We start from the raw sequence: 72089 nt of genomic DNA, 5'->3' as shown, positions 1-72089 counted from the left end.
GTAGCATATGATCAGGAACCAATGGTACTCAGGAAGAAGTCCGAGCTGTTCTGAAGGCATTGGGGAAAAACAAGGCACCAGGAATTGACAGGATATAAACTGAGATGTTTCAACAAACCGATGCAGCTCTGGAGGTGCTCACTCATCTATGTCAAGAAATTTGGAAGACAGCTTCCTGGCCAACCGACTGGAAGAGATCCATATTTATGCTTATTCCCAAGAAAGGTGATCCAACCAAATGTGGAAATTATCGAACACTACTGTTAATATCACACACAAGCATAATTTTGCTGAAGATCATTCAAAAGCGGCTGCAGCAGTGTATTGACAGGGAACTGCCAGAAATTCAGGCTGGTTTCAGAAGAGGGTGTGGAGCCAGGGATATCATTGCTGATGTCAGATGGATCCTTGGTGAAAACAGAAAATACTAGAAGGATGTTTACGCGTGTTTTATTGACTATGCAAAGGCATTCGACTGTGTGGATCATAACAAATTATAAATAACATTGCGAAGAATGGGAATTTCAGAACTCTTAATTGTGCTCAGGAGGAACCTATGCATAGATCAAGAGGCAGTTGTTCGGACAGAACAAGGGGACCATACTTATTCAATCTGTGTGCTGAGCAAATAATCTGAGAAGCTGGACTATATGAAGAAGAATGGGGCATCAGGATTGGAGAAAGACTTATAAACAACATGCGTTATGCAGATGACAGAACCTTGCTTGCTGAAAGTGAAGAGGACTTGAAGCACTCACTGATGAGGATCGAAGACCACAGCCTTCAGTACGGATTACACTTCAACATAAAGAAAACAAAAATCCTCACAACTGGACCAATGAGCAACATCATGATAAATGGAGAAAAGATCGAGGTTGTGAAGGATTTCATTTTACTTGGATCCACAATCAACACCCATGGAAGCAGCAGTCAAGCAATCAAAAGACGTATTGCACTGGGCAAATCTGCTGTAAAGGACCTCTTGAAAGTGTTGAAAAGCAAAGATGTCACCTTGAAGACTAAAGTGTACTTGACCCAAGCCATGGTATTTTCAATCGCATCATATGCATGCAAAAGCTGGACAATGAAGAAGATGACCAAAGAAGAATTGATGCCTGTGAATTGTGGTGTTGGAGAAGAATATTGAACATACCATGTACTGCCAAAAGAACTAACAAATCTGCCTTGGAAGAAGTACAACCACGATGCTCCTTAGAAGCAAGGTTGGCGAGACTGTGTCTTACATACTTTGGAGATGTTGACAGGAAGGATCAGTCCCTGGAGAAGGACATCATGCTTGGTAAAGCACAGGGTCAGCGGAAAAGAGGAAGACCCTCAATGAGATGGATTGACACAGTGGCTGCAACAAAGGGCTCAAACGTAACAATGATTCTAAGGAATGCACAGGACCAGGCAGTGTTTCATTCTGTGGTACATAGGGTAGCTAAGGGTTGGAATCGAATTGATGGCACCTAACAGCACAACAAATTTTCAAAGTAGTTCTCCAGGCCTTTCTTCCTATTCTGTTTTAGTCTGGAAGCTCTGCTAAAATCTGTTCACTGTGGGTGTCCCTGCTTGTATTTGAAACAACAGTGGCATAGCTTCTAGTATCACAGCAACATACAAGCCACGACAGAATGACAAACCGACAGATGGGTGGCGGAATGATTACCCTAGCCCTGTTCAATCATCACACTTCCTAGATGAAAATTATTAGGAAAACCAATCGCCAAATTTCCGCCACATCTTGATAGCATCAAATCCATTTCCTTTTTTTATAATTTTTATTGTGCTTTAAGTGAAAGTTTACAAATCAAGTCAGTCTCTCATATAAAAACTTACACAAACCAAATTACCCTCTTTCTCCCTCCACTCTCTTTTTGTGTCCATTTCGCCAGCTTCTAACCCCCTACACCCTCTCATCTCCCCTCCAGGCAGGAGATGCTGACATAGTCTCAAGTGTCCACCTGATCCAAGAAGCTCACACCTCACCAGCATCCCCCTCCAACCCACTGTCCAGTCCAATCCATGTCTGAAGAGTTGGCTTCGGGAATGGTTCCTGTCCTGGGCCAACAGAAGATCTGGGGGCCATGACCACTGGGGTCCCTCCAGTCTCAGACAGACCATTAAGTCTGGTATATGAGAATTTGGGGTCTGCATCCCACTGCTCTCCTGCTCCCTCAGGGGTTCTCTGTTGTGTTCCCTGTCAGGGCAGTTATCAGTTATATCCTGGCACCATCTAGTTCTTCTGGTCTCAGGATGATGTAGTCTCTGGTTCACGTGGCCCTTTCTGCCTCTTGGGTTCGTAATCACCTTGTGTCCTTGGTGTTCTTCATTCTTTTTTGATCCAGGTGGGTTGAGGCCAATTGATGCATCTTAGGTGGCCACTTGCTAACGATTAAGACCCCAGATGCCACTCTCCAAAGTGGGACGCAGAATGCTTTCTTAACAGATTTTATTATGCCAGTAGACTTAGATGTCCCCTGAAATCATGGTCCCCAAACCCCTGCCCCTGCTACACTGGCCTTCAAAGCATTCAGTTTATTCAGGAAACTTCTTTGCTTTTGGTTTAGTCCAGTTGTGCTGACCTCCACTGTCTTGTGTGTTGTTTTTCCCTTCACCTAAAGCAGTTCTTATCTACCAACTAATTAGTGAATACTCCTCTCCCACCCTCCCACCGTCCCTTCTCTCATAACCACAAAAGAATATTTTCTTCTCAGTTTAAACTATTTCTCAAGTTCTTATAATAGTGGTCTTATACAGTATTTGTCCTTTTGCAACTGACTAATTTTACTCAACATAATGCCTTCCAGGTTCCTCAATGTTATGAAACGTTTCACAGATTCCTCACTGTTTTTTATCCGTGCGTAGTATTCCATTGTGTGAATATACCATAATTTATCTATCCATTCATCCGTTGATGGACACCTTGGTTGTTTCCATCTTCTTGCTATTGTAAACAGTGCTGCAATAAACATGGGTGTGCATATATCTGTTCGTGTAAAGGCTCTTATTTCTCTAGGATATATTCCGAGGAGTGGGATTGCTGGATCGTATGGTAGTTCTATTTCTAGCTTTTTAAGGAAGTGACAAATCGATTTCCAAAGTGGTTGTACCATTTTACATTCCCACCAGCAGTGTATAAGTGTTTCCATTTCCTTTAAAAGATTTTTTTTTATTGTAGTGAAATATATATATAACAAAACACTGGCCATTTCAACCATTTTTATGCATACAATTCAGTGACATTAATTACATTTACCATGTTGTGCAATAATCACTACACTATGATTCCAAATTTTTTCATCACCCTTAACAGAAAACTCTACCCCTTAAACAGTATCCCCCCATTTCACCCTCTGACTCGCCCCTGGTAACACTAATGAACTTTGGCCTCTATACATTTGCCTCTTCTAAATATTTCATATAATTGGGACCATACAGTATTTGTCCTTTTGAAACTGACTTATTTCACTCAGCAGAGTGTTTTCAAGGTCTATCCATTATTATGGCATCCATCAGGGCTTCCTTTCTCTTTGTAGCTGTGTAATATTCCATTGTATGTGTATGCCACATTTTGCTTACCCATTCATCTTTCGATGAACACTTTGGTTGTTTCTATATTTTGGGTACTGCAGAAAATGCTACAGTGAACACTGGTGTTCATGTTTCTGTTTGCATTCCTACTTTCACTTCTTTTGGGTATATTCCTAGGATTGGGATTGCTGGGTCATATGGCAGATCCATGTTTAACTTTTTGAGAAACTGCCAAACTGTTACCCAGAGTGGCTGTACCATTTTACATTCCCATCAGCAATGAATGAAGTTCCTTGTTTCTCCACAACCATGCCAACATCTATTGTTTTCTGTTTTTTTGATCATTGCCATTATAATGGGGGTAAGGTGCTATCTCATTGTGGTTTTGATTTGCATCTGTCTAGGCTGGCAGTGATTAATGAAGTTGAGCATCTTTTCATGTGCTTGTTGGCCATTTGCATATCCTATTTCGTGATATGTCAGTTCAAGTTCCTTGCTCATTTTTTGATTGGGTTCTTTGTCTTTTTGCTGTTACATTGTAGAAGTTTTTAAAAATATGTATATTTTGAATATTAGACCCTTATCAGATACATAGTTCTGAAAATTATCTCCCGGTCTGTAGGTTGTCTTTTCACTTCGTTGATAAACAAAAGTATTCAGTTTTTATGAGATACCATTTATCTATTTTGACTTTCGCTGCTCGGGCTTTTGTTGTCATAGATGATAATCCATCATTAAAAACAGTTCCTGCAGCCTCACCCCTACAACATATGATGCAGGACAGTTTTTATTCCCGGTGAGTTTTTCATTACAAAATTCCTTACTATAATAGAATTATTGATACTCTTTCAGCTCTGGAGTATTATTCAAGATATAAAATTAATAAGATCATGAATTAGTATTGAATAGAGGAAAAATAATATCTTAATATTGTAAAAATAATTTCAAATTTAAGAATCAGCACAAAGCCACTTCCTATGAGGCAGAGGTCAAATACATCCCAGATTTCCACGTTCTACAAGCTGCTGAGCTGCTCTGCCTTTCCTCAGCACTGTTCCCTCTGCTGTTTGGGTTCGGCAATTTGCTGCAAAGTCTCACAGAACTCACAAACTGTTCTTATAGCTAAGTGGTTTATTAAGGAAATAACAGGGTACAACTCAGGATCAGGACCAATAGGCTGTAACTGAGGATCAAGAGCAGGACAGCTTTTTCAGCTCTGCAGGTTACCTCTCGGCCCCCTGAGGACAGTCTCCTCTGAGCCTCCTCAGGACAGGCTCCTCTTGGCCCTGCCATTTGTAACCCCAACTCTGCCACAGGGTCCAGAGGGTTTGTTACTTTTGTCCAGGTAGGTTGACATTTCATGAGTAAGCTGTACACAACTTGTGGTTTGATGATTTTGTCAGGTCCTGGGCTTTCCCGCGCTAAAGCACTAGAAAATTCTTTAAATTTAATTATTTTATTGTGCTTTAAGTGAAAGTTTACAATTAAAGTCAGTTTCTGGTATAAAAACTTATCCACACATTATTATGTGACCCTAGTTGCTCTCCCTACAAAGTGACAAACACACTCCTTCTCTCCACCCTGTATTTCCCGTGCCCATTCAACTAGCTCCTGTTCTCCTCTGCCTTCCCATCTTGCCACCAGACAGAAACTAGTCTTATGTGTCTACTTGAGTTAAGAGGCACACTCCTCACTAATATCATTTTATGTTTTATAGTCCAGTATAATCTTTGTCTGAAGTTGGCTTTGGGGAATGGTTTTAGTTTTGGGCTAACAGAGAGTCCAGGGACCATGGGCTTTGGGGTCTCTCCAGTCTCAGTCAGATCATTAAGTCTGGTCTTTTTTACTAGAGTTTGAGGTCTGTATCCCACTGCTCTCCTGCTCCACCAGGAATTCTCTGTTGTGTTCCCTGTCAGGGCGGTCTTCAGTGGTAGTCGGCCACCATCTATTTCTTCTTGTCTCAGGCTGATGGACTTTCTGGCTTATGTGGCCCTTTCTGTCTCTTGGGCTCATATTTTCCTTGTGTCTTTGGTGTTCTTCATTTTCCTTTATTCCAGGTGGGTTGAGACCAATTGATGCATTTTAGATGGCTGCTTGCTAGCTTTTAAGACCCCAGACACCTCTCACCGAAGTGGGATCCAGAACGTTTTCTTAATACACTTCATTAGCCAATTGACCTAGATGTCCCCTGAGACCATGGTCCCCGGACCCCCACCCCTGCTACTCTGTCTCTCGAAGTGTTTGGTCATATTCAGGAAACTTCTTAGCTTTTGGTTTAGTCCAGTTGTGCTGACTTCCCATGTATTGTGTGTTGTCCTTCCCTTCACCTAAAATAATTCTTGTTTTTTTACTATCTAATGAGAGAATACCCCTCTCTCTCCCTCCCCATTCTTGTAACCATCAAAGAATGTTTTCTCCTGTGTTTAAACCTTTTCTTGAGTTTTTATAATAGTGGTCTCATACAATATTTGTCCTTTTGCGACTGACTAATTTCACTCAGCATAATGCCTTCTAGATTACTCCACGTTATGAGTTGTTTCATGGATTCATCACTGTCCTTTATCATTGCATAGTATTTCATTGTGTGACTATACCATAATTTGTTTACCCATTCATCTGTTGATGGGCACCTTGGTTGTTTCCATCTTTTTTCTATTGTAAACAGTACTGCAGTGAACATGGGTGTGGATATATTTAATTGTGTGAGGGCTCTTATTTCTCTATGATATATTCCAAGGAGTGGGATTGCTGGATCATATGGTAGTTCTATTTTTAGGTTTTTTAAGGAAGTGACAAATCGATTTCCAAAGTGGTTGTACCATTTTACATTCCCACCAGCAGTGTTTAAGTGTTCCAGTCTCTCCACAACCTCTCCAACATTTATTATTCTGGATTAAAGCCAGCCTTGTTGGGATGAGATGGTATCTCATTGTAGTTTTGATTTTCATTTCTCTAATGGCTAACGATCATGAGCATTTCCTCATGTATCTATTAGCCGTCTGAATGTCTTCTTTGGTAAAGTTCCTGTTCTTATCTTTTGCCCGTTTTTTAATTGGGTTGTCTTTTTGTTGCTGAGGTTTTGCAGTGTCTTGTAGATTTTAGAGATTAGGCACTGATCAGATTTGTCATAGTCAACTTTTTTTCCCAGTCCATAGGTTCTCTTTTTACTCTTTTGGTGAAGTCTTTGGATGAGCATTAGTGTTTGATTTTTAGAAGTTCCTAGTTATCTAGTTTCTATTCTGGTGTTTGTGCATTGTTAGTAATGTTTTGTATACTGTTTATACCATGTATTAGGGCTCCTATCATTGTCCCTATTTTTTCTTCCATGATCTTTATAGTTTTAGATTTTATATTTAGGTCTTTGACCCATTTTGAGTTAGTTTTTGTGCATGGTGTGAGGCATGGGTCTTGTTTCATTTTTTTAAAAGATGGATATCCAGATATGCCAGCATCATTTGTTAAAGAGACTGTCTTTCATCCATTTAAGGGACTTTGGGCCTTTTTCAAATATCAGCTGCTCACAGGTGAATGAATTTATGTCTGAATTCTCAATTCTGTTCCATTGGTCTACGTATCTGTTGTTGTACCAGTACCAGACTGTTTTGACTACTGTGGTGGTATCATAGGTTCTAAAATCAGGTAGTGTGAGGCCTTCCACTTTGTTTTTCTTTTTCAATAACGCTTTACTTATCTGGGGCCTGTTCCCTTTTCATATGAGGTTGGTGATTTTTTTCTCCATTTCATTAAAAAATGTCTTTGGAATTTGGATCGGGATTGCATTGTATCTATCGATTGCTTTGGGTAGAATAGACATTTTCACAATGTTGAGTCTTGCAGCGGTGTCTTGTAGTTTTCTTTGTGTAGGTCTTTTACATTTCTGGTAAGATTTATTCCTAAGTATTTTATTTTCTTGGGGGCTGTTGCAAATGGTATTGATTTGGTGATTTCCTCTTCGACGTTCTCTTTGTTGGTGTAGAGGAATCCAACTGATTTTTGTATGTTTACCTTGTATTCTGATACTTTGCTGGAATCTTCTATTAGTTCCAGTAGTTTTCTTATGTATTCTTTAGAGTTTCCTGTGTATAAGATCATATCATCTGCAAATAGATATACCTTTACTTCTTCCTTATCAATTTGGATGTCCTTTATTTCTTTTTCTAACCGAATTGCTGTGGCTAGGACCTCCAGCACAATGTTAAATAAGAGTGGTGATAAAGGGCATCCTTGTCTGGTTCCCATTCTCAAGGGGAGTGCTTTCAGACTCTCTCCATTTAGGACGATGTTGGCTGTTGGCTTTGTATAAATGCCCTTTATTATGTTGAGAAATTTCCCTTCTATTCCTATTTTGCTAAGAGTCTTTATCATGAATGCGTGTTGGACTTTGTCAAATGCTTTTCTGCATCAATTGGTAAGATCACGTGGCTCTTGTCTTTTGTTTTATTTATGTGATGGATGATGTTGATTGTTTTTCTAATGTTAAGCTATCCGTGCATATTTGGTATGAATCCCACTTGGTCATGGTGATTTATTTTTTTGATATGTTGTTGAATTTTATTGGCTAGAATTTTGTTGAGGATTTTTGCATCTAAGTTCATGAGGGATATTGGCCTGCAATTTTCTTTTTTTGTAATGTCTTTACCTGGTTTTAATATCAGGGTTATGCTGGCTTCATAGAATGAGTTTGGTAGTATGCCATCCTTTTCTATGCTATAAAATACGTTTAGTAGTAGTGGTGTTAGCTCTTCTCCGAAAGTGTGGAAGAATTCCCTATCAGGGCCAGGGCTTTTTTTTTTTTTTTTAATAATTTTTATTATGCTTTAAGTGAAAGTTTACAAATCAAATCAGTCTTTCACACAAAAACTTATAAACACCTTGCTACATAATCCCAATAAAAAAAAAAACCAGTGCCGTCGAGTCGATTCCGACTCATAGCGACCCTATACTCCCAATACTCTCCCCTTAATGAGACAGCCCGCTCCCTCCCTCCTCTCTCTCTTTTTGTGTCCATTTTGCCAGCTTCTAACCCCCTCTAACCATGGCCTTTTTTGGTTGGGAGTTTTTAAATTACCTTTACAATCTCTTCTTTTGTTATAGTTTTATTTAGTTGTTCTATCTCTGTTTGTGTTAGTTTAGGTAGGTAGTGTGTTCTAGAAATTTGCCCATTTCCTCTAGGGCTTCAAATTTGTTATAGAGTACAATTTTTCATAGTATTCTGTTACGATTCTTTTAATTTCAGTTGAATCTGTTGTAATATTGCCCATCTCGTTTCTTATTCAGGTTATTTGCTTCCTTTCCTGTTTTTCTTTTGTTACTTTGGCCAGTGGTTTGTCAATTTTGTTGATATTTTCAGAGAACCAGCTTTTGGAATTGTTAACTCTTTCAGTTGTTTTTCTGTTCTCTATTTCATTTAATTCTGCTTTAATTTTTATTATTTGCTTTCTTCTGGTGCCCAAGGGCTTCTTTTGCTGCTCTCTTTCTGTTCGTTTGAGTTGTAGGGATAATTCTTGAATTTTTGGCCCTTTCTTCTTTTTGGACATGTGCATTTATTGCTATAAATAGACCTCTGAGCACTGCTTTTGCTGTATCCTAAAGGTTCTGATAAGAAGTTTTTTCATTCTCAGTTGATTCTATGAATTTCTTTATTCCATCCTTAATTTCTTCAATAACCCAGTAGTTATCGAAGAAGGTATTGTTCGGTTTCCATGTGTTTGTTTTCTTTTTTTCCTTGCTTTTTTTTTGTTATTGATTTCTACTTTTATGGCTTTATGGTCAGAAAAGATGCTTTATAATATTTTGATCTTTTGGATTCTAGTAAGGCTTGCTTTATTACCTAATATGTGGTCTATTCTGGAGAATGTTCCATGTGCATTGGTAAAGAAAGTATACTTGACTGCTGTTGGGTGGAGTGCTGTGTATATGTCTATGAAGTCAAGTTGGCTGATTGTGGCATTTAGCTCTTGTGTGTCTTTATTTAGTTTCTTTCTGGATGTTCTGTCCTTCACCAAAAGTGGTGTGTTGAAGTCTCCTACTTTTATTGTGGAGTTGTCTATCTCTCTTTTCAATGATGTTAGAATTTGCTTTATGTATTTTGGAGGCCTGTTGGGTGTGTAAATATTTATTGTTTATATCCTCCTGGTATATTGACCCTTTAATCATTATATTGTGTCCTACCATATCCTTTGTGGAGGGTTTGATTTTAAAGTCTATTTTGTCAGAAATTAATATTGCCACTCCTGTTCTTTTTTGATTGTTGTTTGCTTGATATATATTTTTTCCATCCTTTGAGTTTTAGTTTGTGTCTTTAAGTCTAAGGTGTGTCTCTTGTAGGCAGCATATGGATGTATTGTGTTTTTTAATCCATTCTGCCACTCTCCGTCTCTTTATTGGTGCACTTAGTCCATTTACATTCAGCGTAATTATTGATAGGTATGAGCTTAGTGCTATCATTTTGATGTCTTTTTTTTGTGTATTGTTGACAGTTTGTTTTCTCTGCTTAGTTTTCTGTGCTGAGTCTTTTTTTAAATATATATATTGTCTTTTCCTCTTTTTCATTGTTGTTGCTTTTGTATTTGCTGAATCTTAATGTTTTTCTTGTTTTTAATTTTAATGTGTAGGATTGTTAGCTTCCTTTGTTGTTACCTTAACATGTACCCCAATTTTTCTAAGTTTAAACTGAACTTTTATTGCTTTATATCGCCTTGACTTCCTCTCCATATGCGAGATCTAGGACTACATTTTTTAGTCCCTCTTTTTTGGTTTAATGTTGTCAGCTTTTACATAATGACGTCTCTGTTTCCCTGTTTTGAGCATTTTAGCTTTGATTTATTTTTGTGTTTTCCCTATCTGGGTTGACATCTGGTTGCTCTGTCCTATGTTCTAGTCTTGGGTTGTTATCTGATGTTATTGATTTTCTAACCAGAGGGTCTCCCTTTAGTATTTTTCGTAATTTTGGTTTGGTTTTTGCAAATTCCCTAAATTTCTGTTTATCTGGAATGTCCTAATTTGGCCTTCATATTTGAAAGACAGTTTTGCTGGATATATAATTCTTGGTTGGCAGTTTTTCTCCTTCAAGGCTTTATGTATGTTATCCTGTTGCCTTCTTGGCTGCATGGTTTCTGCTGAGTAGTCTGAGCTTAGTCTTATTGACTGTCCTTTGTAGGTGAGTTTTTGTTTATCCTTAGCCACTCTTAAAAAAAATCCTCTCTTTATCTTTGGTTTTGTCAAGTTTGATTATGTCTTGGTGACTTTCTTCTGGGATTTTGCTTGTATGGGGTTCGATGAGCATCTTGGGTAGGTATCTTCTCATCTTTTCCAATATCAGAGAAGTTTTCTGCCAACAAATCTTCAACAATCCTCTCTGTATTTTCTGTTATCTCCCCCCCCTTTCTGGTACTGCCATCACTTGTTGGTTATTTCTCTTGATAGAGTCCCACGTAATTCTTAGAGTTTCTTTGTTTTCTTTAATTCTTTTATCTGATTTTTCCTCAGATATGTTGTTGTCAAAGCACTAGAAACTTTTAAACTGATCAATAAATCCTCACTGAATGCTAACTCCAAGACCTACACCCTGCTTGTCATACATAAGCCCTCTCCTACTGTTCCAAGTTGTTCCCTTGTCCATGGGTGCAATCTCCTTTGGCCATGTGTTGAGGCATGCTGTAATTTTCCCTCCGGCACCTGTGGGTGCTGAATTCTATTTGTTTTCTGACCTTTCTGTGTGAGTCTCACTTTCTCCTGCTGCACATGACAGACTATCTCATGACATGCACAGACCTCCCTCCTTTGGGTCAAAATTAAGACACGAATTGCATCACCCACACAGTATTTTTAAAAAAATTTATCTTGAAGAACTTAGTTAGGTCATCCTCTTTTAAGCTTTTCACAGGTGCCACCAATTCATGCCATATCACTTTATGTCCAGGCATGGATCAATAATTTGAAATTTGCCTTCAAAACTGGAGAGTGCTGAGAGACCGAAGAAAGAAGTGGGCAACTCCAGAGTAGAGGTGAGGGAGGTTGTTAGGGAGATTGATATTCGAGGCGGTCCCCGGTGGCAAAACTGTCTTTCAAATATGAAGGCCAAATTAGGACATTCCAGATAAACAGAAATTTAGGGAATTTGCAAAACAGAACCAAAGCAGAACTTCGCATCCTGGAGTGGGAGGGCAGAGGTTGTATAGTGGTAGTGGACAATAGTGGTTACATGACAGGGACTTACAAAAGGATGACTTAGCAAACTATCTTGAACTAGTGGACCACACGAGGACACTCATGTTTGGCCTTGCAAAGCCTTTTTCCCCTTCAGCCCACCCCTTGAGACTGGCTCTTATAATCTGGCATATCCCACCTCTTGTGCCCTTCCACTGTGGAGTGCAAAGACCTCGTTCCTTCCCTGCTAGGAATAGATATAGAAGTAGGGTTGGCCAGGTGCTGTATGGTGCCTGCACATATGCAAGAGACAGAGGAAGTTACTGTGTGCCCAGAAGAGGGGGAAGGCTTATATGATAAGGAGAAGGAACTGGGAAAGAAAAGGTGACCCAATTCCCAGCCTCCTTATCAGAGAATGCTCTCGGCCTGAGGCCTTTACTTAGGCAGCGTGGATAAGAGATGCAGAAGCAGATCATTCCCTCAACAGCCCCTTTCCTGTCTCCCGTAGGCCTTTGAATCTTTGGTTGGTCTCCTCCACTAAAGCACCAACTTCCATAAAGATGGTCCCTGTCTTCCACATCACTGTATGCCCTCTATCCTAATATGCCTGGGACATACTAAAGTGCTCCTGAAATCCTTGTCGAATGAAGGGTGGCAATGAGTGAACTGCCTTTGACCATTATTAATAGTCTTTTTCTTACTTTGACTTTATTTTTCTATTCCTTTAACATTGTTGTTGCTTTACTCTGAAACTTTTTTTAAAGGATTTTATTTTATTTTTATTGTTATTGTACTTTAAAGGCTTACAGAACAAACCACCTCCTCATTAAATAATTAGTACACGTATTGTTTTGTGTCATTGGTTATCAACCCCATGAAATTATTTTGACTTTATTTTTAATATCAGATATTGTGTGGATTATTTGCTCAGCATACAGATTGAATATGTACGGTGAAATGATATAACCTGATGCACAGCTTTCCTGATTTTAAACCATGCAGTGTCCCGTTGTTCTGTTTGAATGACTACCTCTTGATCTATGTACAGGTTCCGCATGAGCACAACTAAGTGTTCTGGAATTCTCATTCCGATTGAATGCCTTTGGACAGTCTGTAAAACACAGGTAAATATCTTTCTGGGATTCTCTGTTTCCAGCCAAGATTCACCTGACCTCTGAAAACTGCATAAGACACATTACTTCTAACTACTCATTAAATATTTATTAGGATACAGCATATGCTGGATTATGTTGTAGAGAAACAACTTTCACCAAAACCTTCGGCAACAAGGAAATTTTTATTGTGCCATATCAGGAAACAAAGATGGGAAATTGGCTGCAAGCCAAGAAGTACAGTCTATAAGTGCTTTTTATACAATTTTGACAGGTGCTGATTCATTATGAGTAAATTGCTTACAGACTATGATTGCTTAAATTAAAGAGAAAGAGCTAAGATCTTGATTGGGTGACCTTTTCTTGTTTTTCTTTTCTAACAATTTGGTCTTTTGGCTCAGGGGTTCTGGGTCTTTCATATGATGGTTTTTTACTTGTTATGTAGGCTACAGCTAATGTTGGGTAGATCTTTAACTCACTTCCTGGGATAAATTGTTATTTAGTTTTTGGTACTTATGTCCACAGTCCACTGACCTGGTTAGAACACTTTGTCCCACATTGATGTAGCTTTTCCTATTGTTTAAGTTTTTCAGATTCTCACAAACAAGTTCCTTTTGTGGTTATGGCCTGTATTATAAATGATAATCCTTTATCAGTTATAGTACAAACTTCAACCACAGAATAAAATGAATGAATGAATAATTGTGATATATTCATCCATTTGAACAAAACAGCAACAAAAAAATAACAAATTACTGCTATGTGCAACAACATAGGTAGAATCTGACAGACATTACGTTGACTAGGTGAAGTCAGACACAATATACTTCATACAGTATTATTCCGATTATATGAATCCAAGAATGGGCAAATCTTATCTCTGCAATAATAGAACACTGGTAACTCCTAGGATGAGTATCAACTGGGAAAGGGGCAGGAAGGAATCTTCTTGTTTGCTGGAAAATTTCTCTAACTTGATCTGAGAGGTTATATGAGTGTATATCCAGATGTAAAAATTCATCGGGTTGTACACTTAAAATTAGTACACATTATGAACCACTTTATTATACGTGTATATATGAAAGGAAACCCTGGTGGCGAAGTGGTTAAGAGCTAAGGCTGCTAACTAAAAGGTCGGCAACGGGTTTGTTTTGTTTTCATATGTAAAACCTACTTGCCATTGAGTCAATTCCGACTCATAGCGACCCTATAGGACAGAGTAGAACTGCCCCATAGACTTTCCAAAGAGCGCCTGGTGGATTCGAACTGCCAACCTTCGTAGCACTTAACCACTACGCCGCCAGGGTTTCCATGTATACATGAGAAAAGAGTAAAAACTGTTTATAATTGCCATTATTACCTACTGGCCCTCAGAACGACTGATATCTTCCTGCCTCTCACCCTGGAAAAGTCCTCTCTCCAGGGTCCTCAGCACTTGGGGAGGTTAGGCTGGGTTTGCACGGTCCGTACTACACCCCTAGAGAAAGACACCTGATATGCAAGAGACGACAAACCATGAAACAGAAGCCAAACTAAAGACTTCAACAATTCTAAAGATGAGAAAATACTTATAAAGAGCAAAGGAATTATTTCTTTAAAAAAACATGGTAAATTTTTTTCAAATGGCCAAATATGCGAATACCAACTTTCTCTGCTCCCCAAGGGTATCTTTGACTACTGAAATCCGCATTTGAGTTCATGGACGCATTTAAGAAAACCTGGGCTTTTCTCTATTATGTAGGAAATAAGAACAGCCGTCGCCAGAACCCAAATACAAAAGAGAGCCACTGAATCCCTCGGTCACGAGTTGGAGCCGCGTGTGCTCGCGCACGGAACCCCGCCCCTGAGGTACAGCGCTCCCAGAAACCGGAAGCGGAAGTGTGCGTCCTTGGGTGGGCAGTCTAATCCGGTTGCACGGGTGCTGCCGGGTGAGAGAGGCTTTGCCTAAATCGCCAGTCGGTCGGAGGCACTACCAGGTGACCCTGCAGACTCCTGTCACGGGGTCTGTGGGCGCTGCTCCCGCTTTCCCTACACTCCTGGTCTCTCCGCCCTCCCAGAGCCTCGGGACTTGCTGTAGCCGGGAAAGCCGCCGCCGCCACCCCTCGCCGCCTCGCTTTTCCGCTTCCTCCGAGATACCGGCCCACCTGGCCGCAGCTGCTTTCTGGACGGCCGGGTAGGTGGGTTAGACATTTGTGTCTTAGTGCATTAACAGTGTTGTAGAGAAAAACTTGAACGCTGTATCAGGCTAGAACAGAGAGGTTTATTAAGGGTGTAAAACAACTGCAACTGGGGAACTAATAGCGCATTGAACGTGGAACCAGGTAGTTGGGGTGGTTCCATTATATAAATGTTCTTACGGGGTAAAAAGAGGAACCAAACCATAGGAAGGCAGTTTTAGAAGAAATCAACGGATATTGTAATAATCACACTGATTGGTTACTGATCATTAATAGCTGTAGTTAGTGATGACAGAAAGTTTCACAGAATGCTCACATCACGGTCGCAAGATGTTTACATGTATTTTCTTAGTTTGTCTTGCAAAAAGGTCTTGTTGGCAACAGCACCTAGACAGCACTGTTCCTGAGTATGTGTATTTTGGTCATTTCTTCAAAACACCTCAGGACATATGGTTTCACATCGTGGTTTTGACCACTGAGGAAAAACATATTTTTTCTCCAAAACATAGCTGTTAGTCTAGAAATCCAGATTAAAATTAGATAGCTTGGTCGGCATATTATGCCTCTGTCTCACTGACGCTTGTCTTTTCCTGAGAAAAAAACGAAAAAACCCACTGCCCTTGAGTTGATTCTGATTCATAGTGAGTCTATAGGACAGAGTAGAACTGCCCCGTAGAGTTTCCAAGGAGTGGCTGATGGATTCAAACTGCAGGCCTTTTGGTTAGCAGCCAGATGCTTAACCACTGTGCCACCAGGGCGTCTTTTCCAGAGAAAACAGGTAAAAATTGTGTGAATCCTCACTAAGCAAAAGTGTGGTTCTCAGACCAACAGTGTGAGCTTCACCTGGGAGTTTGTGGGAAATGCAGAGGCACAGGCCTCATGGATCCCCAGAGAATCTAGCCAGAGCCTAAATGCCCTGCTCCCACCCGCTCCAGTGCCACTCACCATGCTTCCCTTTCTTTTCTTTCTTGCTTTTTTTTAAACAGTGTAGCCTCAGCCAGACCCTTTGGCCTCATGTGCCACTGCGCGTGCGCGCGCGCACACACACACATGCACACACTACAGTCACGTTGAGCTCCTCATCAGGCCTCAGTCACCACTCAGCCTGTATGTGTGTTTACCATTTATTGAGCTCTTTCAGAAGGGCGAGGCACTCGGCCAAGTACTTTCTATACTGCAGCTCATTCACCAAACAGCACCGTGAGGTAGGGTTGCGGCATTTTACAAAAGTAATAGTCTTGGTGAAATTAACTAGCTTGCCCATGGGCACTTACTAGTAGCAGTGTCTGGACTCAATTCCAGGTCTTTTCTTACTTCAAGGGGCATATTCTTTTTTTTCTTGTACTTTAGGTGAAAGTATACAATTCAAGTTAATTTCTCATACAAAAATTTATACACGTATTGTTTTGTGACATTAGTTGCGATCCCCACAATGTGACAGCATACTCCTCCTTTCCACCCCAGGTTCTCTGTGTCCATTCAATTAGTTCCTATCCCTTCCTGCCTTCTCATCCTGCCTCTGGGCAAGAGCTGCCCATTTGGGCTCATGTATCTGATTGAACAAAGAAGCACACTCCTCATGTGTATTATTTTTTTTTTCTAGTCCTGTTTAATCTTTGTCTGAAGAGTGGGCTTTGGGAATGGTTTCAGTTCTGGGTTAACAGAGCGTCAGGGGGCCATAGCTTCGGGGGTTCTTCCAGTCTCTGTCAGATCATTCAGTCTGGTCTTTTTACATGAATTTGAGTTCTGCTCCGCACTTTTCTCCTGCTTGGTCTGGGACTTGCTGTTGTGTTCCCGGTCAGGTTGGTCATTGGTGGTAGCTGGGCACCATCTAGTACTTTGGTCTCAGGTTGGTGGAGTCTCTGTTTATGTAGTTCTTCAGTCTCATGGGCTAATATTTTCTTTGTGTCTTTGGTTTTCTTCTTTCTCCATTGCTTCAAGGGGAATGGGACCAATTGATGCATCCTAAATGGGCGCTCAAGCTTTTAAGATTCTAGACGCCACTCGCCAGAGTGGGATGCGAACATTTTCTTAGTAAACTTTGTTATGCCAATTGATCTAGTTGTCCTCGGAAGGGACATATTGTTTTTTTTTAGTTGTACTTTAGATGAAGGTTTACAGAACAAACTAATTTCTCATTAAACAGTTAGTACACATATTGTTTTATGACCTTGGTTAACAACCCCATGATGTGTCAGCACTCTCCCTTCTCAGCCTTGGGTTCCCTATTACCAGCTTTCCTGTCCCCTCCTGCCTTCTAGTCCTTGTCCCAGGGTTGGTGTGCCTCTTTAGTCTTGTTTTATCTTATGAGCCTGTCCATTCTTTGGCTGAAGGGTAAACCTCAGGAGTGACTTCATTACTGAGCTGAAAGGGTGTCCGGGGGCCATACTCAGGGTTTCTCCAGTCTTGTCAGGCCAGCAAGTCTGGTCTTTCTTTTTTGAGTTAGAATTTTGTTCTACATTTTTCTCCAGCTCTGTCCAGGACCCCCTACTGTGACCGCTGTCAGAGCAGTCAGTGGTGGTAGCCAGACACCATCTAGTCGTACTGGACTCAGTCTGGTGGAGGCTGCGGTAGATGTGGTCCATTAGTCCTTTGGACTAATCTTTCCCTTGTTATCTTTAGTTTTCTTCTGTCTTCCTTGCTCCTGAAGGGGTGAGACCAGTGGAGTATCCTAAATAGCCACTCACAGGCTTTTAAGACCCCAGACGCTACTCACCAAAGTAGAATGTAGAACATTTTCTTTATAAACTATGTTATGCCAATTGAGCTAGACGTTCCTGGAGACCATCAAAGGGACATATTCTTGATCACAATTTCCCTGCATAAAATAGCTCCTTTTTGTTTTCTGTGCTTCATCAGGGAGGGCTTTTGTTGAGTATTGCTCGTCATACAAACAGTAAGATTGTGGTGAAGAATATATCCCCCCTTGTTTAATGGTTATGGGTATTTAAGACCGAAGAAGAATTAAGAAACATGAGTTGGAACTAGGACCATATTTCTTTGGCTGTAAGGCAGAAATTTTCATCATGATTGTGTGAGAGATAATACTGCCAATCCTAGTTGGTTTGATATAAAATGTGATGTTGCTGAACAAGCTTAATACAGGCCATGAGGGATTTGTACACACTAGGTGTGTGATCTGTGCTGGAGTGGATGCTGGGGATTGAACCCCAATTTTTGCTACCAAAGAACCACTCTTCTTTAAAAGTTGAAGGCTTCTTGGAGCAAAAACCATGCATGTTCCCAGTGTCAGATCAGCGAATATTAGGAGTGAGGGCATGTGTAATGAAAATAATCAAAGTACTTCAGCAGATCCTAGAGGGTCAGCCACACTCCCGTGTGGCAAAAAGTATTTTACCTTTTGTAGTAATTATTTTAGAAAGTAAAGGAGTCAAATAGGGAGCCCCATGGTTTACTAGCTGGAAGGTTCGTGGTTTGAACCCATCCAGATGTGCCTTGGAAGACAGGCCTGGCAATCTGCTACCGAAAAGGTCACAGCATTGAAAACCCAGTGGAGCAAATTTAAAGTTTCTAAATTTAAGTGTCCTGTTTGGAAATCACTGGAAATTCCGATGCCATTAGCTTCATTTCTTTTTCCGTCTCTTACTCTCTCTGTCTTTTTTTTTTTTTTTAACTACTTAGAATTATAATTGATGTTAATCTTTTTTTTTTTTGGTTTCATTTTATTCTGATATGGAAGAAGTTTTGTTTTTTTTTTCCCCTTCGTGTTAATAACAAGGTGATCCAGATCCAATTACCTTAAAAAGTCTTTTCTTTATACGTTGCAGTTTCTGAAATGCGTCTTTATTTCTCTAGGTTTTATAGCCTAAGGTTGGCATTAAATCTACGAAGTTCGCGTTCCTCACTCAATCCCCATAGTATCTAAATATCCATCGTTTCACTCACGCACTCAGACCAAGAGACTAAGTTGCTTTCTTTCTTGTTTTAATAATGTCATTTCATGCTATCTATTCTTGTGTGTGTGTGGTGAAATACGTACAAAAACCTTTTCCTATTTCAACTGTTACTTTGGCTTAAAACAACCAAGTTTATTATCTTACAGTTCTGGAGGTCAGACAACTGAAATGGGCCTCACTGGGGTAAAATCCAATTGTTGGCAGAGCTATGTTCCTTCTAGAGACTCTGGGGAAGAATCCATTTCCTTGCCTTTCCCAGCTTCTAGAGGCTGCCCATATTCCTTGGCTTGTGATCCCATTCCTCTTCCTTCAGAGCCTTCTTCTCATGTTGCCATCTCTGTTTCTCTCTTGTGATTTCCTCTTCCATTATTTCAACCATTTTTACATGTACGATTCAGTAACATTGATTACTTTCACCGTATTGTGCAACCATCACCAGTATCAGTTGCCAAGTTTTCCATCACCCTTAGCAGAGACCTGGTGCCTCTTAAGCATTAACTTCCCTCCTGCCTCCCATCACCCCTGGTAACCATTTGGTCTCTATACATTTGCCTCTGCTAAGTATTTCAGTTAAGTGGAATTGTACAACGTTTGTCCTTTTGTGTCTGACTTATTTCACTTAGCATAATGTTTTCAAGGTTCACCCATGTCATAGCATTTATGACAACTTCTCTTTTTATGACCATGTAATATTCCATTTTCTTTATCCATGCATCTGTTGATGGACATTTGGGTTTTACCCGGTTTTTGAATATTATGAATAGTGCTGCAGTGAACACTGCTGTAAAAATATCTGTTTGCATCCCTGCTTTCAAGCCTTTAGGGTGTATACATGTTGTTGTTAGGTGCTGTCTAGGTGGTTTTAGACTCAATGATACCATGTGACAGAGGAGAACTGTGCCATGGGGTTTTCTTGGCTATAATCTTTATGGAAGCAGATTGCTAGGTCTTTCTCCTGCAGAGCTGCTGAGTGGGTTCAAACCACCAACAGTTTGGTTAGCTGCTGAGTGCTTAACCATTTGTATCACCAGGGCTCCTAGAAATGGAAATTTCTGGGTCATAGGGTAGTTGTCCGTTTAACTTTGTGAAGAACTGTCAAAATTTTCCACAGAGGCTGCACCATTTTACAGTCCATCAGCAGTATCTCCATATTTTCCCCAACTCTGGCTGTTTTCTGTTTTTCTGACAGTAGTCATCCTAGTAGGGATGAGGTGGTATCTCATGTGGTCTTTTTTTTTTTTTATTTAATTTTTATTGTGCTTTAAGTGAAAGTTTATAAATCAAGTCAGTTTCTCATACAAAAATTTATATACACCTTGCTATGTACTCCTAGTTGCTCTCCTGATAGTGAGACAGCACTCTCCTTCTCTCCACCCTCTACTTCTGTGTCTATTCAGCCAGCTTCTGTCCCCCTCTGCCTTCTTACCTCCCCTCCGGGCAGGAGCTGCAGACATAGAAGCTCATTCCTCATCAGTATCTTTTTCTATTTTATAATCCAGTCCAATCTCTGTCTGAAAAGTTGACTTTGGGAATGGCTCCACTCTTGGGCTAACAGAAGGCGTATGGGGACCGTGACCTCTGGGGTTCTTCTAGTCTTAGTCAGACCATTAAGTCTGGTCTTTTTATGAGAATTTGAGTTCTGCATCCCACTACTCTCCTGCTCCCTCAGGGGTTCTCTGTTCTGTTCCTTGTCACGGCAGCCATCAGTTGTAGCTGGGTACCAGCTATTTCTTCTGGTCTCAGGGAGATGTAGTCTCTGATTTATGTGGCCCTTTCTATCTCTTGGGCTCATGATTACCTTCTGCCTTTGGTGTTCTTCATTCTCCTTTGCTCCAGGTGGGTTGAGACCAATTGATGCATCTTAGGTGGCCACTTGCTAGTGCTTAAGACCCCAGACGCCACTGTCCAAAGTGCGATTCAGAATGTTTTCTTAATAGATTTTATTATGCCAATTGACCTAGATGTCCCCTGAAACCATGGTCCCCAAACCCCTGCCTCTGTTACGCTGGCCTTTGAAACGTTCAGTTTATTCAGGAAACTTCTTTGCTTTTGGCTTAGTCCAGTTGTGACCTCTTCTGTATCGCGTGTCATCTCTCCCTTTACCTAAAATAGTTCTTGTCTAGTGTCTAATTCGTGAATACCCCTCTCCCTCCCTCCATCCCTCCCCACTCTCGTAACCATCAAAGAATATTTTCTTCTCTGTTTAAACTGCTTCTCAAGTTCTTATAATAGTGGTCTCATACAACATTTGTCCTTTTGCAACTAATTTCTCAGCATAATGCCTTCCAGATTCCTCCGTGTTATGAAATGTTTCATGGATTCATCGTTGTTCTTTATCAATGTGTAGTATTCCATTGTGTGAATATACCATAATTTATTTATCCATTCATCCATTGATGGGCACCTTGTTGCTTCCATCTTTTTGCTATTGTAAACAGCGCTGCAGTGAACATGCCCACTAACGCCCACTGCAGTGAACATGGGTGTGCATATATCTGTTCGTGTGAAGATTCTTGGCTCTTATTTGTCTAGGATATATTCCAGTGAGTGGGATTGCTGGATCATATGGTAGTTCTATTTTTAGCTTTTTAAGGATGTGCCAGATCGATTTCCAAAGTGGTTGTGTCATTTTACATTCCTACCAGCAGTGTTTAAGTGTTCCAGTCTCTCCACAACATCTACAACATTTATTATTTAGTGTTTTTTGGATTAATGCCAGCCTTGTTGGAGTGAGATGGAATTTCATCGTAGTTTTGATTTTCATTTCTCTAGTGACTAATAATAGTGAGCATTTCCTCATGTATGTTAGCTACCTGAATGTCTTCTTTAGTGAAGTGCTTGTTCATATCCTTTGCCCATGTTTTAAGTAGGTTATTTGTCTTTTTTTGTTGAGTTTTTTGCAGTATCATGCAGATTTTAGAGATCAGACTCTCTAATGTGGTTTTGATTTGCATTTCCCTAATGACTAATGGGGAGTCCACCTGGCGCAGTGGTCAGTAGCTATGGCTGCTAACCAAAAGGTCGGCATTTCATATCCACCAGCTGCTCCTTGGAAATCCGATGGGGCAGTTCTACTCTCCTATAGGGTTTCTGTGAGACCTTATGAGATATATGATTCCCAGATACATTAAAACCTGCAAAAGCAGGAACCTGTGTAAGAGAACCTGTCAGAAAAGGAGAACTCTTTTCCACTAAAACAAGCAATAGAAAAGTGGTAAGACAGCACCTTGTCAAATGCGGAAAACTTCTGAGACCTGGAAAAATAGGAAAAACAAGGCAGTTCTGAAGAGTTCTGACTCTCAGAGGTTTCAGTGTATTTTCTCCCATTCTGTAGGTTTTCTGTTCACTTTGTTGGCAAAGTTCTTTGATGCACAAGATTTTTTAATTTATGTTTTATCTTTATTGCTCATGCTTTTGGTATCATATCTAACAATCTGTTGAAAACTAGTGTGTGGAGAAAATAAATGTTCTTATTTTTTAGTTTGTAAAAATATTTCATGTCAAAAAGTTCAAAAATGCATAGAGTAAAAATGATCATTAAATACCACTTGTATTCTCAACATTGGTAGGAAAATGTAGTGACTTTTATTTTTCCCCTTCCTTCCTTAGAGATAGATATCCTAAACCAAAAAACCCACTGCCATTGAGTCGATTCTGACTCATAATGACCCTGTAGGACAGAGTAGAACTGCCCCATAGGGTTTCCAAGGCTATAAATGATTATGGAATCAAACTGCCCCATCTTTCTCCTGCGGAGTGGCCAGTGGGTTTGAATTGCCAACCTTTTTGTTAGCAGCTGAGTGCTTAACCACTGTGCCACCACGACTCATAGATACTCTGAAAGTACCCCCTTTTTGGACTGAAGTTTGCCTTGGAGACATGAGTGGTAGTGTAGTCACTTCATGTCAACATGAAACCTTCATTCAAACGTATTGAATTTTCCAAGTTCAGAATCTTAAGAATTGTCTCACATGTAAGACCACGGTATCAACTTATATTTCCCAAAGGCCTAAAACATGTCAGAACTGTGCTGTTCCTTTCCTTCAGCTTGAGGCTTCAGAAGTGGGAATGGAGCCTGTTTCAGAGGTTTCAGTTTGATTCTTTGTGTCCAGGAAGACAGCCTTGAGATACGGGCTCTTGGGTACCAATGGACTCAGAGATCTCTCATAGTCTACCTGGGGCACCAAGTGCATGGTTCTGAAAACTAACATGTCCAAGATGGAGCTTTTAAAACCTGACCTGAACAAATCTACTTCTCACCTGGCCTTCCCAACCAGTAGGTGGCACTGGCATCCATTTGCTAGATTAGTGGAAATAGTCCAAGCTACTCTGACTCGATGGCACTGGAACTGGGACTCAGACAGCTACTTACGAAAGCAGCCCCTGAACTTCCTTCTACTTTGTCTTTTGTCACAAGAAGGTATAATCTCTACCCAGCAGCAAGAGACATATTTAAACAATGTAAGCCAAGTAATCTATCAATCATATAGAATAAAATCTATATGATTTATGTTGGCCAACAAGATCCTACACGTCCAGGCTTGTGTATTGCTCTCTGACTTAAATTTATAACACCTTCATGTTAGACAAGCTTTTAACACATTTAAAAAAAAAGAACTTTTTCAAAGATGCCAGAGTCTTCCCTGCCTTTCAGCCTTTGCACCAGGTATTTCTTCTCATGAGAGGAAAACGTTTAACCATAGGAATCCGTTAAATCTTATAATTTAGATCTCACTCCAAATGTCACCTCCTCAGAGAGTGCCCCTCCTGCCCCCTCAGTTACTCCCACTCATTTCTATTTAACTATTGTAGGTTTCAGAATGAGGTAAATTCAATTTAGGTTGTCATTAACCTTGATCATAGAAATACTAGAAAGTTGAATTGAATGTTACCTTTGCTTTTACCAGCTCTATTTCTCTGTGGGACAGGCTTCCAGCATACAAAAAGCTGTAAAGATCTACATTGTGGAGATGGCAATTTTCACACCCTCTGTGCTGTATTAGGAAACTCTGGCAGCCAAGTAGTTAAGAGCTATGCCTGTTAACCAAAAGCTTGGCAGTTCGAATCCACCAGGTGCACCTTGGAAACCCTATGGGGCAGTTTTACTCTGTCCTGTAGGGTTGCTGTGAGTCGGAATGGACTTGACGGCAATGGGTTTGTTTTTTTTTTTTCGTGTTGTGTTTGTCTCTTAGGGTTCTGGTGAGTCCACTAGAGCTGTGATGTCTACTAGCCAGATGTTGCTATTTCAATTAAAATTAATTAAAAAAAAAAAAAAGTTCAATTCCTTAGTTGCACTAGTCACATGTTCAGTGCTAAATAGGCACATGGGGCTAAAAAAAAAATGGGGCTAGTGGCTACCATATTGGATTGTGCAGAAGCAGAACCTGTGTCTTCACAGAAAGTTTCATTGGATAGCGCTGCTTAAGTACATGCAAACGTGATAATCTGTGTGTGTCCTCAGTGATCAGTATCATAGAACAGAAGGAGCAAGAAAACAAAATACATAGTGTCTGTCCATAGATTTATAGTCTAGCATGGGAGACAGTTTTAAACAAATAATGAAAAACCGGGAACATCTGATTGCTGTAATGAGAGAGTCAGGTTAGAGTGCTTGAAAAGGAAAATTGTTTAAGTGAAGATTCAGAAAATTAGTTTTATTTATCTATGTGCATGGCTGTGTAGGGCTGATACCATGTGGTATAGGTGGGAATGGGAACAGTATTTCCTTTGGGAAAAATGAGTGTGTAAATTCCTGAGGCAGCAGAAAGCCCAGTATCATTTATTCCTTGATGAAAGTCAGAGATGATTGAAGCAGAGAAAACAAAGTGTGGGTTGGGGTAGGGGCTGTGTGAGCCAGATTGGAGGAGGCAATGACAGCAGGTCGTTTAGAACTATGCTGACTACTCTGGGCTTTTTGAAGGCCAGTGGACAGCCACTGGAAGTCCTAGTGGCATACTGGTTAAGTGCTATGGCTGCTAATCAAAAGGTTGGCAGTTCAAATCCACCAGGCACTCCTTAGAAACTGTATGGGGCAGTTCTACTCTGTCCTTTAGGGTTGCTATGAGTTGGAATCAGCTCAAGGGCAAGGGATTTGGTTTTTTTTTTTTTGGTTTGGACAGCCACTGACGGGCATTAAGCAGGGTGGAAAGAAGTGGAAACAAAGGAGGAAAATGGCTCCTTAGAGAAAACTTAATGACTTTCTGATTTATTTGTTGATTGATTTATTATAAAGTTGAAAGACGAAGTGTTTAGGAGCCCTCTCAGATTTGTCAAAAATTCAGGGACTGGAGCTGTCATGGTTTGAGAATGAAGGGGGGAAAAAGAAACTCATGGGGAAGAAGGAAATGTTAATTGCTAAAGTAACAGGGAAAATACCGATCCCATATTACAATGCTATAAGTGAAATAAAAATTTTGAAAAGCAAAATAAGTGTTTAACTGCACATAATTAAAAATGCATGAACCATGATGAGTTCATTAACAAAACTTGAAAAGTATGTTCTTCCTGCAAATTCATCCATGTTAATATCCAGTAGCGGTGCATATGTTGGTCTACAGGGGACAGAGTTACATAGGTGAACCCAGAACTTCAACATTGGACCCCAGACTCCCTGAAGGAAATCAGGTTCAAGTTTTCCATACTGGACAGGCTTCTCATGCTCTGGAATGAATAAATTCCTGCCATCTGTGATCTTGATGCTGGAAAGAAGAGCCCGTGGAGCTGCATGAAGAATGCAAGTGTGTGCTCTGGAGGCTGGAGCCTATTCTGCCTTAGTGCAAATGCCCTCAGGGTGAGCATTGCCCTGAGCCTGGGAGGAAGCCAAGAACCTGTCACTCCCTACTTAACACTGTTTCCTCCCCATCCTTCTTCCATTTCAGGTCTCAAGTGTGGTTCAGGGAGAACTAATCCAGTCCAGGCAGCTGGGGACCTAGGGTGACGATCTTGCGCATCCATAAATCACAAGTAGGGATATCAACTGCTGTGACTGGTGTATGGATCAAACCTTATTCATGTGCTTCCAAACTGCCTGGTGCTCTGCTTGCACTCCCATCCTTCTTACTGCAGTGGCTTCTTCAGCTTAGAGACGACATTCTCTTAGACTTCCAGAAGCTGGAACAAGGAAATGGTGAGTTCAACAGAGAGTTGGGTTATTCTTACCATAAGTGGGTGAGGCTTGATATGAATTGTTGGGGGACCAGCTGTGTGCTGTGGGACTGTGGTTCCTCAATGAAGAAAAAAAGTGGCAGAGGAGGCCAAGGAACGGAGCCCTAGGAGGCACGCCAGGGCCATGCTTCACTGTCACTGGCGCTTCCTCTATACATATGTGACTTTTCAAGATTTGGATGCCTGGGGTCACCTTCTTTATGTGACTCTCAGAGCTGGCACCATGGGGTATTAACATTCCCACCCTGGGCCTTGGTACTGTGTGTTCAGTGATAGAGTCTCCTGACCAGAGCCTGAAGACAGAGCAGCTCTGGCTGTGGAGACTGAGACCCAGCCTTCCAGAGCCACCCTTGTGCCATCTCTCTTACAGTTTTCTTGACATCTCCCAGGCACTGGAGCATTTTCTGTGCAGTTGTAAAACTACAGCTCCACCTCTCACACTGTGTTATGGGTTAGAAAAAGGGCAAGAGAGCTCGTGGGTGAAGGCCCTGACTGTTTATGGGGTCCTGGGTGGTGGTAGTGCTCTCCTGACGTCACCAAAGACATGAAGCTGGGGACAGTGAGTCCAGCGGGATTCTGTGTGGGGTCTTCAGACCCATTTTTCTTTTTTTACCCAGTGGGGAATCGTTTTGCCTTGAGGCTTTCAGGCATGTGGAAAGCATGAGTCAATCTAGTCTGTGCCCTCCCACATATGCCTAGAAAAAAAAAAAAGAGCTGGTGTTTAATCCCTATAATTGTTGACTAGTCTCCATAGTCTTGAATTAGAATCTAAAATTAAAGTGTTATTAACAGAGAGTCCCTGATGGACTGGGTGAAAAGTGCAGAGCAGAACTCAAATTCACGTAAAAAGACCAGACTAAATGGTATGACAAAGACTGGAGAAACCCCCGAAACTATGGCCCTGGGACGCTTTGTTAACACAGAACTAAAACCATTCCCAAAGCCCACTTTTCAGACAAAGATCAGACTCTACTATAAAACAAATAATAACGTGAAGAGTGTGCTTCCTAGTTCAGTCAGATACACGAGACCAAATGGGTGGGTCCTGTCCAGAGGCAGGATGAGAAGGCAGGAAGGAACAGGAACTGGTTGAATGGACACAAGAAACCTGGGCTGGAAAGGAGGAGTGTGTTGTCATATTGTAGGGATTGCAACTAATTTCAAAAAACAATATGTGTATAAATTTTTATATGAAAAGTTAACTTGAGCTGTAAACTTTCACCTTTAATTACGCACAGTTAAAAAAAAAAGTGTTCTCTTTTGTTAGAGAAGTTCAGCATATAAGATGTGTGTATTTAAATTCTTGAGTTTACAGTTTCCACTGGAAGAAAATTTCTAGATGATTTGGTGTGTTTCTACTGAGAATTTTTCAATTTAGTGGATATAAACTTCTTAAACACAGAGGAGCCTATTTTAACTGATGTAAAAGTTACTCTAAAGTTTACGTAAGTCTTGAGAAGGTTCTTAAAAACTCCTATTACATTTAACAAGTCATGTGATGTCTTAGTCATATAGTGCTGCTGTAACAGAAATACCACGAGTGGATGGCTTTAACAAAGAGCAGTTGATTCTCTCACACCACGAGTGGATGGCTTTAACAAAGAGCAGTTGATTCTCTCACGGTCTAGTAGGCTAGAAGTCTGAATTCAGGGCGCAGGCTCCAGGGGAAGGCTATTCTCTCTGTTGGCTCTGAAGGAAGGTCCTTGTGATGCATCAGTCTTCCCTTACTCTGGGAGCATCTCAGCACAGGAACCTCAGGTCCAAAGGATTCCCTCTGCTCCCAGCACTGAAGCACTGATTACTTGGTGGTATGAGGTCTCCATGTCTCTCTGCTTGCTTCTCTCTTTTAAATCTCAAAGAGATTGGCTTAAGACACTATCTAATCTTGTATATCTCATAAATGTAACTGCTACTGACCCATCTCATTTCACATAGTGATAGGATTTACAACATATTGGAAAATCACATCAGATGATAAAATGGTAGACAGTCATACAGTCATACAAGGGAATCAGGACCTGGCCAAGTTGACAGATACTTTTGGGGGACACAGTTCAATCTATGACATGCCAGAACCCCTAACATGTTATGTAGTTTAGCCATTTTAGAGACCTTCCTCTGGCTGAGATAAAATGGATGTAGATTCTGATATCCCTTGTTACTGTGTTTAGAAATAGAGTCCTAATTTGTACTTCTGTGATTTGCACAAGTGTATTAGACCATTTAATAACAGTTGGGTCCTAAATGATTAAATTTTAAGTGGTTTTATTATTCTGAAGGGGAATTCCTAGTAAAAACACTTAATATCTCATTTGACTTATACCTTGTTTAAAAATAAAATATAGTTTACTAAAATTGTTTTTCTGATAGATAATACCTTCAAAGTTTGAAACTTAATATGAACTTTAAAAGTATACTTTATAAGTACTTGTTCCTAGTCTTATCCTCATCCAGCCCATCCTTCTTCCCCCAGCTGCCTTTGAATAACCACCTCTATTACTGTCTGAGACATCTTGCCAGTGTTTATATATAAGGAAGCAAATAGAATTTTATTTCCCTTAGTTTGTTACACAAAAGATAACATGGGATTTATACTTTTTAATGAACAGATTAAGATTATCTTGGTGATCTTTTTATAACAATACATTGTTGCCATCAAGTCAAATTGGACTCACAGTGATGACCCTGTAGGACAGGGTAGAATTGCCCCATAGGGTTTCCAAGGAATGGCTGGTGAATTCGAACTGCTGACCTTTTGATTAGCAGCCGAAGCCCTTAACCACCGCGCTGCCAGGGCTTCTAACAATACATAGAGAGCTTAAATCTAAATTCTTACAAAACTCCAGAATACTACATATGATTGACCTTAGTTTTTTCTGTTGTTGTTTTTAACTGTATGGCCATGACACTTGGATTGTGGCCATTATTTTGCTTTTACAATGCTTGTTCTAGTGACTATAAGTGTAAATTTCTAAGATCTGGGTATCGGTAGTTTAGGTATAAAAACTTTCCGAACTAAGATAAGTAAAATGAAAATAAAGGTTTTTCACATGATTTTGTAAAATTAATATATGAAAATTACTTTTCTTTTGTGTTTTATATAATGCTTTAAACTTTTCTATTGTCAACAATATGATAAACAAGGAGTGCATAAACTCCTGTATAATTTAAATAGTGATCTGAGTCGCTGATAATAAATAGATCTTGGTCAGTTTTTATGGACCCCCCAGTATGTCCTGCCTTGATCTCATCTCCTCCTGCCTGGAGATTGTTAGTGTCTGTATGTAGAAGTTTATGACTATTACCAATATTATTGCTATCATCATAACTTTATCACCCAAGTCTTAATCCATAACCTCTTATTGTTTAGGTTTGTCTCTTTTGAGCTTTCTGTAAATTCATTTTCACTCCATCTGGGTTCTTCAGTGACTTGTTTCCTCAGGATGCTTTTGAGTTTCATGCATGTTGATGTCTATAGCTCTAGTCTACCCATGTGGCTATGTATGTATGTTCCTATTGTATAAGTGGGCCACAATCTGCATACTCATAGCAGAGTTTACAGGATTTGGGTGGCTCAAGTGTAACTTTTGCTCTTGTGAGTCTTGCTGCTCTTCTCCTGTTCTTTCTACTTCTGGGCTCCATGTCCTCCTGCACAATAACTCTGCAGTGAGGGAAAATGGCTGAATTGTAGATCATGGCCATGTTCAAATTATTAGGAAACACCGATGCATTTTACAGTTTTTTCTTCCTACAAAGTGTACATGTCTTTTATTTGTTCCATCTGCTTATCTAATTAATTTTTGCTCTTGTAAAGAGTGTGAATTGGCCTCTGTGATTTTATTCTATAATTACACTACTCCACTACTGACAGGCTGTGCATATTTTCTCACTGTTAATTTATATTTCTGTGACATTTTAAATCTTTACAAACTATGGGAATTTTTCTCCTACTGTGTAACTTTTTACATATTCTCTGCCCTTTGATGAATAGTTGTAAATTTTAATATAGTTGAATTTCTTTATGGCTTACTCTTCAGAATTTTTTCCTCTATCCTGATGTCATAAGATCATTTGCTTATAATTTCTGAAAGTATAATTTTACTTTCTTGTATTTAGAACTGATCTACCTGGACTTGATTTTTTACATATGGAGTACATGGAAATACATAAATTACTCCAATTAGATAATTAGTTGATTTTTAAACAAAAGCTAGTTGCCACAGAGTCGATTCTGAGTCATGGTTACACCATGTGTATCAGAGTAGAACTGCACTCTCTAGGGTTTTCAGTGGCTGATTTCTTGGGAAGTAAATCACCAGACCTTTCTTCAGAGATGCCTGCGGGTGGACTTAGACCACCAACCTTTCAGTTAGTAGCAGAGTGCTTAGCCCTTTGCGTTATTCAGGGACTCCATTTAGTTGCCACTACCCCACGTATTGAAGTATACATGCTTTCTGTTGCTGCCCTGCATTGCTTGCTGTGTCATGAATCAACTTTATATAGATTGGTGGGCCTTTTCTAGGGCTGATTGTTTTTTTAATTGGTCTAGCTGTGTGCTTTTATATTACACTGTCTAATATAGCTTTATTTATAAAGCAAATGTTGTTGTTAGGTGTGGTTGAGTCGGTTTTGACGCGTAGTAACCCTGTGTACAACAGAACAAAACACTGCCTGGTCCTGCATCATCCTCATAATCGTTGTTATGTGTGAGCCCAGTGTTGCAGCCACTGTGTCAGTCCATCTTGTTGAGAGTCTCCTTTTTCTCTGACCCTCTATTTTACTAAAAAGCATGATGTCCTTCTCCAGGGACTGATCCTTCCTGATAACACGTCCAAAGTATGTAAGACGTAGCCTCTTGCCATCCTTGCTTTTAAGGAGCATTCTGGTACTTCTTCCAAGACAGATTTGTTTGTTCTTTTGACAGTCCATGGTATATTCAGTATTCTTTGCCAATACCACAATTCAGAGGCATCAATTCTTTGGCCTTCCTTATTTGTCGTCCAGCTTTCACATGCATATGAGGTGACTGAAAACACCATGGCTTGGGTCAGGTGCACCTTAGTCTTTGTCATGGATTGAACTGTGGCCCCTAAAAATATATGGCAACTTGATTAGGCCATGATTCCCATTATTGTGTGGTTGTCATTCATTTTAGGATTTTCCTATGTTACAAATGATGATCTCTGCCTATGGTTAAAGAGGATTAGGGTGAGATGTAACATCCTTGCTCAGGTCACATCCCTGATCCAGTGTAAAAGGAGTTCCCCTGGGGTGTGGCCTGTACCACCTTTTATCTTACAAGAGATGAAAGGGAAGCAAGCAGAGAGTTGAGGACCTCATACCACGAAGAAAGCAATGCTGGGAGCAGAGCACATCCTTTGGACCCGGGGTTCCTGTGCGGAGAAGCTCCTAGACCGGGAGAAGATAAGGACCTTCCTCCAGAGCTGACAGAGAGAGAATGCCTTCCCCTGGAGCTGGCGCCCTGAATTTGGACTTCTAACCTACTAGACCATGAGAAAATGAATTTTTCTTTGTTAAAGCCATCCACTTGTGGTATTTCTGTTACAGCAGCACTAGATGACTAAGATAGTCTTCAGGTTGATATCTTTGCTTTTCAACACTTAAGAGGTCTTTTGTAGGAGATTTGCCCAATGCAGTGCGTCTTTTGGTTTCCTGACTGCTGCTTTCATGGATATTGCTTGTGGATCCAAGTAAGATGAAATCCTTGACAACTTCAGTCTTTTCTTCGTTTTTATCATGATGTTGTTTATTGGTTCAGCTGTGAGGATTTTTGTTTTCTTTATATTGAGGTGTAATCCATACTGAAGGCTGTGGTCTTTGATCTTCCTCAGTAAATGCTTCAAGTCCTCTTCACTTTCAGCCACCAAGGTTGTGTCATCTAAGTAACGGAAGCTGTTAATGAGTCTTCCTCCAATCCTGATGCCCAAAGCAAATATATAAAAGTATAATTATATATATATACATGTTTGGACAAGCCCCCATGCCTTTTTCCTTAGAACATGTTGGCTATTCGTGGGCATTTGTACTTCCCAATACATTTCTACTGAGTTTTTTTTTGTGAAATTCTAAAAAAATAATTAAATTGCTTGGAATTTATGGAAGTGAACTGGAATAATGATCTATCTGAGGAGAGCAGTTTTCTAAGAGCATGCTCTACCTTTTCATTTATTTCAGTCTATTTGGATGTCATTTAATAATGTTTTATAATTTTTTCATTAGGATCTTTAATTTACTTAATTACACTCTTAGGTGCCTTTTATTTTTACTAAAATGCCTGTTATCTTTTAAAAGTTAATTTCTTCACTGCTTGGTACTGGTGTATAAATGAAGTATTTGAAGTAAACCTTTTCTTGATATTTATTTTGTAATCTGAATACTTGACAGAATCTGTCCTATAATCATCTGTGCCATCTTTAGGGGTTCTACATATACAATGATTTAATCTATAAAATAAAATGGGATGGGCCTTCCCCCCACCCCCCTACCATTTAATGTTCTTATTTCTTTACCTTATCATTCTTGCTGTCTTTTGGCATGTACCAGCTACAGCCTTTAGGATAATGTTGAGTAGAACAGAATAATGGGTATCATTGTTTTCTATCTGTTTTTACTAGGAAAATGTGGAATTTTTCAGTGTATATGTACTTTGAGGTTTGTGTTTTGTATGTGCCCATTTTTAGTTGGTGTTTCCTTCCATCTCTAAATTTGAAAGGCATTTTTGACATAGATGCAGAAAATTTTACAGTAGATGTACAATTGAGTGATATATAAAATGAACATCAATATCGTAGAGATAGGTAACTCCTGACATACCTCCCCGTGAGTTTGATTTTTAGTCATAATCCTCACCCTGCCTATTTGATGTAATCAGTATCTCAACATTTATGATGATTATTTCTTTGCTTTCCTTTATGCTTTTGCCACATATATGTTGGTGCTATTGTTAGGTGCCATCAAGTCGTTTCTTTGACGTCTTATTCTCATTTTGGTCTCAATGTAATGTAATTAACCTCTGCACCCTCTCTATAAAATGTGCTCCCTTGTAGGCTTCCGTATCCAAATTGATGGCACACAATCTGTCTTAGGCATCTACTGCTGCTATAACAGAAATAGTACAAGTGGTTAGCTTTAACAAACAAATTTATTTTTTCACAGTTTAGGAGGTTAGAAGTCTGAATTCAGGGTGCTGGCACTAGAGGAAGGCTATCTCTCTCTCTGCTCTAGGGGAAGATACTTGTCTCTTTTCAGCTTCTTCTTGGTTTCTTGGTGATTTTCATGTGTAATGGCATCTATCTTCCTCCAGCTCTGCTTTCTTGCTGTTTGCTTAATCTCTGTTTATATCTCAAAAGAGATTTACTCAAGACACACCCTACACTAATACTGCCTTATTAACATAAAGAGAAAACCCATTCCCAAAGGGGATTATAACCACAGGTATGGGGTCAGGCTTTACAACACGTATTTTTTTGGGTGGAGGGGGCTTCAATTCAATGCGTAATACCATCCTTCCAGTTTTAAAGGGAAAAAATCTTGGATTTATCCTTGTCCTCTATTTCTTTCACTCTTCAGCCTTTAGTGCATGGGGAAATTCTGTTGCCTCTACCTTAAATGTCTGGGACCTTCCCTTGCACACACCATTTTTCCAGCCACCACCCCAGTCTCAACCATCATTTCTTTTTTCCTTTTCTTTCTCCAGTCTTGATGCGTCGTTCTTCATAGAGTCCAGCTTCTCGGATTATTTGCTAAGCATACAGATTGAATAGGTATGGTGGAAGGATACAGCTCTGATGCACACCTTTCCTGATTTTAAACCACACAATATTCACTTATTCTGTTCGAATGACTGCCTCTTGATCTTTATACAGATTCCTTATGAGCACAATTAAGTGTTCTGGAATTCCCATTCTTTGCAGTGTTACCACAATTTGTTACGATCCACACAGTCGAATGCCTTTGCATAGCCAATAAAACACAGGTAAACATCCTTCTGGTATTCTCTGCTTTCAACCAGGGTTCATCTGATATCAGCAATGATATCCTTGGTTCCATGTCCTCTTCGGAATCCAGCTTGAACTTCTGGCAATTCCCTGTCCATAATTCTGCTGCAGCTGCTTTTGACTGATCTTCAGTAAAATTTTACTTGTGTGTGATAATGTTATTGTTCTATGATTTCTGCATTCGGTTGGATCACCTTTCTTGGGAATAGGCATAAATATGGATCTTTCCCAGTAGGTTGCCAGATAGCTGTCTTCCAAATTTCTTGGCATAGACAAGTGAGCCCTTCCACGCTGCATCCATTTGTTGAAACATCTCAATTGGTATTCTGTCAATTCCTGGAGACTTGTTTTTCCCCAGTGCCTTCAGTGCACCTTGGACCTCTTCCTACAGTACCATTGGTTCCTGATTATATGCTACTTCCTGAAAAGTTTGAACTTTGACCAATTCTTTTTGGTATAGTGACTCTGCATATTCATTCTATCTTCTTTTCATGTTTCCTGTGTCGTTTAATATTTTCCCTATAGAATTCTTCAGCATTGCAACTCTCAAGGCTTGAAGTTTTTCTTCAGTTCTTTCAGCTTGAAAAATGCTGAGCGTGTTCTTCCCTTTTGGTTTTCTATCTCCAGGTCTTTGCATATGCCATTATAATACTTTGTTTTGTCTTCTCGAGCTGCCCTTTAAAATTTCTTGGCATAGAAATGGATGTCACAAGAGACTTTGAAACTTGCTCTTGAATGTAGAGTAGCTAAAGTGAAAGGAAGAAATGATGAAGGCAGAGAGCTGAACAGAAGATTTCAGAGGTTGGTTTGAAAAGACTAAAGTATTATAATGAAATGTGCAAAGACCTGGAGATAGAAAACCAAATGAGAAGAACGTGCTTGGCATTTTTCAAGGGTGAAAGAACTGCAGAAAAAATTCAAGCCTCGAGTTGCAGTATTGAAGAATTATATGGGGAAAATATTAAATGATGCAGGAAGCATCAAAAGAAGATGGAAGGAATACATAAAGTCACTGTACCCAAAGGAATTGGTCGACTTTCAACGATTTTGGGAGGTATCATATGATCAAGAACCGATGGTACTGAAGGAACAGGTCCAGGCTGCACGGAAGGCATTGGCGAAAAACATGGGTGTGGCAATTGATGGAATATCAATTGAGATGTTTCAGCAAACAGATGCAGTGCTGGAAGTGTTCACTCATCGATGCCAGAAATTTGGAAGAATTTTATGCATTTAGCCTGTTGTTAATGACCTTTTCTTTTCTGGGTATAAACACTGTATCTTCCCTTTCTTGGGCCCTTTGACTCCTGTGCCTCTATGTTGGGAGTTGTTGAAGCCAACAAGCATGTGAAATGTATATGAGTGTTTGCAAAATCATCATAGTCTGCTTCCAAGTTTTTGGAATTCAAAGTGATCTTTTTTTCCCTTACCAAGCCAGGTCTCACTAACTAATGTTTTCTAAAATAATTATTTTACTCCCTGCACCAACTTACTAAAGATAAATATGCTTGTGTTACTTGCTGCTTTTCCCCTTACTGTGTTTTTCCATAGAAGGTATCGCCACTTGACATTTTTTATGTATGTATATATATGTGTATATATACACACACACACAGATGTATATATATGATTAAGTTTATTGCCCACACTGAAAGAACTTATGATTCATGCTTATCTGGATTTTCCTGTTCACTGCAGTATCTGTGTTGCCAGCATTAAGTTTGCTCTGTGTATTACTTAAATCAATTTTAATAAATAAAGGTAGCCTCAGTTAAGATTCTGAAGAGAAGTCTTATCTGACACACAAGGGTTTGCCAAAAGAAGTAGCTCTGGGAACGGAATAGGATGTTTCCCTTGTCTGCTCTCCCTAGTCTCCAGCAGGGCTCTAGATTATCAGTTTTTGTGTTATTGGAGAATGGCAGCCAGAATAACAACAAAACTGTATGCATATGAACACAAATACAGTTGTCAGGAATTTAGGCTTCAAAGGCAAATTGACTTGCATTATGACCCTACCTCAGTAATACTCCATGTGGGCAATATTGAGCATGTGATTAATTGATAGTCTGTAACTTTAGTCGGAAACCCTGGTGGCGTAGTGGTTAAGTGCTACAGCTGCTAACCAAAGGGTCGGCAGTTTGAATCCACCAGGCGCTCCTTGGAAACTCTATGGGGCAGTTCTACCCTGTCTTATAGGGTCGCTATGAGTTGGAATCAACTCGACGACACTGGGTTTGGTTTTTTGGTATAACTTTAGTCTGAAGTAGTATCTGCTTAGGAGAGTCATGAGATATAAATGAGCTAGTGTGTCAAAACTTTTTGCAAAATCTTTCAGAAATCAGAGTTGCTTAGTACGTAGAACATTTTGTCATTACTCTATTGATTGACACACTGACTGCAACAATGGGCTCAAGCATAATGACGATCATGAGGGTGGCACAGGACAGGGCAGTGTTTTGTTCTGTTGTACGTAGGGTTGCCATGAGTTGGAACCAACCTAACAGCACCTAAAAACAACAACATATCATACAATGAATGTTGGCGTTTTTGATGACTTTAAAATATGTGATTTGGTCCACTGCAATGGAGGAGACTTACGGATTTTGGCTGTAGCTCAGTTTTTTGTGACACCATCATACCAGGATTGATAAGAGATAACATAGACAGCTCACTTCACTGACAAGAAGAGTCTTCTTATTCTGAAGCTGTTCTGCCTTAGCACCCAAAGTGTAGTTCAGCAGCCTTTTTCTCTTCACTACATGAGGATGCCAATGGATTGGCACTGTTTCACAGAGGTCAGTCTTACAGACTAGGGAATTCCTTTGGTCAGGGTTCAGGTAGTCATGGTTTTGTGCCTTCCAGGTGCTGCAAATGTGAGAGAATTTTGGAGTGGAGCCTCAAGAGGGCTGGTGTGCCTCTCTGTTTCCGAGGCTTCATGGGCAATTTAACAGCTAAACCGTCTGCACTTCAAATTATTTACACAATTTTTTATGTGGTAAAAATTATATGTAACAAAATATTTGCCAATTGAACAATGTTTACACGTGTAACTTGGTGACATTGATATGTTCAATGTGTGCAGTCATTGCAAACTGGGCATCATAACCTGTTCTTGGTCAGCAAACAAAAGGGCATGCCATTCTTGTTTCTGCAGAGGTATTGCTGTTTGTTGTCTTATAACGTTAGACTGTGTTTGTGTGAGGGTGTATGGATTTATGTTTGTTGAGGGGAGCAGTGACTAATCATCGGTGTACATCAGGTGTAGAAATTTGAGAATTGTGGGGAGATGTGGATTCTCATGTTTCCTGCCTCTCCCCTGGGCTCTTTTTAAGTTTTATTACCTCTGCCTGTCTCTTTGATAGGGACATAGTGAATGAGAGAACAATTGAGTTTTTGAAAAATATGTGACTGACATGTAAAAATTCATTTCTCCAAAAGAATATTCTTTTTTCAGCGAGTGGACCTTTCACCCCCTGATCTCCTAGAATTGTTCAAGAAAGTATGACTAGCTCAGGGCCTTGAGTTGCCAGTTTGTTTGTGCTGGCTCCTGGTTCTTCTGTGGCTGTGAGGGGCAAAAGGAAACACTGCCATTCTGCTGTGTTTCCCAGTTGTTAATACCTCATCTTCACCTTGTGCTTTAAGTTTTGTTGAGTCTTCTGGTGGGTCTTATGGAAGGGTGTGAAATTGTTCATTCACAAGGAAGTGATGATATGAATTAGAGCATTTCTCTGATTTCTGGTTTTTTTTTTTTCTAACTGTTCAAATGTTCTAGACTATAGAGAGGGGGATAAGACTGCAATTGGTCACAGTCAAACTGGAGAGATGATTTCAGTTTTTTGGAAGTCTGTGAGACAGGATGCAATCATGAGGAAGTGAAAGTAGTTAGTGAAAGAATGAGGCTGATGGGTATACAGTAGAGTAGACTTTGATAGAACACAGAACCTTGTGTCAAATCTCTATGAATTCTCAGTTCCCCAGGACTGTCAGCTTCGCCCTTCATTCTTGAAAACCTTGGTACTTTTCTGATCTAGTATGTGTGGGATGTTTCAGGACTCAGTGGTCGTTGAGGATGTGGCTGTGATATTTAGCCATGAAGAGTGGGCTTTGTTGGATCTTGCTCAGAGGAAACTCTACAGAGATGTGATGATGGAAAACTTCAGAAACCTGGCCTCAGTAGGTAAGAATGGCATCATTTATTTTTTATTAGTGAACAAAAATATTTTACTCATGGACCATGTTCCAGTATTTGGCCTGAGGAATGTTAATAAATTGTTAAATAAAACAGGCATGGTCCCTTGGTCTATGGAGCTCACATCTCCTGGCTTCCTCATGAACATAAAGCTCTGTGTAGTAAAATAAATTTTCATTTCTCTTGTGATTAAAAGCCCTGAAGATCTTTAAGTGTTGTGTGAGAGCATTGGCTTCATGGGTCACTCTGGGGCACTGATTGATTTTTGGCTTGGGACCTTGAAGAGAGTTTTACTATGTCTGTTAAAGTTTGACATGATTATTTTGCTGCATATATAAACTCATAAGTGTTCGTCTTCAGACACCCTGAAGACCAAAGTATCGGCCCAGTGTCAGGGAAATGTTCATTGCTCAGCACTGTCTTCCTTCATGATATTTATTTCTCCATGAGCAGCATGTCAGCTATACCCATTTGTTTTCCCAGAGAAGCAAGGACAGCAGAGATACGACTCATCCAGAGGCACTGTGTCAGGAAGCACTGGGAAAGCAAGAATTTTTTGAAGGACCACCCGTGCATGGAGGGAATTACATTTAAATCAGTCAGCTAGAAAAAGTCTCTTTTAGGTTGAGGACACAACTTCACAGATGCCTCAGCTTACTTTTCTGAGTTTAGCAATCCTATTACACCTGTGGTCATGGAGACCCTTTTCCTCTTTTAATGTTTTGTGTGTATTGTGTCCGATATCTTTCTATTTACCTCTCCTAATTACACCTATTTATGTCACCGTGACACTCAATCCTAATGGAACTATTTCCTAGTAAACTGCTTTTTAACCATTGTTGAAGAGCTGAAACGGTGAAATATGGCTGAGTCTTTCTTTGTTAACAGCCGCCTTTTTTCCCTAATAACTCCTTTCCTTTTTGTTTCATGTTGTGAACCTCAACTTGAATTATTGAGTTAGTATCTCGAAAGCCTAATGATGGAGAAAAGTTATCCAGTGAATGTATAATGCTGCGATTCATGAAGAATAACACCTTGTCTTCCATGTTAGGAAAAATCTCCAAATTGCATGGCAGTAGAGATCAGCATAAAAACCAAGGGAGGCATTTGAGGTGAGTGTCATTCAAACAAGAGAAAACAGTGCCTCAGGAGAAAGTCCTAAAGTATCATGACATTAAAATACACATACACACCACGTTGTTGTTAGGTGCCATCGAGTCGGTTCCAATTCATAGTGACCCTGTGTACAACAGAATGAAGCACTGCCTGGTCCTGTGCCATCCTCATAATTGTTTTTATGCTGAAGCTAATTGTTGCAACCACTGTGTCAGTGCATCTCATTGGGGGTCTTTCTGTTTTTCGCTGGCCCTCTACTTTACCAAGCATAATGTGTTTCTCAGACTGATCCCTCCTGACAACATGTCCAAAGTATGTGAGATGTAGCCTCTTGCCATCCTTGCTTCTAAGGAGCGTTCTGGTTGTACACACACATATGTGTTTATCTATAAATTTGTATATACGTTTTCATAAATGTGAGTCAGGTATCGAGTATTTGAAACATATTTCACTTGGACACAATTACCAGAAAGTCACATATTTTAGAAAAACAGTGACTGTAATGATAGTGTTTTTGTGAGATGACTTAACCTATGAAACATGAGAAAAGTCAGGGCAAAAACCATGCACTTTCATTCTGTTTGGTAATGGTGAAATGGGAACAAATTTATCTCCAACAGCACGTTGCCTGTTTTTAACAGAAGTCGCATAGTAGAGAACCTCTGGGAAACTAATGAAGGCAATCAGTGTGGGAGAACCTTCAGCTGGATTCCAAATCTTTCTGCGCTAAAAAGAAATTCTCCAGAAGTAAATCCTTTTGAGTGCTGTGAATTTGGAAAAGCCTTCATCGACCACTCATCACATAAGCATCATACCACATCTCACACTGGATGCAATACCTGTCAGTGTAAAGAATGTGGAGAAAACTCTCACTCATTCACTCCTATGAGAACCATTATTGCAAAGAAACCCCGTGAGTGTAAGGTATGTGGGAAGGACTTAATTTGTATTTCAATGCTTAAGAATTCTGTGACAGTACGCTCTGGTGAGAAACGCTATGAATGCAATGAGTGTTGGAAACATTTCTGTAGTTTCTCATCCTTTTGGACACATGTGAGAGGTCATAAGCATGAATGTAAAGAATGTTGTAAAACCTATAGTCCTTCATCCCTCATTTTACATGAAAAATTTAGTAACAGAGTTATGCCTTATGAATGTAAGGAATGTGGGAAAGCCTTTAGTCAGGCCTCAACCCTCACTCAACATGTAAGAACTCACAGTGGAGAGAGGCCTTATGAATGTCAGGAATGTGGGAAAGCCTTTAGTCAGACCTCATCCCTCACTCAACACATAAGAATTCATAGTGGAGAGAGGCCTTATAAATGTAAAGAATGTGGGAAGGCCTTTAGTCAGGCTTCATCTCTCACTAGACATGTAAGTACTCACACTGGAGAGAAACCTTTTGAATGTAAGGAATGTGGGAAAGTCTTCAGTCGAGCCTCATCCCTCATTACACATATAAGAAATCACAGTGGAGAGAAACCTTATGAATGTGAGCAATGTGGGAAAGCCTTCAGCCGGGCCTCATCCCTCTTTAAACATAGAAGAACTCACAGTGGAGAGAAACCTTATGAATGTAAGGAGTGTGGGAAAGCCTTTAGTGATTCCTCTGCCCTCACTACACATATAAGAACACACACTGGAGAAAGACCTTATGAATGTAAGGAATGTGGGAAAGTTTTTACATGTTGCTCACACCTCACTACACATATAAGAACTCACAGTGGAGTTAGGGCTTATAAATGTATGGAATGTGGGAAAGCTTTTAGTCAGGCTGCACATCTTACTACTCATATAAGAACTCACAGTGGAGAGAGACCTTATGAATGTAAGCAATGTGGGAAAGCCTTTAGTTGTTCCTCATCCCTCACTACACATATAAGGACTCACAGTGGAGAGAGGCCTTATGAATGTAGGGAATGTGGGAAAGCCTTTAGCCAGGCCTCAGCCCTCACTAGACATATAACGACTCACAGTGGAGAGAAGGGTTATGAGTGTAAGGAATGTGGGAAAGCCTTCAGTCGGGCTTTATCCCTCACTACACATTTAAGAACTCACAGTGGAGAGAAACCTTATGAATGTAAGGACTGTGGAAAAGCCTTTAGTCAGGCCTCACACCTCACTACACATATAAGAACTCACAGTGGAGAGAGACCTTATGAATGTAAGAAATGTGGGAAAGCCTTTAGTTGTTCCTCAGCCCTCACTACACATATAAGAACTCACACTGGAGAGAGGCCCTATGAATGTAATGAATGTGGGAAAGCATTTAGTTGTTCCTCAGCCCTCACTACACATATTAGAACTCACAGTGGAGAGAAACCTTATGAATGTACGGAATGTGGGAAAGCTTTTAGTGATTCCTCACATCTCACTACCCATATAAGAACTCACAGTGGAGAGAGGCCTTATGAATGTAAACAATGTGGGAAAGCCTTTACTCAGGCCTCGCACCTCACTAGACATAGAAGAACTCACAGTGGAAAGACTATGTGAAAGGTGGGATGTTTCATTCTTACTGCTATAATTTCGAACAGCAAAACAAAGTTTTTCTGTGAGAAAGGAACACTAATTAAAAGAAGGTGCCATTAGAGCTATTTTTTACCTTTGGGAGAAATAATGGTTTCATTGTAAACTGTGGGGGTGTCCTCGTCAGTGTTTGTTACTTTTTCAGTCCAAGCAAAATTTTACCTTTTTTTTTCTTTTATTATGCTTTAAGTGCAAGTTTACAAACCAAGTCAGTCTCTCATATAAAAACTTATATACACCTTGCTATGTACTCCCAGTTGCTCTCCCTGTAATGAGACAGCACACTTCTTCCCTCCACTCTCTGTTTTCGTGTCTAATCAGCCAGCTTCTGCCCCCTCCGCGCTTTCATCTCCCCTCCAGACAGGAGCTGCCTACATAGTCTCGTGTCTACTCGACCCAAGATGCTCACTCATCACCAGTTTCAGCAAAATTTTATCTTTCTTAAAGTCTTTGGGTATTACACATAAAGCTGCAGGGAATAGCTTTTAGAAAGTGTGGTTTTATATTTTGTAATGTTTTATTGGTGTCATTTTGCATACAATAAAATACACTGATTTTATATTTGGTTTAAGAGTGTTTTTTGTTTGTTTCCATCTTTGTTGCATTTCCTTGCATTTTTTCCTATTGTAAAGTTAAGTACTCCTTTATAATTAGTAAGTTTGTCATTGGGTGATACTTTGAGGCTTCAAGTATGCTGTTTTTTATCATACTTTGGCATACTAACTTTAAACTTTAGTACCCATTGATAATTATTACCTGTGATTATTGTTACTGTGGCATTTACCAAGTGATATTTTCTATTCCAGTTATTTCTTCTATGTTTATTAATTGGAATTCTTCAAGGAATAGCTTTCTCTTTTCTCCGTATTATTCATTTATTAAATTTTACACCAGTATAGGCTGATCCATGTTACTTATTTATTTTCTTGCTCAAATTGTTCCAGATTTGGTTATTAGGAGCTCCCTTAAGTAGGTTACTGTATTTTTTTTTTTTTTTGACATGTCCTGGTTATAATCTGTAGAATACTGTGATGGTTAAGATTGTGCGTCAACGTGGCTGGGCCATGATTCTCAGTGTTTTGCTGTCGTAAAATGTTGTGATCACTTCCGTGTTGAGATTTGACACATGAACACCCCCATGACAGGATCTGCTGTGAGTAGTCAGTCAATTGAAGGGGAGTTTCCTTGGGTGTGTGGCCTGCATTGAGTGTGGGTGGATGTTCAGGCAGGGCTTGGGGGGTTTTTGCTTGTTCTGGATCCTACAGCTAGCTCCTGTTCGTCTGACCTCCAGTTCTTGGGACTTGAGATTGCAACTTACTTGCTGTCTTTTCTGCTGATCTTGGGATTCGTCGATCTTCACAGCCTGTGAGCAATAGCCCTGTACTCCGGCCTGCTGAACTTGGGTTCGCTAGCCCCTGTGGTGACATGAATCAAGAAGCCTTTTTTCTGACCCACGGACTTGGACATTACAGCGTCTACAACTGTATGAGCCATTTCCTTGATATAAATTTATATATAATTTATATGCTTTCCTGGTTTTGCTTCTCTAGAGAAGCCAGCCTAAGACATTTGGTACTGGGAGTGAGGTGACCAAAACCTTCATTCCTGAAGGGTCTGGGACATTAGTAGTCATGTTGGAATTGGATTGCTGTAGTTTTCCATTGACTTTAATCACAGGGCATGGTGGTACTAAGAGATGCTACACTGTAAGGGATCTCCTGCATTCCAGATATACTCTTCTTTACCTACATTATGTAATATCAGTGTGATTTCTTCTTGTTAATCAGGATCAGTCACACCAGCCAGCATGGTAACTACCTTCTTTGCCTGTTCATCCAGAGGCAGAAGGAGCCCAAAGTGGCCAGGTGGCATTCTTAGCTTCCAGTTCAGTGGAATCAGTGATGCGTCTCCAGGTGGGAGCATTCTTCCCTTTGGAACTAAGACTTCTAGACCTGCAGAGCATAAGATTGTGGAGGACAGGAAGCTAGAATCTTGTGAGTGAGTCGCTAGGGGTAGTAGTGGTACCACTCCCATTTCCACCCCTTGATTCCTAGACCTGTAAATTCTGTCTACGGGAGGTACAGCACTATATATTGGATGCTGTTTTAGAGCATATACAGTCTCCTGGAGAACATTACCCCAACCCTGCAAGGTATTTCCACCTAGCTGGCACTGTAATTGTGTGTTTAGGAGGCCATTCCATTGTTCTATCAGGCCAGCTCTTCAGAATGATGGGGAACATGGAAAGACCAGTGAATTCCATGAGCATAGGCCCACTTCATTGCTTTGAAATGAGTCCCATGATCCGAGGCAGTGCTGTGTGGGATGTCATGACGGTGGACAAGGTATTCTGTAAGTCTGTGGATGGTAGTTTTGGCAGAAGCATTGTGTGCAGGGAAGGCAAATCCATATTCAGAGTAAATGTCATTCCAGTAAGAACACTGCCCTTCCCATGATGCAAGTGGACCAATGTAATCAGCTTGCCACCAGGTTGCTGGTTGATCACCTCAAGGGATGGTGCCATATAGGGGCCTCAGTATTGGTCTCTGTTGCTGGCAAATTGGGTACTCTGCAGTGACTAGCCAAATGGGCCTTGGTGAATGGAAGTCCATGTTGCTGGGCCCATGCATAACCTCCATCTATGCCGCCATGGCCACTTTGTTCATGAGCCCATTGAGTAATGACAGGAGTAGCTGGGGAAAGAGGATGAGTTGTTTTCACAGAACATTTCATCCTATCCACTTGATTGTTAAAATCTTCCTTTGCTGAGGTCATCCTGTGGTGAGCATTCACACAGGACACAAATATCTTCACTTCTTTGGCCCATTCAGAGAGGTCTGTCCACATACCTCTTCCCCATACCTCCTTCTCTCCAGTTTTCCAGTCATATTCCTTCCAAGTCCCTGACCATCCAGCCAAACAATTGGCCACTGCCCATGAATCAATATACTGTTGCACATCTGGCCATTTCTCCTTGTAATCAAAGTGAACAACCAGGTGCACTGCTTGAAGTTCTGCCCATTGGGAGGAGTTGGCTTCAGCACTCTCCTTCAGGGAAGTCCCATAAAGGGGTTGTAGTGCTGCTGCTGTCCAGTTTCGAGTGGTGCCTGCATATTGCGCAGGACCATGTATAATCCAAGCACAAGTTTTTTCTTTAGCCAGCTGATCATAAGGAACTCCCCATGAGACCATAGGTTCAGATTGGGAGATGGAAAGTAACATGATAGGAGTAGAGACCATGGGCATTTGAACAACTTCCATGCAACTTGTGCCTTCAGATCCTGCTTGGGGCTGATCTCATATATACCACTTCCATTTAATGATGGAGTGCTGCTGTGCATGTCCAACTTTATGACTCTGTGGGTCAGGCAACACCCAGTTCATGATGGGCAGCTCAGGTCACATGGTGACTTGGTGTCTCAGGGTTAAGTGTTCAGTCTCTGCTAAGGTCCAATAACAAGCTTAAATCTGTTTCTCAAAAGGAGAGTAGTTATCTGCAGTGGATGGCAGGGCTTTGCTTCAAAATTCTAAGGGTCTGCGCTGTAGTTAACAAATAGGGGCCTGCCAAAGACTCCAGACAGCATCTCTATTGGCCATGGACACTTCAAGCACCATTGCACCAGCCAGATCATATGGCCCAAGTGGCAGAGCAGCTTGCTTAGCAGCCTGAACCTGTTGCAGAGCCTTCTCTTGCTCTGGGCCCCACTCAAAACTAGCAGCTTTTTGAGTCACTTGATAAATAGGCCAGATAAATATGCTGCCTCCAAAATCCAAATATGCCCACCAGATGTCGTGCCACCTTTTTAGTTGTGGGAGGAGCCGTATGCAGTAACAGTTCCTTCACTTTAGAAGGAATATCTTGAGATGCCCCACACCACTGGACCCCTAGAAGTTTCACTGAGGTGGAATGTGCCTGAATTTTTGTGGGATTAATTTCCCACCCTCTAGCATGCAAACGTTTTACCAATAAGTCCAGAGTCATTGACCCTTTTTCTTTACTAGGTCCAATCAGTATAATGTCATCAATGTAATGCATCAGTGTGATGTCTTGTGGAAGGGAAAGGAGATCAAGGACCTTGGGGACTAAATTATGACATAGGGCTGGAGAGTTGATGTAGCCCTGTGGGAGACACCTGAAGTTATATTGCTGGCCTTGCCAGCAAAAGGCAAACTGGTTCTGATGGTCCTTTAAAACAGATGTGAAGAAAAAGGCATTAGCCAGACCCTAGCTTCATACCGGCTACCAGGAGATGTATTAGTTTGCTCAAGCAATGAGACTACATCTGGAACAGGAACTGCAGTTGGAGTCATCACCTGGTTATGTTTTCAGTAATCCACTGTCATTCTTCAAGAGTCATCTGTTTTTGCACAGGCCAAATAGGCGAGTTGAATGGGAAGTTTCCTTGGGCATGTATCCTGCATCTAATGGGGGGGGGGGTGTTCAGGTACAGCTGTTGGAGGGGGTAGCTTTTGCTTGTTCTGGATCCTGCAGCTGGCTCCTGTTTGCGCAGCCTCCAGGTTTTGGGACTTGAGCTAGCAGCTTACTTGCGGTCTTGCCTGCCGATCTTGGGATTCCTTGATATTCACAGCTCGTGAGCAGCAGCCCTGCTTTCTGATTTTGGGTTTGCCAGCCCCTGCAGCTACGTGAATCAGGAGAAGCTTCTTTCCTAAACCATGGTCCTGGGACATTACAGTCTCTACAACCTCATGAACCATTTCCTTGATAGAAATCTCTCTGTGTATTTATACATTTTACTGGCTTTGCTTCTCTAGAGAACCCAGCCTAAGAAAATTACTTTCTGCCAGTGTTCGAGGCTTGTCTTGTCCTTTTCCTACCTGAGTCTTGGAATCAGACTTTTTTCCAGGAATCCCTGGTTCCTTTTATTAGGCAGTGATATTTAGAAACAAAGATCTGGTCTAGGTATGCTGGGCATTAGGCATGCTTATTGCTACTGGACCCTCTAAGTGGAAAGAGCTAAGAGATGTATGTGTAGTATAAACATACAAAGACATATTTATACTTCTGTATGGATCTGTATATATTTGAAACACCACTTGATCGTACCCCTGTCTCTGATTCCAGTTTAATACCACAGGGTTCATTTTATCCTTTTTTCTTATTTGAATGTTTTTCCTTTCTCTAATAGTAATACTCATTAAAAAGACAGGAAAGAAAAGACCAAAATGGATGTCAGAAGAGACTCTGAAACTTATTCTTGAACATGAAGTAGCTAAAGCAAATGAAAGAAATGAAGTAAAAGAGCTGAACAGAAGATTTCAAAGGGTGGCTCGACAAGACCAAGTAAAGTATTATAATGACATGTGCGAAGACCTGGAGATAGAAAACCGAAAGGGAGGAACACATTCAGCATTTCTTAAGTTGAACTGAAGAAAAAAATTCAAACCTCGAGTTGCAATAGTGAAGGATTCTATGGGGAAAATATTGAATGGTGTAGGAAGCATCAAAAGACGATGGGAGGAATGCACAGAGTCACTATGCCAAGAAGAATTGATCGATGTTCAGCCATTTCAGGAGGTAGCATACGATCAGGAACTAGTGGTACTGAAGGAGGAGGTCCAAGCTGCACCGAAGGCACTGGGGAAGAACAAGGCTTCAGGAATTGACAGAATACCAATTGAGATGTTTCAACAAACAGATGCAGCACTAGAAGTGCTCACTTGTGTATGCCAAGAAATTTGGAAGACAGCTACCTGGCCAATGGACTGGAAAAGATCCATATGTATGCCTGTTTCTAAGAAAGGTGATCCAACAGAATGTGCAAATTATCGAACAATATCATCAGTATCACACACAGTATGTCAACAGGGAACTGCTGAAATTCAAGCCGGATTCAGAAGAGAACGTAGAATCGGGTATCACTGCTGATATCAGATAGATCCTGGCTGAAAGTAGAGAATACCAGAAAGATGTTTACCTGTGTTTTATTGACTATGCAAAGGCGTTTGACTATGTGGATCATAACAAATTATGGATGACATTACAAAGAATGGAAATTCCAGAACACTTAATTATGCTCAAGAGAAACCTGTACATAGATCAAGAGGCAGTCAGTCATTCGAACAGAACAAGAGGATTCTGAGTGGTTTAAAGTCAGGAAAGGGGTGCATCAGGGTTATATCCTTTCACCATACCTATCCAATCTGTATGCTGAGCAAATAATCTGAGAAGCTGGACTCTGTGAAGAAGAATGGGGCAACAGGATTGGAGGAAGATTCATTAACAACCTGCATTGTGCAGATGACACAACCTTGCTTGCTGAAATTGAAGAAGACTTGAAGCACTTATTGATGAGGATCAAAGACCACAGCCTTCAGTATGGATTACACTTCAACATAAAGAAAACAAAAATTCTTACAACTGGATCAATAAGCCACATCATGATAAACGGAGAAAAGATTGAAGTTGTCAAGGATTTCATTTTGCTTGTATCCACAATCAACACCCGTGGAAGCAGCAGTCAAGAAATCAAATGACACATTGCATTTGGCAGATCTGTTGCAGAAGACCTCTGTAAAGTGTTGAAAAGCAAAGATGTCACCCTGAAGACTAAGATGCGCCTGACCCAAGCCATGGCGTTTTAAATTGTCTCATATGCATGGGAAAGCTGGATGATGAATAAGGGGGACCAAAGAATTGACGCCTTTGAATTGTGGTGTTGGTGAAGAATATTCAGTGTACCATGGACTATGAAAAGAATGAACAAATCTGTCTTGGAAGAAGTACAACCAGAATGCTCCTTGGAAGCAAGAATGGCAAGACTATGTCTCACATACTTTGGACATGTTATCAGGAGTGGCAGTTCCTGGAGAAGGACATCATGCATGCTAAAATAGAAAGGTCAACAGAAAAGAGGAAGATCCTCAACAAGATGTGTTGACACAGTGGTTGCAACAGTGGGCTCAAGCATAATAATGATTGTGAGGATGGCGCAGGACTGGACCAGGCAGTGTTTCGTTCAGTTGTGCATAGAGTCTCTATGAGTCAGAACTGACTCGATGGCACCTAACAACAACAATGGTAATACTCATGGCCCTCATTATCCACAATACATAATTTGCTGAATCTTAGAATATACATTGTTTTGGAATTGCTAACTCTTGAGTTGATAAAAAAACTTTGCAGAAAGCAATTTCGTGTCTGTTTTAGGTTTCTGAGTTTGGGACTACAGCTGAGGTCAATCATTGAGAGAGGGGGTAAGATCAGAGGGACCACCTGGTGGCTTGATGTCAACCTCTTGAGGCATAATTTAGCTTACATTGCAGGACTAGCCTATAAAAACCCAGAAGTTGGAGGCTTAAGAGAACTTCCTGGTTGGTGAGAAACAGCCATCCATGTGGAGGGTAGCATGTCCTGGGGACATAGAAGCTCTGTGCTGGAATCCTCCCAGACCTCGGCCCATGCATCTCTTCATTTGTATCTTTTTTTTTTTTTTTTACATTAAAGCTGTTATCATAAGGATGGCACTTTTGTGAATTCTGTGAATCATTCCAGTGAATTACTGAACCAGAAGGAGTGTTGGAAGTAAGGGGGCTGGGCATCCCTGATCTTGAGGCTGGTATTCTAAGGGGGTTAGGGGGAACCCCTAGACTTTTAGCCAACAGATCAGAAGTTAGGAGGTGTTCATACTCCCAAACTTGAAGCTGGTGTCTGCCTGTTTGGCAGTCTGAAGGACAGTGTCCTTTTAACTTGTGAAGTCTGGCCTAGTTTAGGTGGCTTAGTTAAAATTCTATTTGGGTGCCTGGTGTCAGAACTAAACACGAACAGGAGTCTAAGATTTCCATGGTGCAGGTGGCATGTGAAGTGGAATTTCTTAGGCTCTTTGGCATAGATAGTAAGAAGTTGAAGCCGTTAAACTGTTTTTTTTTTTTTTAATTAACTTTTATTGAGCTTCAAGTGAACGTTTACAAATCAAGTCAGACTGTCACATGTAAGTTTATATACACCTTACTCCGTACTCCCACTTGCTTTCCCCCTGATGAGTCAGCCCTTCCAGTCTCTCCTTTCGTGACAATATTGCCAGCTTCCAACTCTCTCTATCCTTCCATCCCCCCTCCAGACAGGAGATGCCAACACAGTCTCAAGTGACCACCTGATATAATTAGCTCACTCTTCATCAGCATCTCTCACCTACCCACTGTCCAGTCCCTTTCATGTCTGATGAGTTGTCTTCGGGGATGGTTCCTGTCCTGTGCCAACAGAAGGTTCGGGAACCATGACTGCCGGGATTCCTCTAGTCTCAGTCAGACCATTAAGTATGGTCTTTTTATGAGAATTTGGGGTCTGCATCCCACTGATCTCCTGCTCCCTCAGGGGTTCTCTGTTGTGTCATTAAGCTGTTTTTAATTTCAGAAAATCATTGGATACATGATACTGTAGTCATGATTTCTGAAAGTAGGAGAATCAGAAGTGCCCTGAGAAGGAAGAGATGAAAGAACTGCATAACCGTAGGTTTTATTTAATCAAGGAATAGATGTGGGTCAAGCTCTAGGGAGGTGAGGCAATGTTTTGAAGAGAGAGCTGTTGGTTTCAGAGGCACAGAATACTTTTAGATGACCACAAGTTTGTGAAAGTGTTATCTGAAGTGGAATGGAGTGGAAAATCCCCAGCAATAATGTCAATGAAACTAGAGGCCAAAGTAGTAGATAAAAATCCATGCAGACACTGAAACCCCCAGAAGTGATGCAGAATTTAGAAGAGAGGGTAAAGATGAGCCAGCTTCCAAAGTCAGTCAATCGAGTAAGTGACTGAGAGGGGGGCAGACAATAGTAATGAGAATGGAGAGAAGCTGTACAGTCGAAAGGGGGTAAAATGAACAAGGGATTTTGCATGGGAGTGGAGGAAGGTCAGCCCCCAAATGGTACTAGGGATTGAGAATAATTCTGATCTCACTCCTGGAATCAGAGGTACAAAGAGTGTGAGATAAAATTCAAAGTGCTGAATATATATTTTTTAAAACCAGAAACTATCTGGAAGAAGATTTTTCACAGAAAGTAGATTGTCCACAAGTGAGAGAGCTGGAAATTACTAGAAGAAGGGCTTGCCCACTTCAGCCCACCTTACCATGAGTTCTTTATCCCTTCTTGCTTACCATCCCTTCAGGGTCTTCCAACTTTTATAGCACTGATTTATCCTGCCTGTTTTTTGTACCTATCTTTAGGTTTGTGAAATCTACCTCCTGCTATGTATCAAATAATATTAAACTCATCTACTACATCTGATTTTGTAATTATAAAATCTTTAGGTTTGTGAAATCTACCTGCTGCTATGTATCAAATAATATTAAACTCATCTACTACATCTGATTTTGTAATTATAAAATCAGATATGGTAGATGAGTTTAATTAATCATTTAATATCACTTGAAAGGAACCAGCCAGAAATTCTGTACTGAAACATGTAGTTATGTGTTTCAGTACAGAATTTCTAACTGGTTCCTTTCAAATCTACAGTGCCTTTTGTTATTGTTTCCAGTTCTGCCTGTTATCCTCATGGCCATACTAAGCATAGGTGTTTTATAACTGTGTGTCTGTTTCTGTTATTTCCTTTGCGCCTGATAATTTGTTCTGTTAATTGACATTATGTTCCTTAGATTTTCTTGTTTTTTTAAAACAGTTTTTAACATATCCTAAATAAAGTACAACAATCGTTCATATATTTGTAGTCAAGGATCAACAGCTGTCAATATGTTACATGTTTTAGTTAAAGACATAATTGAAGATACAATTTTTCTTCTTCCAAAGAGTTTTTTTTTTTTTTTTTCCTATGCTAGGTATCTGGAGTTGCTATCAATCTCAGAAACCTTAAAACATTTAGGGCTTGAGATTCCACTTGGATGGCTCACAGCCAGACTGCGAACTCCTCCTGTTATATTGCTATGGCTTCCACTTTTGGGAATCCTGAGATCCAATACTGTCCTGCGTCGGAATCTTGTTTACATTAGTTCCCTAACTGACTCAGCCTCCTACTGGTAAAGTTCATCTGAAATGCCTAGCTCCTCTTTCTAATTTCATGGTCTTCTGAATGATGTCCAGCAATTCCTCAATTTCTTATTTCTTTAATACTTTTAGGAAGATCTGTCTCCTTCCATTCAGACTTTTTAGGTGTCTCCATTGAAAAACTTGGTCCTAACTACTGAAAGTGAAAGTATCATTTGTCCTTTGAACATTTATCAAAATTTTGCATATCTATCTATAGTTATATAGTTAAATAAGTGGTGACTGTATGTGGACTTCACCTGATGTAATACACAGGAATCAAATCGACTACATCTGTGGAAAGAGACAATGGAGAAGCTCAATATCATCAGTCAGAACATCAATCAGGGGCCAACTGTGGAACTATCAATTGCTCATATGCAAGTTCCAGTTGAAGCTGAAAAAAAATTTAAAACAAGTCGTTAACTCATTAACAACCTGTGATTGTAGATGATACAACTTTGCAGAAAGTGAAGAGGATTTGAAGCATTTACTGATGAAGATCAAAGACTACAGCCTTCAGTATGGATTACACCCCAAAATAAAGAAAAAAATCCTCACAAGTGGACCTGTAAGCAACATCATGACAAACGGAGAAAAGATTGACGTTGTCAAGAATTTCATTTTACTTGGATCCACAATCAGTGCCCATGGAAGCTGCAGTCAGGAAATCAAACGACACATTGCATTGGGCAGATGTTCAAAAGACCTCTTTAAAAAAGCAAAGATGTCACTTTAAGGAGTAAGATGTATCTGTCCCAAGACACGATATTTTCAGTTTCTTCATGTGCATGTGAAAAGTGGACAGTGAATAAGGAAGACCAAAAAAGAATTGATGCCTTTGAAGTTTGGTGTTGGTGAAACACGATGGACTGCCAGAAGAACGAACAAGCCTGTCTTGAAAGAAAGACAACCAGAGTGCTCCTTGGAAGCGAGGATGGTGAGACTTCATCTCATGTACTTTGTACATGTTATCAGGAAGGACCAGTCCCTGGAGAAGGACCATGCTTGGTAGAGTGTTGAAGCATTGGGCCATTTCTCAGGTGGCAGTGGAGGAGTGAGCTAGGTGTTTCCCTTTGGGTTGCTGCATCTTGTCTGCTAAGTTATACTGGGTCCTATTCCTGGCACTCTCCTGCCCACTGCCCACACCTTCACTGTGAAACCTACGGTATGTCCCTCACCAGGGGTGCACACTCCATTCCTTTTGCCCTCTGCCTGTGAGTTCCCTCGGGCCAGTCTGTACCAATTTGCTGTATTTTCCTGGTTCCCAGGACTTAAATCTATGCTGTACTCCTGCGCTACTCTCTCGCAGGTCTGCCTAGTCCCTGTACACGCTTTGCTCACCTTATTGTTCCTTCCAGGTCTGTCTCAGCCTGATTCCCTGTTTTGCTCCTACTGTAGGCTTTTTGGTAATTATGAATAAAGCTGTTGCCACCTGTGGCTGTCTCAGAATGGCCACATTGAGCCAGGCTGCGAGTAGGGGGTGGGCGGTCCGTGAATCTCTGCCTTCCTGTAGTCCCTGCTTCAACTCTTGCCTAATATGGTGCTTAGCCTGGTTCTCCAATCCTTCATTTGGTGTCCAGTATCTGAGATCATTGGTTGCACATGTTTGTACTTCTCTCTGTTGTGGGGGATCATGAGGGTGCTACTATCTTGCTGCCATCTTACCCCTCCTTTTCCTGACTTCTGTTTTGAACCCTGTAGACAGATTTTAGAAAAAATAGAAGGGTAAGGGGAAGAAAGGCTCATTTTTGGCAAAATGTTTTCATGGTATACATTCTCTCAGGTCCAGTCATTCGGTTGGTGTATCTGGGGTAAGCACATTCACAAACTTAAACTGACATGACAGTTTTTTGGCTAAAAACACAGGTAGGGTATTCATTCCTTTCTGATAAGAATGTGTACTTTGGAAATAAAATCCGTTCTGGATGGTGACTTAGAGTAGGGTTCAGCAAACATTTTTGTAAAGGGCTAAATAATAAACATTTTAGGCTTTCAGGGAATATGTTCACCTTTGCAAAGACTTAACTGTGCCATCATAGTGTGAAAGCAGCTCTAGACAATACATACATGAATGATTGTGGCCATGTTCCAATAATATAGTATTTACAAAAGCAGCTGTTGGGCAGATATGGCCTGGAGCTGTGTATTGTGTTAACTCCTGACTCCGAGAGTAGATTCAGATACAGGGAGCAGGCAGATCATAGAGGACATTGTAAAATTAATAGAAGAAATCACATGCAGCCTCCTTTCTGCTAGTGGGAGTCACCTCATACAAGTTCCAGGATGATTACACCGCTCAGACTCTACCCTATGTCCCTGGTCAATGCCGATGTAACTGTTAGACCTTCCATCATCCTGACCTTCCCCTATGCCAACCTACCTCATTTAAAAAAAAAAAAGCTTGCCTTTGAGTCAGCTCAGACTCATGGCAGACATTGAGTTTCTTCTGTTTATGGTGATGGAAAATTTGACAACAGATATTGGTGATGATTGCACATGATTAATGTTAATTGATGTTACTAAATTTTACATGTCAAAAATGTTAAAGCAGCAAATGTGTTATATATATAACAGCAAAAAAATGTTGTTTCTGGGTAGTGCAGAAAACTGAACTTTGAACTGTCCTTTTTTGTTTTTTTATTATTCCATGTATTTTATTATTCTTATTGTCTTATATTTAGCAAAGGAAGTACATACCCAAGATAAATATATATATTCAAGTAGTACAGTGTACACAATTAGAAGTCTTTTTTTCGCTCGACCTCAATCATCCTACCCAGAGGACCCATTGTTATGTATTCAATTGTGTTCCCCCAAAACGTGTGTCAACTTGGCTACAACGTGATTCCTGGTATTGTGCGATTGTCTACCATTTTGTCATGTCATGTAATTTTCCTATGTGTTGTAAATCCTACCTCTGTGATGTTAATGAGGTGAGATTATCCGCAGTTAATGTAATGAGGCAGGACTCAATTTATAAGATTAGGTTGTATCTTAAGTCAATCTCTTTTGCAATATAAAAGAGAAAAGTGAACAGAGAGACATGGGGACCTCATACCACCAAGAAACAAGAGCAGAGAGTGAGCGTGTCCTTTGGACCCAGGATCCCTGCACTAAGAAGCCCCTTGTCCGGGGGATTGCTGACAAGGACCTTCTCCTAGAGGCAACAGAGAAAGCCTCCCCCTGGAGCCAGCACCCTGAATTCGAACTTCTAGTCTCCTAGATTGTGAGAAAATAAATTTCTGTTAAAGTCATCCATCCACTTGCGGTATTTCTGTTATAGCAGCATAAGATAACCAAGACAACCATTGCCATCATTTTCTTGTGTATCCAGAGGTATTCTACGCATAGACAAACACAAATGACTTTTTTCTACACAAATGGTAGATTACCATACATACTGTTTGCACTTTGCTTTCTTGTCTTTTTCATTTAATATGTCTTGGAAATCATTCTACTCAGCACATTGGCCTCCCTCTCTCTAGCAGCTCATGGTATATATTGCATGGATGGACCATAATGCATTATTCCCTTTTCTAGTGAAGACTGTTCCTTTCTTTTGTTCCTACAGACAGTGTTGCAAGCCAGATTCTTGCCCTTCATGCACATGTGTGAGTAATATCTGTTGAATAAGTTCCTAGGAGTAAAATTTTGTTAGGTGATGGGTGCATTTTAAAATGTACACTTCAAATTTTAATAGATGCTACCAGATTCCCTTCTGTAGCAAAAAAAAAAAAAAATATAGGAATTGGGACAATTTAAGCTCTGCCAATAATATATAACCCCCATGCATCTGTCAAGTTTGTCATACTGTGGGGGCTTGTGTGTTGCCGTGATGCTGGAAACTATGCCACCGGTATTCAAATACCAGCAGCATCACCCACGGCAGACAGTTTTCAGCTGAGCTTCCAGTCTAAGACAGACTAGGAAGAAGGACCCAATGAAAACCTTATGAATAACAGCAGGACATTGTCTGAGGTAGTGCCGGAGCCCCTCAGGTTGGAAGACACTCAAGATACAACTGGGGAAGAGCTGCCTCCTCAAAGTAGTGTCTACCTTAATGATGTGGATGAAGTCGAGCTTTCGGGACCCTTGTTAGCTGATGTGGCACGACTCAAAATGAGAATAAACAGCTGCAAACATCCATTAATAACTGGAACGTGGAATGTATTAAGTATGAATCTAAGAAAATTGGAAATCATAAGAAATGAAATGGAATGCGTAAAGATTGATATCCTAGGCACTAGTGAGCTGAAATGGATTGGTATGGGTCATTTTGAACCAGACAATCAATATGGTCTACTATGCTGGGAATGACAACTTGAAGAGGAATGGTGTTGCATTCATCATTAAAAAGAACATTTCAAGATCTCTCCTGAAGTACAACACTGTCAATGATAGGATAATATCCACAGGCCTACAAGGAAGACCAGTTAATATGACTGTTATTCAAATTTACACACCAACTGCTAAGGCCAAATATGAAGAAATTGAAGGTTTTTCCAAACTTCTGCTATCTGAAATTGATTGAACATGCAATCAGGATGCATTGATAATTACTGGTGATTGGAGTGCGAAAGTTGGAAACAAAGAAGGCTCAGTAGTTGGAAAATATGGTCTTGGTGATAGAAGTGATGCTGAAGATCGCATGATTGAATTTTGCATGATCAACGACTTCGTTGCACGTACTTTTTTTAACCAATGTAAATGGTGACTGTACACATGGACCTCACCACATGGAATACACAAGAATTAAATCAACTAATCTTGTTTCTGGGTTAATCTGTGGAAAGAGATGATGGAAAAGCTCAATATGATCAGTCAGAACAAAGCCAGAGGCTGACTACAGATCAGACCATCAATTACTCATATGCAGATTCAAGCTGAAACTGAAGAAAATTAGAACAAGTCCACAAGAGCCAAAGTATGACCTTGAGTATATCTCACCTGTATTTGGAGACCATCAAACACTAATGACTGAAGAAGACCAGACGAGTTGTGGAATGACATCAAGGACATCATACATGAAGAAAGCAAGAGGTCATTAAAAAGACAAGAGAGAAAGAAAAGACCAAAATGGATGTCAAAAGAGACTCTGAAATGTGCTCTTGAACGTCAGGTAGCTAAAGCAAAAGGAAGAAATGATGAAGTAAAAGAACTGAACAGAATATTTCTAAGGGTAGCTTGAGAAGACAAAGTATTTTGATGACATGTGCAAAGACTGGAGATAGAAAACCAAAAGGGAAGAACACGCTTAGCATTTCTCAAGCTGAAAGAACTGAAGAAAAAAATTCAAGCCCCGAGTTGCAATACTGAAGGATTCTATGGGGAAAATACTAAATGATGCAGGAAACATCAAAAGATGATGGAAGGAATACATAGAGTCACTGTATGAAAAAGAATTGGTCGATGTTCAACCATTTCAAGAGGTAGCATATGATCAGGAACCAATGGTATGTAGTGAAGAAGTCCAAGCTTCACTGAAGGCATTGGTGAAAAACAAGCCTCCAGGAACTGACGGAATACCAATTGAGATGTTTCAACAAATGGATGCAGCACTGGAAGTGCTCACTTGTCTATGCCAAGAAATTTGGAAGACAGCTACCTGGCCACCGGATTGGAAGATCCATATTTATACCTATTTTCAAGAAAGGCGATCCAACTGAGTGCAGAAATTATCGAACAATATCATTAATATCACATGCAAGCAAATTTTTGCTGAAGATCATTTGCAGCTGCAGCAGTATATCGACAGGTAACTGCCAGAGAAATTCAAGCTGGATTTGGAAGAGGTGGAACCAGGGATATCATTGCTGGTGTCAGATGGATCCTGGCTGAAAGCAGAGAATACGAGAAGGATGTTTACCTGTGCTTTATTGACCTTGCTAAGGCATTCAACTGTGTGAATCATAGCAAATTATGGATAACGTTGCAAAGAATGGGAATTCTGGGAACTCTTAATTGTGCTCATGAGGAATCTGTACATGCATCAAGAGGCAGTCGTTCGCACAGAACAAGGGGTACTGCATGGTTTAAATTCAGGAAAGTTGTGCGTCAGGGTTGTAATCTTTCACCATACCTATTTAATCTATATGCTGAGCAAATAATCCGAGAAGCTGTGTAACCTGACACTTCAGGTCCGCTGGGCGTGGGTAAGAAGATACAGAGGGGATTTAGTTGGCCAAGTAAAGGGGGACACCAGGACTCGGGTTGCCAAGGTGTCTCCCAGAACAATAGCCCACAGGTAAAGTAAATCGAATTTGGGTCCCCTGGAACCACCCCAGGGTGGGGCCAGCTTGCAAATTGGTTTGACCTGAGTGGGCATTCTTGGGCAGTACGGTCTTCTGTGCCTGTTCAGTCCAAAAGAGGGGCCATAAAGATGGCATTGTGGGGGGTGTTTTGGCCTCTGACGCCAATAAGTCGTATGAGGGCCAAGGTCTTCAGTACTGTGCAGTTCAGGTGAGCCTGAACTGGTCCAAGACCGGTTTTAGCTGGACTGAAGACCCCTTTCTCTTGTTTTCTTTAACTGAGTTGGAACCAGAAGTATACCTAAATAAGGAGGTACTCTATATTGCATAATAAGGGGATAGCTTAAACACCGGTAGTTAACTCTCTATGTTGCTGAAGATGGCAGGCACAGCCCCTTGGTAGGGCCCCTTGTTTATTCAGCGCGGCCGCCATACTGCTGGTTTCAGCTGGTCTATGAAGAAGGGTGGAGCATTAGGAATGGAGTAGGACTCATTAACAACCTGCGTTATGCAGATGACACGTCTTGCTGAAAGTAAAGAGGACTTGAAGCACTTACTGATGAAGATCAAAGACCACACAGCCTTCAGTATGGATTACACCTCAGCGTAAAACAAAAATCCTCACAACTGGACAAATAAGCAATATCATGATAAATGGAGAAAAGATTGAAGTTGTCAAGGATTTCCTTTTACTTGGATCCACAATCAGCACCCATAAAAGCAGGAGTCAAGAAATCAAAAGATGCATTGAGCAAATCTGCTGCAGGAGATCTCTTTAAATTGTTGAAAAGCAAAGATGTCACCTTCAGGAGTAAGGTGTGCCTGATCCAAGCCATGGTGTTTTCAATCACCTCATATGCATTCAAAAGCTGGACAGTGAATAAGGACAACTGAAGAAGAGTTGATGTCTTTGAATTGTGGTGTTGGCGAAGAATACTGAATATACTGTAGACTGCCAAAACAACGAACAAATCTGTCTTGCAAGAGGTACAACAGAATGCTACTTAGAAGCAAGGATGGCAAGACCGCGTCTTACATACTTTGGACGTGTTATCAGGAGGAATTAGTCCTGGAGAAGGACATCATGCTTAGTAAAGTAGAGGGTCAGCAAAAAAGAGGAAGACCCTCAATGAGATGGATTGACACAGTGGGTGCCACAGTGGGCTCAAGCATAGCAGCAATTTTGTGAGGATTGCGCAGGACCAGGCAGTGTTTCGCCCTGTTGTGCATAGGGTCACTATGAGTCGGAACCAACTCGACAGAACCTAACAATAAACAACAACAAATAATATATAAAAGTGCCTGTTTCCCCATACCATTGCCAACACAGTGTTAACAAACTGTGATCTTTGCCAAACTGGATGGTAAAAAATAGTATTCCATGGGAATGCCACTTTGGAAGACAGTCTGGCAGTTCCTTACAAATGTAAACATAAGCCTACCATTCTGATGCAGCAATCACATTCCTAGGTATTTACCCACAGAGTCAAAAACATACATCCATATAAAACCTGCACATAGCAACTTTATTTATAATCAGCAACAGTTAGAAGGAACCAAGATGTCATTCACTAGGTAAATGGGTAAACAGATGGTGGGGCATCCATGCAACGGAGGATTATTCAGTGATAAAAAGAAAGAAGCTATCAAGCTAGGAAAAGTCATGGAGTAATCTTAAATGCATACTGCTAAGTGAAAGAAGCCAGCCCCCAAAAGCTACGTACTGTGTGATTCCCAGTATATGACATCTGGAAAAGTCAAAACTGCAGAGGCAGTACAAAGATCAGTGGTTGCCAGGGGTTCCGGGAGAGGGAGGAGGAATGAATAGGAGGAGCGCAGGGGATTTTATGGGCAGTGAAACTATTCTGTAGGATACTGTAATGATGGACACGTGACATTGTGCATTTGTCAAAGCAGTAGGACTGTACAACAAAAAGGGTGAACCCTGATGTAATCTATGTACTTTAGTTAATAATATATCAATATTGATTTGTGGGTTGTAATAAATGTACCACACACCACAGAAATGCAAGATGTTAACAATAGGAGAAACGGGGTGTAGGTGTGGGTGCATGGGGACTCTGTGCTTTATGCACGATTGTTCTGTAAACAAATTCTCTAAAAACAATTTGAAAACAACCTACAAATAATATGGTAACCCATTTTTAAAATTTTTTATAACAAAGGCTGCATAATCTTCCAAAGTTACTTATGTTTTGTTTACTGTGTACTGACTAGACATCACTTGTTTTTTTCCTGAGGTATTTCTAAGTGAAAAAAGAACGGAACATGTGGTGAAGCAGAGTCAGTGTTTACGAGCCAGATCTCAATGTGCTGACTTAATCGTCTAGGCAGGGAACATCCTTGACCAAGACTGAGACCTGGGGATCGGGACAACCTCTGTACCTTTTAATTTTCACCCACTATTAGTTATTCTAAGGAGCCCTGGTGGCTCAGCGGTTAAAGTGATCCGCTGCTAATGAAAAGGTCGGCGGTTTGAAGCCACCAGGGGCTGCACAGGAGAAAGATGAGGCGGTCGGCTCCCTTAGACATTACAGCCTCGAGATCTTGTGGGGTTATTGTGAGTCGGAGTCAGCTCGACGGCAGTGTTACTTACTCAGCGAGATGGATTGACTTCTTGTTTGTGTTCAATTCTTCCACAAAGAAGATGTCTTGGCACAGCCCCTGCTGGCCCAGTCGGGGCAAGCCTGGGCATTGGTGGCTTTTTTTGAAGGTGCCTAGTTCCTCCCTTGACTATGCAAAGCCATTCAACTGTGTGGATCATAACAAACTATGGATAACATTGCAAAGAATAAGAAATCCAGAACACTTAATTGTGCTCATGAGGAACCTGTATGTAGATCAAAAGGCAGTTGTTTGAACAGAACGGGGGGACACTGAGTGTTTCAAAGTCAGGAAAAGGCTGCGTCAGGGTTGTATCCTTTCAGCATACCTATTCAGTCTGTATGCTAAGCAAATAATCCGAGAAGGTGGGCTCTACGAAGAAGAACGGGGCATCAGGATTGGAGGAAGACTCATTAACCTGCGTTATGCAGATGACACAACCTTGCTTGCTGAAAGTGAAGAGGACTTGAAGCACTTACTGATGAAGGTCAAAGACCACAGCCTTCGGTATGGATTATACCTCAACATAAAGAAAACAAAAATCCTCACAACTGAACCAATAAGCAACATGATAAATGGAGAAAAGATTGAGGTTGCGAAGGATTTCATTTTGCTTGGATCCACAATCTACATCCATGGAAGCAGCAGTCAGGAAATCAAAAGACACATTGCATTGGGTAAATCTGCTGCAAAAGACCTCTGTAAAGTGTTGAAAAGCAAAGATGTCACCTTGAAGACTAACGTGCACCTGACCCAAGTCATGCTATTTTCAATTGCATCATATGCATGCAAAAGCTGGACAATGAATAAGGAAGACGGAAGAAGAATTGAGGCCTTTGAATTGTGGTGTTGGTGAAGAATATTGAATATAGCACGGACTGCCAAAAGAATGAACAAATCTATCTCGGAAGAAGTGCAGCCAGAATTCTCAGAAGCAAGGATAGCGAGGCTATGTCTTACATACTTTGTACATATTGTCAGGAGAGATCAGTCCCTGGAGAAGGACATCATGCTTGTTAAAGTAGAGGGTTAGCGAAAAAGAGGAAGACCCTCAGTGAGATGGATTGACAGAGTGGCTACAACAATGGGCTCAAGCAGAACAGTGATTGTGAGGATGGCACAGGACTGTGCACTGTTTCATTCTGTAGTACATAGGGTCGCTATGAGTTGGAACCAATTTGACCGCATCTAACAACAACAACAGCCCCTCCTCAGCTCCCTGGAACCCAGTGCCAAGTCGGTGGATCTGTGGTTCACTGTCCCCTCTGCCTTCAGTTTCGCTTTCCTGAGCACATTCATTTTTGACGTTCTGGTCAGCACTCCTACAGACGGGAGTACCCCGCGATGACCACCCCGGCTCTGCTCAGGGGCAGGGCTCACACAGTCTTTGCTTGCTCCCGCGAGGGGACTGCCTCGGAAGAGGAGGGGCTGGAGGCTGAGGGGCAGGAGCACAAAGAAGTCACGTTTTAGGGCTTCTGCCAGAGGATGATGCAGCTGTACAGATGCCAAGCCCACAAACAAGTAGGTGCATGAATGCATGGGCACCGTCGGAGCTCGGAGGTAGCCTGGGGCACAGACGTTCCTCCCACAAAGGACAATGCTCCCGCTCCCCTCCACCCTCCCCCGCCTTGGCCTAGACACCCAAACACCAGAATCTAGGAGTTCTGAAAGGGATGCAGGAGTTTTGGGATACAGTTCTGTGCAGCCTCCTGCAGCAGGGCTGCAGCTGTTTGTCATTTTGAAAGTCTGAGGCTCCTTCAGACTCTTCAGCATTGCTTCCTGGAACTGGGTGCTGATCCTGTGCTGATGTTTTAAGTTAGTGTGAAAGGCTGGGCTCCGGCTGACATGACCAGGCTGGAGTACAGAAGCAGCGAGTTCCCCCCCGGAGCCGCAGGACAGAAGTGGGGGAAGAACCCCCAGTTCTTGATGCTGCTGCCTCTGCCCACTCTGCTGTCCCCAAGCCAGGATCTGCTGCCCGCCTACCCCACCCCCTGGCTAAGGAGCAGGGCTCTTAAGGACGAAAAGCCTTTAGTGTCCCTGAGTGTTGCCCTGGGTGTGTGGGTACAGAGGAGATTCCAGGGGGATTCCAGGCCCTGCAGGGTGGTGTGGCAGGTTGCAGCATTGAGAAGGTCACTAGGTATTGCATCAGGATTGGAAGGAGACAACTTGGCAGCCCTTTGTGAGCTGCTGCAGGGTCCCCGGCATCCTCTTTGGGTGGTTCCTGACACATGACTTCGATTGGAATTCCATGTTGGTCAGGGACCTCCCACATGATACTGTGACCAAACTGGGTATTTGTCTGCCCACCTCACAGGTGAGGGTTGGCCTGGAGGGCTGCAGGATGCGGTATTCCTCAAGGCTGTGCAGGTGAGACACAGACAGGTGTGCACTCAGTCACGTTCCCCTCAGGGCCTCTCCCTGAGAAAGTCACCCCAACCTGCAGCGTCTCTCAGGAGCTGGGGGCAGCAGTTCAGGAGTGTGTTCTCCATCTGCCCTCTGCCTATATCACTGCCCCGGGGCTGGGAAGGTCACCTAGAGGAGAAAGCCAAGTGGCCACTTGTGGCCTGGGAGCACCTCCCCCCATCTCCAAAGTCCTGGGTCCCCCGTGCCCGCTCCTTGAGTGGCCTTCCCTGTGTCTTGGACTGGCTTTGCCCTGGGGCCCACAGGGACACCAGCACTGCAGTGTTGGAGGCCAGGCATGGCGGGAGGATCCTCAGGTACTGACACCATCCGAGGTTTCAGTGCAGGCCTCCGCAATGTGTGTGTGCCCACCTCCTGCCTGCGTGCATATGTACCCACACACACGTGCATGCATCTACACACACACTTATACATGTGTACGTGCCATGTATTCTGGTACATGCGTAAATGTACGTATGCATGCATACTACAACACATGCACATATCTGTACGTGCATAATGCATGAATCTATGTGTACACTTGCACACACACATCATGGATACATACATGCCTACACATTCAGGTGACACATGAGTACATTTTCTTTGTGGAAGAATCACATACAAACCAGATATATTCTGGACAGAGCACCCAGTCCCACTCCTCCCTGCCTGCCTCACACATCCTGAAATGTAGAATGAAACAAGCCTCCTGCAGGCAGCTCGGGAGCTCGCTTCCTCACCCAGCAATGGGCTTGGTGAACTTCCCAGGTAATTTAGATTTTTAAATTAACCTTTAAATAAGTAATGTCGTTCTTGTTAGGTGCCGCTGAGTTGGTTCCAGCTCATAGCTACCCTATGTACAACAGAACGAAACACTGCCAGGTCCTGTGCCATCCTCACAATCTGCCATCTTTGCAGCCACTGGGTCAATCCATCTCATTGAATAAGTAATAGTGGGTGAAAATCAAATGGTGCAGAGGTTGTCCTGACTTCCAGGTCTCAATCTCAGAGGTTGCACTCTGCATAGATGATTAAGTGGCACGTTTAGATCCGGCTCATAAATACAGATTCTGCTTCACCCATGTTCTATTCTTTTTCCACTTGAAAATCCTTCTGAAAAAACGTATTTACTTATATTTAGCTAAATTGGAGAAGCCAGACTCAAAAGGCTGCATACTTACTGAATGAATCCATCTCTACGACATTTTAGAAAAAAAAAATGGAGCAAGGTAAGGGAGAGGCTGGGGGATCAAGGGGAAGCTGGAACTGTTCTACATATCAGTTTGGTCTCTGTTGCACAGCTGTACACTAAAAGGGTGGATTTTATGGTAGTCAGTTGTAATTTATGAAGGTAAATTATACGTTAATATCAAAATACCTATCTTGGTTATCCCCACATGCCACTTCATGCACGGAGAGAACCACCTGGATTTTCTGTTTGTTTTGAGGATAAAATATTGCTATTATTACCTAACATTTTGCCTATATTTTTCTTTTAAATAAACTTTATCTTTTTAGAGTAGCTAGCTTTAGATTTACAGAAAAATTGGGAATACAGAGAGACAGAGAGTTCCCATATACCCAACCTCACACTCAGTTTCTCCCATTATTAACGTCTTACATTAGTGCGGTGGTGGTGGTGGTAGCTGCCGTCCAGTCGACTCCAACTCGAGACAACCCTATGTGGACAGTATGGCATGTCTGGTCCCGAATCATCCTCACAGTCTCCAGCATGTTCAAGTCCATCGCTGTGGCTCTTGGACCAGCCTGTCTCACCAAGAGTCTCCCTTGTCCTCCCTGGTCCTGTACTTCACCAAACAGTACGTCCTCCTTCAGCGATTGATCTTTCCTGAGGACAATTAGTAATGTACATGTGTTACAATGAACCAATATTGACATATTAACTAAAGTCTGTACTTTATTTGGAGTTCCTTAAACTCACTGCCGTCGAGTCGATTCGACTCATAGTGACCCTATAGGACAGAGTAGAACTGCCCCATAGACTTTCCAAGGAGTGCCTGGTGGATTTGAACTGCCGACCCTTTGGTTAGCAGCCGTAGCACTTAACCACTATGCCACCAGAGTTTCCATTAGTGTTTCCCTAATGTCCTTTTTCTGTCCTACCATCCATCCATTCCAGGACCCGTATGACAGTGAGTCCTCACTTCTCCTCAGGCTCCTCTGAGCTGTGATGGTTTCTCAGACTCTAGTTGTTTTTGAGACCTCGACTGTTTTAAGGGGTGCTGGCTATGTGTTTTGTAGGATGCCCTAATATTGGGATTTTCTGACGTTTTTCCCTTTTTTTTTCTCATTGTTGGACTATGGTGATGGGTTTCTGGGAGGAAGACCAGGGAGGTGAGGTGCCCTCCTCAGCATCTCGTATCCAGGGTATGTGCTTCCACCTGACTTACCACTGGTGTTGGCCTTGCTCACCTGGCCAAGGTGTGCTGCCAGGTGTCTCCACTGTGAAACACTTTTTCCATCCCACACTATAGAGGTCACTGCCCTATACAGCCACACTGAGGGATAGGTGACGCTCCCCTCCTCCAGGGGGCAGTGTATGCACACGTCACTTGGGATCCTTCAGTGTGAAGATTTTTCTTTTTGTTATATCGGGGTGGACTTGTGAATGTTTACTTATACTGTTGATTATAACCCAATACTCAAATTATCTCAGCTTTGGCCCTCCAGAGCTCATTCAGGTGGCTCCGGGTCCCTTCCACATACCCCATCACTGTGAGATTTTAAAAGCACATCCTTCCTTTCCAGCACTACAAGGGGCTCCCTGCTCATCTTTGTATTCCCTATACTCCCATATCAGCTATTTCTCCAAAGAGGCGTGGTTCATTTTAGTCAGGAAATGTCTTAGAAACCAAATCTGGGGACTGGATGAGTTTGTGGCTACTGAGGTGTCCTGTCCATTGCACCTATGGGCCCTTATTTATTTAACAAGCTCCCTCATTTTTTTTTTCTCAAGAAACATTTGGTGGTCCCCAAACTTGGGCTCCTACAGGCAGATTCACCATGAACATTCTAGAATGCACTTCTTTGTGGACAAAGGCTTAGAAGGGGTATTTCTGGGACCACAGGTTCCTGCCCCCACCCTCCCTCCCTCCACATCTGTGAGCCATCCAACTTTGTGGGTGAACCTGTCAGTGTGCCTGCCTCAAGAGAACATGGGGGACTGTGGATCCCCGCAAGTGGCAGTTGATTCTGTGGTGTCCTGGGCAGGTGCTCATCTTGGGAGTGGGCTGTGCCGTCAGCCATGACCACCCCCTACTGATCCCCGTGTACCTTGTGCTCTCCTCTGGGGGCAGGCCCCGCCCTCCATGCATCCACTTCTCCCTCTGTCCACCCACAAAGGGGGTCATCAGGGCTGGTGTTGCGCTCCTGCCCTGTGCCCCATCACCCTTGCACCTCCGCTGCCTCCCACAAAATGCAGCCATGGGCTTGTTGCTTAAATATGGTGCCTTCGTTATCTAGTGCGGCTGTAACAGAAATACCACAAATGGGTGGCTTTAACAAAAGGAAAATTACTTTCTCACAGTTTAGGAGGCTAGAGGTCTGAATTCAGGGTGCCGGCTCTAGGGGCAGGCTTTCTCTCTCTGTTGGCTCAGAGGAAGTTCCTTGTCTCTTTGAGCTTCTGCTCCTGGGCGATCTCATGTGGCTCATCTCTTCTCTTGTTTAATCTTTTCTGTATCTCAAGGGAGAATGACTCAAGAGACACCCTAATTCTGCCCCTTTAACGTAATATAACCTAATCTTCACGGATGTAACCTAATCCTGCCTCATTAACATAACAAACACATCTCATTCACAAATGGGATCTTAAACACAGGCAGTTTAGGATTTATAACACATATTTTTGGGAGACACGATTCAATCCATAGTATATGGTAACAGGGCTGCTCCCAGGGCAGAAGTTTTTACCGCAACCTTGGTCTTGTCATTGTTGATATTGTTATTCAGCCTTTCACATCCCGCCGAATTGGGCCTCAGTTTCTCCACCCACGAAGCTCTGTCTTGTCTACCCCACCCCATCACCATGCCCACTGGTCCGGGGTGGGGCTGTGTGCCACTCACCCTATCCTCCCCTGTACCTCCAAGCCCGTAAGAGCCGAGGTTTGACCGGAAGAGGGGTCGGTTGTCGAACCCCCCAGGTGCTCTGGGAGTTGGAGGCAGTGCCTGGGACCCAGGAGCTGACCAAGTGCCAAACCCCGACCCAGGTGACTCTGCCAAGTATCCGGTCCCATTTCTCAGACAGGGAAACGGGCCCACAAAGGGGAAGAGCACCGTCCCTGGCTGCCTTCTTTTTGAGTTCTTCAACAGTTTTATCAGTGTGTTCCTTGGCTTTTTCTGCAGTTTGCCTTATTTCATTTGTGATGTCTTGAAGCATTCTGTAAATTAGTTTTTTATATTCTGTATCTGATAATTCCAGGATTGTATCTTCATTTGGGAAAGATTTTGATTCTTTTGTTTGGGGGCTTGGAGAAGCTGTCATGGTCTGCTTCTTTAAGTGGTTTGATATGGATTGTTGTCTCCGAGCCATCACTGGGAAACTAGTTTTTCCAGAAAATCAGCTAAAAAAAAATGCAGTCAGATCCCTATCAGAGTTCTCCCTCTGGCTCAGGCTATTCGGATGTTAATGAAGCCGCCTGCGTCCAGTCCAAATCCCGGCGGGATGGTTCCCTGGCTGGGACGCTGCTCTCCCCGTTCCAAGACCAGTCCCTGCCTCCCGGGGACTTCTCCTACCGGCTGCGTCCCACGCCGCCTGCGGATCCGGCTGGTCCCCCTCCCGGGGTTAGTTCAGGGGGGTGGAGCAGCTCTCTGTGCTTGTGCCGTACCTGACCGGTACGCTGGCTCCAGGCTCTGAAAACAATCGCTGCTTCCCCGTATTAGTTTGTTCTCCGTCTCTAAATCTGTGTTTGTTGTTCAGGGTTTGTAGATTGTTATGTATGTGATCGATTCACTTGTTTTTCCATGTCTTTGTTGTAAGAGGGATCCGAGGTAGCGTCTGCCTAGTCCGCCACCTTGGCTCCGCCCCCTCCCTGGCTGCTTTCTTTTAAAGTCACCTCGCCTACCTGAGCCTCAGTTTCCCCACCTGGGAACTGGCAGAGCTGTGTTGCAGCAGGCGCCTACCTTTTCTGCACTGAGCTGGGACTCACAGCTAAGCCCCAGTATCAAGTATCAAGTATCAGTTTCTATTCATGAGCGTCAAGTGTTGAGGAGATGCCTAAAGATATCCAGCCCCCACTCATGGGGTAGTCTCTACCCTGCCCCACACCAGACTATGCCTGTGAGACCACCATTCGATCATCAGGGCTCACTTCGCACACCCTGCACTCCAGGCAGCCCTGCCTGCTCTCCCCAGACAGAGCCCTGGCTCCACCTCTTGCTCCCCCAGACTTGTCCCTGGCCCCCCTTGGCTGGGGTCCTCCATGACCAGCTCTGTCTTGCCCAGCTGGGTCCTCCTCCGCCTGGGCCAGAATCTTAGCGCCAAACCTCTAGCATAGATGAAAGAGTAATGAAGGAGTACACTTTGTACAAAGTCTCAAGTCCTGACAACCAGCCCTCCATCCTGGATGGGGCCTGACTCCAGGCAGGATGGACGGGCTGACCCAGGCTTAGTGTCAGCTCTGGGGGTAACAGCAGTGACCTCAAGCAAGGCCTTCCCCTTTGGAGCCTCCTTTCCCTCAGTGGGGAAGTTGAATGAGGCATGAGTATGAAGTCCAGTGAGGAGGAATCCCAAATGTACTGTTAATTGAAAAAGTTGGTTTAGGTAGCAATTATACAGTTGTTTTAGCATACTATAGTGTACTTTATAGAAATAGAAACATACAAATGTATAAATACATGATCAAAAACATTCTGGAAAACTCCACAACCACCTATTATAAGGGTTCTTTGGGACGTGGGAGGGTGCTGATTGTGAAATCCTCCATGTTTTGGGGGTTTGGCCTGGGCAAATCTCCTAACAGTTGCTGATGCTCACTGGACTGATCCTCCTGTCAGTGGAGGTCAACCAACTTCACAATGAGGAAACTGAGCCCAGGAGAGGCTGACTCTAGAGCCTGTGCTCTAACCACCAGGATCTCTAGCTAGTTTTTTTTTTTTTTAATAATTGTGCTTTAAGTGAAAGTTTACAAATCAAGTCAGTCTCTTACACAAAAAACCCGTATACACCTTGCTACACACTCCGAATTACTCTCCCCCTAATGAGACAGCCTGCTCTCTCCCTCCACCCTCTCTTTTCTTGTCCTTTTCACCAGCTTACAAACCCCTCCACCCTCTCATCTCCCCTCCACGCAGGAGATGCCAGCATAGTCTCAAGTGGCCACCTGATCCAAGAAGCTCACTCCTCACCAGCATCCCTTTCCAATCCACTGTCCAGTCCAATCCATGTCTGAAGAGTTGGCTTCAGGAATAGTTCCTGTCCTGGGGCAACAGAGGGTCTGGGGGCCATGACCACCAGGACTCTTCCAGTATCAGTCAGACCATTAAGTCTGGTCTTATGAGAATTTGGGGTCTGAATCCCACTGCTCTCCTGCTCCCCCCCAGGGGTTCTCTGTTGTGTTCCCTGTCAGGGCAGTCATTGATTGTAGCTGGGTACCATCTAGTTCTTCTGGTCTCAAGATCATGTGGTCTCTGGTTCATGTGGCCCTTTCTGTCTCTTGGGCTTGTAATCGCCTTTTGTCTTTGGTGTTCTTCATTCTTCTTTGATCCAGGTGGGTTGAGACCAATTGATGCATCCTAGGGGCAGTTCTGCTCTGTCCTGTAGGGTCACTATGAGTCGGAATCGACTCATGGCAGTGGGTTTTTTTTTTTAGATGGCTGCTTGCTAGCGTTTGGGACCCCAGACGCCACTCTTCAAAGTGGGATGCAGAATGTTTTGTTAATAGATTTTATTATGCGAATTGACTTAGATGTCCCCTGAAACCGTGGTCCCCAGACCCCTGCCCCTGCTATGCTGGCCTTCGAAGCATTCAGTTTATTCAGGAAACTTCTTTGCTTTTGGTTTAGTCCAGTTGTGCTGACCTCCCCTGTATGGTGTGCTGTCTTTCCCTTCACCTAAAGTAGTTCTTATCTACTATCTAATTAGTGAATACCCCTTTCCCACCCTCCCTCTCCCCCCTCTCGTAACCACAAAAGAATGTTTTCTTCTCAGTTTAAACTGTTTCTCAAGTTCTTATAATAGTGGTCTTATACAATATTTGTCGTTTTGCAACTGACTAATTTTACTCAGCATAATGCCTTCCAGGTTCCTCCGTGTTATGAAATGTTTCACAAATTCCTTGCTGTTCTTTATCGATGTGTAGTATTCCATTGTGTGAATATACCATAATTTATTTATCCATTCATCCGTTAATGGACACCTTGGTTGCTTCCATGTTTTTGCTATTGTAAACAGTGCTGCAATAAACATGGGTGTGCATATATCTGTTCAAGTAAAGGCTCTTATTTCTCTAGGATATATTCCAAGGAGTGGAATTGCTGGATCGTATGGTAGTTCTAACTTTTTAAGGAAGTGCCAAATCGATTCCCAAAGTGGTTGTACCATTTTACATTCCCACCAGCAGTGTAGAAGTGTTCCAATCTCTCCACAGCTTCTTCAACATTTATTATTTTGTGTTTTTTGGATTAATGCCAGCCTTGTTGGAGTGAGATGAAATCTCATTGTAGTTTTGGTCTGCATTTCTCTAATGGCTAATGATTCTAGCCAGTTTTGTCTGGTTTCTAAACTCTCCCTACACATGCTTACAAAGGTACACACCCAAATGTACATAGTCTCACGCATATGCACACACAACTACATGTGTACACGCAACTACATGTGCACATGCGTGCAGACACGCACACACTTTCGATGCACTCACATCCACATGCAGCCACCATAAACACACTCACACATGTGTGCTCTGTTTCTTTTTATGACTGAACAATATTCCAATGGGTGGATGGTCCACATTGTGTTTACCCATTCATTTATTGATGGACATTTGGGTTGTTTCCTTTTGGGATTATTGTGAATACTGCTGCTATAAACATTGATGTAAGAGTTTCTGTGTGGACAGATGTTTTCCTTTCTCTTGAGTATATACCTAGGCATGGAATTGCTGGGTCATATAGTAGTTCATAAGCAACCGACAAACTGTTTTCCACAGTGGCTGTACCACACTCAACCATTTTACAAACTGATCTAGGACAGTGTCTTAAAAATCCTGCATTCCCTTTGTCCTGTGGGGCAAACCCACTGACATCAGAGCCCCAGGGGACAAAGGCTCAATGTTCACAGATGTGTCCAGCAGCCCCTTGTCCCCAGCGAAATCCTGGGAATGAAGCAAATAGAAGGAAGAATGGAATAAGTTAAGGTGTCTTCAGCTGTGAAATAATACAGAGCTTTGAAGAAATGAGTTCCATTCTGGAGAATAACAGCCGGCTTTAGAGGAGAGTGTGTGATGTTATTTTTGTAAAAATTCTGTAAAAAGTAGACACACACCCAAAAAACCCCATACACAGAGATAGGCATGTTGGGTTGAGTTTGAGCTAAAAGAGGCATTGTGGGAGAGGCAGGAAGGACACGATAGGCTTTCTCCATCCCACAAAGCTATGCATCACCCTGTCCCCCACCAAGTTCACCTTGTTCAGTTTGAAAGGAAAATTTTCTGAAGAATGGTGAAGGAAAGTGAAATTGGTGGAGCACATGCTGGCAGTAATTGTGCCCTTTGTCCAGAGACAGCTGTGAGCTTGGGAGAACAAACAACAGCTTTGAATGGAGAACTTTTCTTCAGTGAAGAGGCATCACTTTATTCTGGGGCTGTCTTCACGGGCTGCCAGGAAAGTCTCCCTCAGACATCTCCCAGGTAGAGTCTGTCCTCACCTTCCTCCATCTGTTGGTCCCTTTACTCA

At 41.7% G+C, this 72089-nt stretch overlaps 1 protein-coding gene across 7 annotated transcripts; it reads left to right on the top strand.

The window, feature by feature from the left end:
• The first annotated feature begins 14689 nt into the window (after positions 1-14689).
• Positions 14690-42496, top strand: LOC126072190 (zinc finger protein 883-like). 7 transcript variants are annotated; one of them, XM_049876987.1, is made up of 6 exons: positions 14690-14970; positions 25449-25681; positions 25770-26017; positions 38124-38250; positions 39224-39374; positions 39999-42495. In XM_049876987.1, the coding sequence occupies exons 3-6, from the start codon at positions 26015-26017 to the stop codon at positions 41872-41874; spliced, it is 2157 nt and encodes a 718-aa protein (XP_049732944.1). In that variant the 5' UTR covers positions 14690-14970; positions 25449-25681; positions 25770-26014; the 3' UTR covers positions 41875-42495. The 7 variants fall into 7 exon arrangements, with proteins under 7 accessions (XP_049732944.1, XP_049732942.1, XP_049732943.1 ...); XM_049876985.1 differs by lacking the exon at positions 25449-25681; XM_049876986.1 differs by lacking the exon at positions 25449-25681 and having other exon boundaries at positions 14690-14974.
• The last annotated feature ends 29593 nt before the right edge of the window (positions 42497-72089 follow it).

The sequence above is a fragment of the Elephas maximus genome, chromosome 3 (genome assembly GCF_024166365.1).
Source record: "Elephas maximus indicus isolate mEleMax1 chromosome 3, mEleMax1 primary haplotype, whole genome shotgun sequence".
NCBI classification, from domain to species: Eukaryota; Metazoa; Chordata; class Mammalia; order Proboscidea; family Elephantidae; genus Elephas; species Elephas maximus.
The sequence above is the reverse complement of the archived record's forward strand: the minus strand, read 5'-3'. Positions and strand labels throughout refer to the sequence as shown.

Excerpts from the sequence above, each read along its gene's own strand:
- LOC126072190 (XM_049876984.1), top strand. The coding sequence starts at position 38,106 with ATGTGTGGGATGTTTCAGGACTCAGTGGTCGTTGAGGATGTGGCTGTG. Across the intron at positions 38,251-39,223 it reads CAGAAACCTGGCCTCAGTAG|TATCTCGAAAGCCTAATGAT; the intron begins GTAAGAATGGCA and ends TTATTGAGTTAG. Across the intron at positions 39,375-39,998 it reads AACCAAGGGAGGCATTTGAG|CACGTTGCCTGTTTTTAACA; the intron begins GTGAGTGTCATT and ends TATCTCCAACAG.